Here is a 59,415-nt window from a genome sequence, read left to right as displayed (position 1 = left end):
TGCATGTGATTCTCACGAACTTTTGTGGCTCAGAATCAGACCGCAAAGACTCCCTCGAGGTGTCTCAAGTATAGTTGTCGTCGTTTTGTATCACCCACCAGGAGGAAATAGTAAAACAATTTGTTACCATTTGTTCGAAACACTTACCTTAATTGAATCAAAATATCCCAACAGTGGCATATTATTGGCTGGTGACTTCAACCGTTTAAAAATTAACAGATTATTAAACCATTTTCACCTGAAACAATTAGTCAAAGCACCGACGAGAAAAAAATGCTATTTTAGACCTGGGGCCGGTTGTATCAAGCCCGTTTAGCTTAAACGGTGGATAAGTTCAAAATAGAAATCGAGTCTATCGTTTTATTCAACAAGCAAACTAAATGTTTTTAACCATAATACAAAGATACTGTTAACAACTACATATTCAGTGCATAATATTCAAGTTGACTCATTCAACAGAGTTGTAAGAGTGTTATTTAATTTTGACTTATCCACCGTTTAAGCTAAACGGGCTTGATACAACCGGCCCCTGGTGTTAAGTGTTAACCAACTTGCACGAACATTACCTTTCACCAAATATCCTATCCCCTTTTGGCCTCTCTGACCACAACACTATAACTCTCCGTTTATGTGTCAAAAGTCTCAAACTAAATAAGAAGTTTGTTATGACCTAATGAGACTATCGTCAATCCCGCAGAGCTGAATTTGGTAGATATTTAAGTTCTATAAATTGGCAATCAATCATTTCCAATCAGATCAACTGTGAAAAAATGTGGAATACATTTTACAACGTGGTTTTCACCGGCCTTGAATTTTCGATGCCAAGTAAAGAAATCCAAGTCTCCACCACAGATGCACCATGGACGAACAATAAATTGAAATCGCTCATTAAGAAAAGACAACAGGCCTTTGCTACTCATGGAATTAAATCGGCAATATTTAAAAAGTACAGGAATTTACTTAACAGGGAGCGAAAATTATGTCGAGCGAAGTATTATCAACTAAATTTTCATCGGTTGAAAGATAAAAACCCAAAGAAATGGTGGTCTGAAATTAAACGTATCTCCAACCTTGAATTTGAAATGAGTATAAATCCACTCGAAAATTAATACCCTTTCAAGCTCTATTATAACAAGTACGATCGTACTATAGTGGACCAGGAACTGCGTAACCGAGTTTAATTTCTGAACTGCATTGTATTTGTAACAATGGAGAGGACAATGTGTTTCTAATCGTTTGCGTTTACTAATATATAGGCTGAATATTAATGATATGTATATATTATTTGCTGCAAATATATCAAGAAATGCTTGTAACTTGCTTCAAAGGTCAAAAGTAAAAATTCGAACTCCGTCAATCGATGCGGAATATTGCTTAGAATAATTGTGCCAAGTTTCATTCCGATCAAACAAGTAATGCTAGAGCTTTAGTGTAGGGTTTTTTTAAAGAGCGTCGCCCCCTAACAACAACAACAACAACAACAACAACAACAACAACAACAACAACAAGATTAGCAGCGGTTAGGGACCAGTTCCTGGTCCAAAAATATATCTTACTTTTAAATAAATTTTACTTATCTGTATATAAATGAAGTATTTTAAGTGTTCTCGTTTGTATTAATTTCGTTTTATATACGAACCAAAGACCATTTGTATTTTCACAAAAACAGCAATAAAAAAATGTCGGGAAAATGTTCGAAACTCATGCCACTCCTAAACAGTTCAATGCTCCTAAACGATACGCATATTTGCACCGTTCCCCGGCGTATGTATAGTGGCGTATGTACTGGCGTATGAATTCTACGAGTGTTTTAGTTCGAATTCTCAGTAAAATAGCCCCATCCATATAATAAATAACAAAAACAACCTTTCGCTATAATTGTAGTACATACAAGCATGCACGCATAACCATTTGCGCAGAACAATTTCTTTTTGAATGGTTATATGTTAGTTATGAATCTATTTGTTCAGCCTCCCCTTCGTTTTTTTGGAAAGAAGTATAACAGCTATATATTAATATGTCACTTACCTTTTGCTTTCGTAAAGTATGAAAACAAAGCAATTAAACAAAGTTTGATAAACGTCTTCTGTGTCATCATCCAGCAGCGTTATAGATAAACAAATACGTTATGCGACTGCACCGGAATGAGTTATTCTTCCTGTTATCACTGAAAATGAAATTTAGCATATATGCTTCGTTCTTTATAGAGGGGATAGATAATTATTAACATGTCCATTCCATTAACAGCTTTTCCCTTTCTATATGACACGAAACTTGTCATTCCATGCAGTTTGCAAGAGAACTATACTTATCCTGACATAGAAAATGAATATTCTAAGAGGGCTAAGAGGGCCACTTAAACTACAAAGTATACTTTGTAGTATACTCAAGACTATGGGAGCGGCTGGTAATCACTTTTTATTACATATTGGCATGGCCAGAAATTGCGGACATGGAATATGCAGATTGCCGTAGCAAATTTGCATATCTGTTCAAATATTATTCGTTTGCAGAACTAAAAATTATATTGCGCATTCTTAAATTTCGCAAAATTAAGGAAAACCATTGCATCTTTGCAATTTGCCCTGGTTGTTTCTTGTAATTCGTGTCATATTAAAGATCCTGAGGTAATATTTTGCTGGTAAAGGTTTATGTCGGCTCTGCATTTTTATTTTATTTGTACGCTATTACGGTTTTCGTTTTATATGGTATTCAACGTGATAAATGACCAAAACTTTGTTTTGAAAATGCAGGACGAATACTGATAAAACATTTTGAAATACTGTCTCAAAATATTAAGATTAACTTTCTCTGCAACGAGCAATTAAGGCAAATTATAATCGACCACCTAAAGCTGTATTTATAGCGTTTAGTACTGTGCACATTACAGTTTACTATAAACTCGCGAAGCTTTATTTTGACACCATATGCAAATTTAGGCGGAAGTAGAATGTTAATTATGTCCGAATTTTCTGGCCATGGGTTTATTTAGAGTTGATACTATAGACCGACTATATGGATATAAAAAAAAATTTCGAGTGAGATGCGTGTTTTAGTACCTAACATAAAAGCATAAATGGTACTTTTTCATTTTGATTTCCGTTAACTATACGAGTCGCAGCGCAGCTAAATGGTGTCATTATATATAGATACAAAAATATTTTAGATATTTTCCTCAAAGAATTTTGATTTCCTCGAACTCTTTGTGTGAGTTGAGTCGAGCATGCATGCATGCACATAGTATTTTGGCTGATAAAAAATTCTTGTTTTTCTATAATCAGTTACAGTGCGTATCAATGGACTGTTTAAATTAGAATGGTTCGTAATTATAGAAATAATGCTACAAATAATTATACGATTCCTAGACTGATTGGCTAGGGCTTAACAAATGCTTCGAAATGTAATTGCTAATCAAGATTAAGCGAAGAAATGAACTACTCTAGCGATGTTAGGTCTTTAAGTATTGAAACCCGCTCTTTACAATAAATAATTTATAGCGAGGTTAGAAACAGCTGCCAACAGCCTAAATTACGAACGTGATTTTTGGCACTCCACTCGATGCAGGTAAATTCTAGAGGTTTTAAAGGGTCTTAATTTCGAGTGGAATTATACACACTTCAAATTCAAGCCAAGAACAGTTGATGGAAAAATTAGTCAACTATACGTCCTCTGGCAGGAATCGAACCTACGCGATGCCGGTGCAATGCTCTTGCCACAGCTGAGCTACAGAGGTAAGTGACAAGAGCAAGCGTGGTCTCTCATTAATGTGTATACGACTCATTTTTCGATCAGCTGTTCCTGCCTTGAATTTGAAGTGTGTATAATTCCACTCGAAAGTCGAAACTATATAAGACCCTTTAAAACCTCTGTAAATTACGAATGTATATATAATGAGTGAATTTATAGGGTAAATTTACTGGCTTCAAGGCACAGTAAATAATTCATGTAAAACAAATATAGTGAAATCATTTAATACATGTTGATTCACTGAAAAAAAACATCACGAACAACGGTTGTTGAGGAAATTCATATGATAATAGTTAATTTCAAAGGAAGTTAAGGGCGATAAAGTGAAAGAGAAAGGTTTCTTTATGTTGAAGCACTGTTATTATATAGCCAATTATAGGTCCTGGGTATTTTAAATGTGATTGGTTCTTTTGTAGTCACATGACTTTAAATAAATGCAATGTTTCTCGCAATGGAAACAAGTGAAAAATTGATGCCCACATATTGTAATCACAGTGTAATTAAAGTGTTTTTTTCTTGAAATGTAATTGCTGTGTAAAATGTATGTTTTGTTCCATTTGCAAGGTTTCGAAAGGGCGAGATAATATAAGATACATTTATTAGAACAGAAGAAAATAAAATGCAACCGATGATTTGTAGCACTGCATGTGTCGTATAATTTTTTGTGTTAGTGCGGCTGGTCTCTGTCAAGAGTGCCTTTATTAACATGGGGCATAGAAATAATTTTTCGAAAACGGCAAAATCTGGATAGAATATTTTTGTGAGGCGTGCGGTTATCTCGTGGTGAAAGAAGGACCAGTTTACAAACTTAGGAATTGATTTGATTCATATAATTCGAAAATCTAGCAAACGCGTATGTGCATGCACGTCGGAAGTTTCTTAATTGTTTTATTTTAATTGTTGTATGTTTATCGGTACAGTATTTTTAATATAGCTCTTTCCAAAACTCCAGCATTATGGGGAACATCAAAAGGATTGCATCACAGTGTCGACCCATTTACATCAACACTTCAAAACCCATGTACGTCAACACAATCCGCTAATCAATATTTCCCTCGTAGGCGTGATAATGTACTTCTTTCCGCCAACCCTATTATCTTTGGCACCTGATATTTTTGTGTCATGATCAAAATCAAATTAACGTAACGTTTTTCATCTTATTTTGCTGGCCTAAATTTTATACCTTTTCCATTAAAGATGATGTAAAGTCCGTTCTGAGCATATATTCTGCGCATAACAATGTTTGTTTACGTTGGTTATATAATCTTTACATGACGTATGCGTCGTTATAATTTTATTATTTTCTTCTCGCTCGACGGGCTGTGATCTGTGATGAGTATGCTTATTTTTTATTATATTTTGAAGAAAATATTGTTATATTTTGAAGAAAATATAAAGCGAAGCTTGTAAATAAACCGGCCGTTATTTAAAACGTTATATATTTGTAATTGTAGGACAAGCGAGAAGGTGACGTCTGTAGCGACAACAAATAGCCTCGCCATTTCGGGCCTTATTCAACAAATAAATTCTTGGAGCATTCCTTTCAGCATAATATTGCTTTTTCTAGCAGCTTTATGATAAGATAAGTTATCGCCGTGACTCGCAATTCGAGCCTCTTCGCCTTGCGACATAAAATAAAATAATTTTGCTCCCGAACTGCCGTTTGTAATACAACGCGATAATATCGCATATCATTAACATTCCAAAAGTTGCTCCCCCACTGATGGAATGTGTTGATGCGCGGAATATATGCGCAGAACGGACTTTACCTCATCTTTAAGATAAGTTAAAGCCGATCTGTTTGTGATTTACAAATGAATAACTGTTCAGAACTGTCGGTTACGTTCGAATCTTTACTAGTACTTTTTTTATTTTTGTGCATGCAATAAGCTCATGTTCCTTATAAGGAAACCGATGGTTCGACTCATCGCGCAATTTGATTGGTTTCTGATATGTTTGGATTACCCGTGTTTATGTTACGTGGCCTTACAAGGCAATTCGAAACTGCATTAACGCTTCCACGTTTCACAACCCACTCCCATTAATTTAAGGACATGAACCCTCAAGAGCATTTAGAAGTACGGATGTTGTATTTTCCTTTTTCGCCGTACTCATGTTTCGTTACTCACGGTAAATATGAATATAAGTTTGAAAGACAACAATCGTTATATAGCCGAGTCGGCAGTATTAAACACTGGCGTAGCCAGCATCGATAATTGGGGGGGTCCATATTCATATATTCATGTAAAAAGACCGTAAAGACAATTGATTTGAAAGGAAATTAGTCCTGCGTATCACGAATATATGAATATGGACCCACCTAATTATCGTTCTGGCTACGCCGCTGGACTACTAAAGGAACTTTGTACACACCTTAGATTTGTACATACCTCAGATTTATGAAATTTGTTGTTATTGTTGACAGATTGTTAATTAAAGTTGATATTTTGTATTGAAAATTGAAAATATTTGAATCGTCGACTGAATTGATATTTTTCAAAAGTAAATTGTTTTTCTTGAAGCATTCACTATTAGGTATGTATTCTTTTGATTACATCTCCAGTCATCAACCAGATATTTAATATAATAGCAGCCAAAGTTACTGGTCCTTAAAGCAGAAAAATTACATTAAAAACATTAATGTAATTTGTCTAACAATACTTGATTAACTTTTTTACACACCATACGTTTATGAAATTTGTGGTATCATCAGCCAGATATTTAGTATAGTAGCCATAGTTATTTGTCTTTATAGCAGAAAGAGAGTTAAGAGATCTTGAAGACAAATTACGGCCATAAGGTGGTGGCTATAAAATTAATGATACTAAATTAACTTTGACTTTGTTAAGTGAATCATTCTATAAAAACATTTATATATTTTTTCTGACAATACTTGATTAACTTTTTTTTACACCATACTTTTATAAAATTTGTGGTATAACAAATAAACAGTGTGATAAGGGATATTGGCATCAGTTGAATACCAAGAACTGTAGAGCATCGCCACACGAATTTCACATCTCGTGCGGTGATAGCTTGACTTTACTCAGCTGTCATGATGTCTGCTGCTCGACGAACCATAGCAACATAAAAACAGAGTCAGAAGAGCAAAAGAACGTAGGACAGTATTTAACTCTGTGAGTTATGGAGTAAATAGTCAACCTGCGATTATGAACTTTGGGAATCACACGGTTCCTTTGCTTGAATAGCGTCATTCATCTCAGAACTGCCAGATATCTCATCTTCTGTCACAATAGCGTCCTTGGTGAACAACAAAGGATCATGATCACTGATTCCAAAGATGTCCGTGGAATAGAGAAACGCGCAATGTGTAGATCGAGCAAATTGTCTGTCATACGATGAGTTGAATCTTCTATAGAATCGTCTATTGAATATTCTAAAGAATGTCATATAGAATATCCTATAGAATGTCGTAATGAATATTCCATAGAATTAGTGCCAAAATCTTTTGGAATATTCTATAGAATATTTCAATAGAATATGCAGCATCTTTCTTGATTGACTAATAAACACAAGAGTTCGATGTCCTTCGCGCTTTAAATTCACCAGAAGTTAAAGAAGAAAGGCAAGTTTAACCGATTCTTCAACAAGTTGTTCCAACGGAAGAGAGCACCTTTCATGCTTACATTCTGTGTCTTCGTCGTCTCTGATTTATATTAAAATAATTGCAAGTAAAGTACACAACACCTGCCGGGCTACGAGCGAAACATTTCTTATCATTATAGGAATTGATCAACTTACAGTTCATCATTCAATCCTAATTGTTTACAAGCCATGGTGGACACAACATGGTACAATTACCCGATGATATGACCACCACCACATTGTACAAATACCAGAAGATATGACCACTACCACATGGTATAATTACCAGATGATATGACCACCACCACATGGTACACTTACCAGATGATATGATCATCACCACATGGTACAATTACCAGATGATATTACCTTACCATAATATGAGCGGTACTTTAATTTGACAATTGTAAAAATCTTACCTTCAAGTTATTCTGTATTTGTAAACCAGTTAAATTGAAATGATTTTCAGCAGGAACTTTCTCGAATTGCGATAGTTGTTTTGTTTGCAGTGTTTTTGATCTTGTGTCCCTCATCAAGACTGTATAATATAATTCTAGAGAAATATCAATTATAAAAACACATTTATGATACATCTTTATTGTTAAAGTAAAACAGGATTTAAGTAATTGATGAATACCAAAGTGATCATAGCCATGTGAATCTAGACAACTGGGCAGAACAAGAATGTGTAAGACGTGAAAGACATTTGTACATGTTATTAAGATAAACATTAATATCCAGATGACGTCAATCTATCTATGAACATGTGTCATGATCACATGAACACTAGCAATATAAAAGTTTTGTTTCATGTAGTTGTTAGTTAGTCGTAGTTGACTCCAGCACTTGTAAGTTTTCGTTAATAAATATTGTTATATATAAGTCTTCCGCGCTCACGAGTTTAACAGTACACCTACTAGACTTAAAGAACATTTGGTACATGATTTGTCAAAAAAGTTCAACATCAATCATTGTTTGAGGTAGACAAGATCTTGATACATATTTTGTGTAATCCCCATAGGTGGTTAAGCAAACTCCTTTTTTTTCTAGATTTTAAGTACGTTGCTTTATTTACCTTTGAACCATGGAACAAAAGAACCCGAATTTCAAGAGCCCTAGAGAGTAAAGCTCTCTAATAATACTCAGCAGGCCACACCAGTCCTGCAGTCCATCCGGACGATAATTCGTCGCCGTCGGGTAAATTCATTGAAAGTCCGATTGAGAATGCAGAGAAACCTGTCTCAAACTCTTCGAAGGCAAAACGTAACGGTAAGTTCTATTTCATTCCTTCAATGTTTTTTTGTTCATTACAATTAATGTCTACAAAGAGTGGCTATTTGACGTAACAAACACGTTTGAAACCAAGCTTAAACTCTGCTGTGTTTGATGATCCGTTTGGTCTTTTCAGTGCCAAAGAAATATTTTTCAGTCATTTGTTATTCCATAGTGCCCTTTGTTAACTTTAATGGTTTATTTCACTTAATATATACAAACATGTGTTCAAAACAAAGACGACATATAGGCTGCTCCTTTTTGTGTTCGGAGTATGCCGGATTTTCAGAACAGTAATGGAATGAACGGAGTACTGTCACATGATTGTTCGGAACTGTTCTGGCTGCCCCAACTTTGAAGATGGGGCAGCAGCCTTTCAATAGATATGCCCCATCACCTATAAGATGGTTATCCTGGCCACACCATTGCTGGCCAATATTCCAAATGTCACAATTTCTTAAAATCCTTGCATCATGTACGCTCCCAGGCCAACCGGCTACCACATGTAAAAATTGCAAGTTACTTGCACTAATGCCCTGAAGAACGATGGAGTGAAACTTTTTTCGATTAACGTATACTTTTGGATGATCGTGTGGCGCTACAATGCGAATATGAGTTCCATCGATTGCACCCAAAACATTCGGGAATTGTGATGCTGTGTAAAAATCATCTATGGGGCAAATAGATGAACTTCTTTCTCAAAGTTCGCAGTACCACGTCAAATACTTGATCTCTACATCGAATGACAGATGAATCTGTAACGTTAGACCGGTCACCAATTCTGTGTATGGTATGATGGGCAATAAACCAAATAGTGATAAATAACTTCTTCTCTGGCTTAATAATTGGTCTTCCTCTTTGAATATCCGGCGTAAGAACCACAGCCACGTTCCTCAGAATAATTTCAAAAGTACGCCAAGATATTCTGAAGAACCTTTGAAAATCGTCGAGCAGGTAAAATGGTATTTTCTCCTCGGCATAACCGCTTATCTTTCGCCTGTCCTCACGAACCCTGACATTATGAAAAAGATATTATGAAAAAGATATATCGGTGGGCTCCGCACACGATCACCACCGCTCCGCGATAAGTTTGATTTTTAGCTACCCGGGATCTCAAGCGGATTGTGGCAATTGAAAAAAGACAAGCAGTACTTTTTACTATACATGAAACGGTAAAATTTCAAAAAAGTTTCGAAAATTATTTTAGATATGAACTGGTTATACTCAAAAATCGGCCAATAAAAATCGTAAAATATCAAAACGGCTTGATGTTGTCCGATAAAAATCGGGCAACAAAAATCAGTTAAAAATAAAACGTCACACACAACGATTTGTTAGTTTTTATAGTCAAACGATTTTAGTCGGCCGACGAAAATCGTGTCGTGTGCGCCTTGCAATTTTTTTGTGTTCACTTTTTTGAAATAAAGCAAGGGTTTTCCAAGACATCTTATCTTTCATAAAATAGCTTCAAATTTTCACTAGAAAAGAAAGTATAGCACACTTACATTGCAGTGGTTACAGTAATTAAATTTTCAACGAAGCTGTCACTTTCAAAGGCATTTTAAGCTGGTTCAAAATCCCAAAGTAAAATCGGTATTAACTTTTCAGCCATATTGAAAAATGCGAATTTAATTTATGCACACTCATTTTCGCAAGCCAATGTTCCGGAATGCCATGTGCATTCCATTACGCAGAATTCCAGAACAGTATCGGGCATACTCCAGAACACAAAAAGGAGCAGCCTCATATTGTCAATGCTTCTCGAACGTTTTTCGGTCACGTGTCCGTAATTATCTATATCCCTCATTATCAATGTTTGTTCTAATATACTCTTATATATATATACATACGTCAACACCCTTCGATTACAGAATAGATGAGTCAACAAAACGAGCAAGAAGAAAGTTCGGCCATTGCAATACTAGCTCAAATGCCTGTTCATTTCAATTGGACAAACTATGGCGTGATATTCTATCCATTTAATCTTCGCTAACGGCAGAAAATACACACCAAAACACTTCACTTGATACTTCTTCACAAAATATGAGAAAAAAAAGCAAATATTCTAAAAGAATGGTTTGAATATTTGAGGGATTCAAGAATTCGCGACGTTTTATTTAGGCCCGCAAGCATCGGAGTTCGGCAACATGCACTATGCGTTTTTTCAGAATTTTAACGTAAAATAACAACGTCTATGAAATTGAATTTGAAAAGACATGTGTAACGAATAACTCAAAATGTCATAATGCTTCTAAGTATTAGAAATACTTAAATCGAAAAAGAAATTGTCTCTGTACTGACTCACTCGGCAATACAGTCAAAATTCGCGTCCGGCACTTCCAAATCGCCCCTGGCGTTTATCGGTCTTTATTGTTTTACCGAAGTGCTTGCGCCCAATGTTTTATACCAATTCTCTCTCAAATCCTCCTTGTGTGATAAATCATTGCCATGACCAAGAATCTAATAAAGATTGTATATCATAGTTTAATTAAAAACCTTACTCCGCGCAGCTTTTCACAAAATTACCACGGTTGCATGTGGATTAATTTTACAATCAACAAATTATCATATTTCAATCCCACCTCCACAATATATCTCCAATCGTGATTCCTGAATGCTTATTGTGTCATAAACACATGACTTCCAATGAACCATTTTATGTCGATACTGTCGGTAAATTAATTAAGGTCAAAGCAAAAGAGATAAAGCAGACAGAAGAAGCCGCTATTGTAATATTTTGTAGTATACCCATTCGCCGAGAGCCGAACAAAATGGCGTGAATCGAATATCAAATGTTTACTTTTAACCTGTAAAATTATATACAAATTTTTTTCACAACAACCTTTTCGCCTGTTAAAATGAATGCTTAATAAAATTACACATTAAGGTACTGTACAGTGTACATGCATGCAGCTCTGCGAATGTTCATATGCAGGGTATCCCAAAAAATGAAACCTGATAAAATGATATATTAATTTAAATTTTCACTGAAATATTGAGATTATTGCTCTGAATAATCGAATGAACTTGCATGATATCCCTGTTCGTCCAAAATTTCATATGCTTTGAATAATATAGGAAAACAAATAAGTGAAACAAAACAAAATTACATACAGTTATAATACTTCGGCAATTGTCATTTTAATTCATAATCTCTCGAAACACCCTGATGATGGAGAATTAGCTGTAACAAAGCGATTAATTTAGATTAAGTATTTGGTAGCCACAACAAAGGTTTTGTACGATAAACCAGGCTGCCATTTATAACGAGAACCTCGGGTGTAAGAGTCTATGCGGATTGTTACGTAAGTTCTTCGCGCCGCAAATAAACTGCTTTCGGGGTGGATACACTACTGTTGGACACTGTTCGCTTCTTATGTTATTTTAAGCGATGGAATGGCGCTATAATTTGTGATCGTATGTGAAACGTCGTTGTATACGAGCGTCCTAACTCCTAATTTCGCTTAAAAGATTTATATCTCCCCTGCATGGTTTACAAAATCACTAGCTTGCGTGTCAAAGGTGGCTCTTTACAGTTTTCAAAAATCCAAGTTATAAAACTTTGAAATGCATGTTGAATAATGGCAATACATCAGACTTTGTGGTGCTCTGTATAGTGAAACATAGGTCGTTGCTATCGTGCATGTGTTTTACTTGCGCTAGCTGTAAAGTCTTTTGCCATTGCAAAGTTTTTTTTATTTTAATGAACTTTTTTGCGGACTGCGGCGAAATACAGCATGCGAGATTTGAAAATGTATCGCCGGACAATATAATGTTAAAGATTTATTGACTCTAACAAAGCGGAAATACTCAGACGAATTTTTTAATAGAGGTCACTTATAGTAATGTTCTTATACATGGTGAAGTTTGCTGTATAACGTGCCATCTTAACATTACAACATAAGCCATCTCGGGGCTCTCGGCAACTCTATTTCTCCAGTAAGAATTCTAGGAATCAATTCCACAATATCGGTTCCTGGGTTACTTTCAAGTTGAAAATTTTGTTTGATTGAACGCTGTGGTGTTTAATCAATCATAGAATAATATTGTAACAGGACTGATATTCAGGATAAACACTAAAGCCAATTCAATTTAAAGCGGATCGATTAGTTACCTTGCCTGGTATTTGTAATTCTTCCTTTTATGTATTGTTTATTATAATTAGGGTTGGTAATGGGTGTTTTCTTGAGTGGTGAACTGCCAATTTACTTCGTGGTGAAATGTGAAAAGCGCGATTAACATTTCCTACTCTTTTCAGGGCAAGTCTAATAGATTCGAAAACGTAGACTGAATTGGGTTTATTGAGAGTATCATCCTTGTTTTTGTGGAAAAGTAATTCAACAAACCGAACAAAAAACATGATTATGCGAAAATCTAGAAAATACATGCATGTAGTTGAACCATTGCGTCCGCTCTCACTATCAGTATTATTTCCTACCCTATGCCTTCCTTCTCTTACGGAAAAGTTTAGAAGGGCGTTTATAAAATCGGACAGTGCTTTTCATGTGACTCTGTGTGTATTTTGCGATGGCATTTTACTGTTGCGAGTTAAAAACCAGGCTATTGTCTATTGAGATTTAAGATAAAATCTTTTCGTTGATTTCTAAGATTGGCCTGAATTTTTATCGATCAAACTTTGCTTTTGTGTAAGTTGCAAAAATTGTTTCGGCAATGGGCGGCAAAAATAGACACAACCAGCAACCCCGGCAATTTTCTGTTGTCGAAGTCGAACACGTGCAAATCCAAATGCTATTATGCTATCCGCATAACAGAATTAAGACTTCATGTTTTGTTCACAAAATATTGCTAAAGTTGAGGTAATGTAGTGGTTATTTCTGTTAAAGAAAGTTCAAATGGAGTAATTACTTTTGGATTTGCTAAACTGCTGTTGATAGCCATCGTTGTGCGCTATATTTTTACACTTAAATGATGAAGCGGCAGAGCGAGCACCGCGGGTCAACTCAAAACTAATGGACTCAGACTCATTTCAGTCATTTGACTCATAAAACAGGAGATTCGCTCAAACGTGTGAAAAAACCCTCCATAATGAGTGTCAGTATTAAAGTGCCTGTATCACTTGTGGGATCTTTACGGATTTGAATAGGGCTTGAAAAATTTGTTTATATGTTCTACAACCTTTTTTGATATATTTAAAGAGTTTTAGAAATACGTCGGTTGGGGGGACTGGGACTCAGGAATGATTTGCAAAGACACCGTCTTTTATAATGTAAACATGAAGAGTTTTACTAGCGATATAGTTTGCGCTTTTCAAGAAAAAAATGCGGGAACGGTCCGTTGTGTATGGTTTTAGCAACTGGGCGAGTTTTTCTCAAAATATTTTACGTTATTGGAAGATCAAAGTAAAATTACAATTGATTATATTATGTTTGACAAGAACTCGGTTCCTGAGTCCCAGGCCCCCGAGCACGACGGAAATTTAGGCAAATCGTCATGTTTAGATGTAAATATTTCCGAAACTATCTAACTATATCAAAAAGGGTTGTAGGACTTATAAACTAATTTTTCAAGCTCTATTTAAATCCGTAAAGATCCCACAAGTGATATAGGCACTTTAATATTTTCTTTGATAAGATGGTCTTAACGCTACAGCCAAAATTTTCACGAAGTCAAGTCATCAAGGAAATAAAATATCACCAGTGCTAAACTATCTACTATAGCAAAGCTGCAAAGCAGAGGTGGATCCAGCACTGGTGCACAAATTTGCATTACAAAACAAAGTGGTTATTTTTAGCAGTTTTCTTGTGTCATGCAAATTAGTGCACTAGTGCTGGATCCACCCCTGCCGCAAAGGAAAAATAGAATAATATGTCAAATGGAAATTTTCCTTTAAAATGATAATGCTAATTATGGATACCTGTGATCTATACCACAAGGGCAGAGCCAACAGTTTGGCTGACTGATATGGTATTTTGAACTAATGCAATTTCAGTATATTAAACCAAACCAAGGTTCGAATATACCAACATTACAGTATAGCATTAAATGTGGTATAACCACTGCCTAAAATAGACAAAGCATTTCTCTATATTTCAACCTGAGGGCCTTTGTCAGGAGAGTTAGCTAACTCTGCTAAGTTGCTAAGTTGTTTGAAGATGCTGCCATGCTGCTCCTTAGTTAAATTGGAACATATTACAGTATATTCAACCTTATAAAGATGGAAGATACCATATACCAGTATATTCCAGCCTACACTGAAGGTTCAGTATACCACATTCTGCTGTAGTTAAAATGGGGGTATGAAGCACCTAGGTACTAGGCAGGGTACTGATATATCGTATGCCTAGAATTTTACAGGCAAGCATTGTAGGCAATTTTTCAGGAATTCTAGTTTATTTAATTAAAAAACCACTCATAATACTTTTGCGTATCATGTTGCATTTGTTGTTTAGATTTCAAATTATTAATATTTTCTACAAAATCTGTTTCCTATATATTATGAAATATTGATAGATGTCCCATGGTTTTTTTCAGTCAGCAAATATGGAGAATTCCTTTACGGGTCACACTTATACTGACATGTGAATTGTATGAATGCACTGATATGGTTTACCAAGTGTATACATTGCTACTGCATCATTACTAATATTGCTATTCATCATTACATTTGTACGAATTCCACTAATATCAATTAACAGCAGGATGAAACTTTCTCGTTCTTCTCATGATTGGAAAGATTAACGCTTTCATCTAGAGGGCTAGGGGCAAGGTTCATCATCTGTCTGTCTAACTTTTCCTCGAGCTCCAAACGTCTTTTAACAGAAGAACTGAAAGATAAATCCACATTGGTGTTGTCTTTGGCACTTGTTTCAAAGTATGGTAGTTCACCATTCATTTGACACCATGACTTGGCATCATCCTCATTCACGATCCTCTCTTCTTCCATGTCAACCTTGTTACCAAGGACAAGGAAAGGAAAGTTTTCAGGTTCCTTTACATCAGCATAAAAAAGGAATTCCTCTTTCCAATGTGCGAGTTTCTCAAAACTCTGCCTATCATTCACAGCAAAAACAAGTAAACAAATATCTGATCCTCTATAAAATGGCATTCGCAAGCTTTTAAATCTTTCTTGTCCAGCTGTATCCCAAATTTGAAGTGTGAAAGTCCCTATAAAATATTTTAAAGAAAATCAAAGTATCATCATGCATAAAATGAAGCGTATCCACTAAAGAGGGTACCCATGCATAAATTCAGTATTCGGGGTCTACAAAAACATGTTCGAAGATGAATATATCTAGTGAGTACCATGGGTTTTGCAGTACCTGTTTATCACAGATAATTCATTGGAAATATTAAGATATAACCGATGGTGCAGGAAGTAAGACTGAATAAATATATATCCTTTAAGCATTTGAGTTAAACGACTAAATTTTAATGGCAAACATGTTTCGGCTTACACTAAGCCATCTTCAGTACGAAGTGAGCTAAGAATATTTACAGCAGGATGTGTGATACAATAAAGTGACATGAATTAATTATGATAGAAATATTAGATTACAATAACAAATATACATGTGTCAATTATTATTTACAAAAGTGGGTTATTATATTTGCAAAATAGGGTCAAGTATATTTACAAGTTGAAAATGGTATTAAAATAATTCTGTATTTGCTTATTGAGATCTGGTTTGAGTTTTTTGATATAGAGAGCTTCTTTGAGTTTGATAGGGAACTGTGATTGTGCATGATCTAGTACGAAGTGTATGCAGCTTTGCATTGTGGTGAATTGTGGAGATGTTTGTATACGTGCGAGTTCTTATCAAACGTGGTGTGTTCCTTAATGCGTGTAATTAAATGACGATTAGTTTCGGCAACATAACGGACATTACATCCCGCATATGAAAATTCATATACTACGCATGATTTAAGCGTGGACTAAATTAACATCCATCAACTATGGATTCCATTCACCTTCAGTATCGACCTAATCCAAAGAAATTTTTGCCAAGCTGAATTTGTCCCATCCACACAGTATAAACTATTTTTTTAATAGTTGGCCGCGAGAAAAAGAGTCTGAGAACTAATTTGGGTTTTGACGTCATACTGGGCACGGAACGAAATCGACTAGTGTCACATGACAGTAAATATATGTCGTATGCATTGAAATTTGTAAACTTTGCGTTGCAAAATGCCGGCTAGATGGGGTTGGGATAAAACGCGGAAAAGGAATACGGAACGGAATGGCGGAAGCGGATTCCGCAAATTGAGAGAAAACGCGGATTCCGCAGATGGGGATAAAACGCGGATTCAGCAAACGGGAATAACACGAGAAATTGCGCAATAAAGATTAAGAAGCAAATAAAAACCCAAATGGGCAAGTTGTCGTCGACTCCTTCCATAAAGTAGTTGACAAAGTTCAACCTTTAGGGCAACTGCATTCGAAGTTATTTCCAAATATATTTTCATTAGTTAGCCATACGATTTTAATATGTGTACAAATTTCAGTAAACATATTCTGATGTCTGTAACCCAATTGCAATGGTCTGCGATCCTCAATTGGCGTCCCAATCTTAATTAACATTATATCTAAAGGTATTCTGTCCTAAAATCAGGAAATAAAATGCCAATGAAGAAACTGAGTCCAAAACGTCTAAGCCTTTGTTTAGCATTTTACTAACTATACCAACTGAAGGACGTTGGGTATTCAAATAGCAGACTTTATAAACATGAAACCTGCCCGTTAACAAATAAAACTAAAAATCTAAATAATGCTACGAATTCTCATCGTCTTTGCGGACAAATTCTTGCAGAATAATTACTGGGTAGCACTGCACTGAACGGAAGCAATTCGCTGTTTACATACCTCCTTTAACGCTATTGTCGTTGAAATTTTAATGATAAAAATAGAATTCTATGCAGTATTAAGGGCTGTTTATATGACAGCCAGGCTGGCCCCCTTAGTAAGAGAGGCCTCTAAGCCGACTAAGCGAGATCCCGCTGTCTAGTAGCACTATGGCAATAGTGTTGATTTGAAACCAGAATATTGCTAGGTTTTAAATCTCGATGCGAAATATCCATGTCATGTAGAACTTTTAACGCATTTATAGATATCAGAATATGTTTAAAATACTTTTTAAAATCGTATGTTTGGAAATGACTTGGAATGTAGTTGCCCTGAAGGTTGAACTTTGTCAACTACTTTAAGGGAGTCGTCGACCACAATTTGCCCATTTGGGTTTTTATCTGCTCCTTAATCTTTGTGCAACTCCGCGTTTTACCCCCGTTTGCGGATTTTCCGCGTTTTATCCTCATTTGCGGAATCGCTTCTGCTATTACGTTCCGTATTCCGTTTCCGCGTTATATCCCAAACCCGACTAGATGTGTCGTATACGGTTGTTGCAACACACCAGATGTTTAAAATCAAATGTATAATGGAGATTTGCGCCCAGAGGCAGTAAGAAGACGAAAGAAATGGATAGACTTCGTTAAATTCAAGCGCGCTGGATGGAACTTGGAGCAATCACGTGAAAGCCATGTTTGCTCCAAATATTTTAAGTCTGATGACTGTTTGGGAATTCGCCTGGTTTAGAAATAGAACGCACATTCCTTCGACTGAAGAGAGACGAAATTGGCCGGGGTTACCCCGTATCCAACGATACAAATTGCGGTCGAAAAACAGATGGACTTATCTGCGAGATCTGCAAGGGCGATTCGATGCAAGGTGAGAATGTTACAGTTAATCATATTTTAGATTTATTTATCGAGAAATTATGTGGGTAATTTATTATCCATTAGAGTTGGACATTCTAAATGCCCTTTTAGAGGTATGAGAGAAAGCGCGTCCCATAATGAGGAAACAAAACCATCTGATACATGTTTATTGATATATAATGTAATAATGTTACATCTTGGTGCTTTATATTTAATATCGGCCTATCTATTTTTCAACAATGAGTAATAGACCTTACTGCTTTAACACTTTTTGTCCCAGTGGCCTCATTTTTGGACAACTTAGCTTCTAAGTATTCATATGAGAACCAGTGTTCCGGCATTGAAACAACTCCAAGGCTATATAGCAATGTAAACTATGTCTTATAAACAATGATTTACTTATAATGTATGAGTCGACGACTAGCTCAAACAAGGATGAGCAGTAAGATCTATTGGTTAAATTTTATTGTTTTTACATCTCAAATTAAGAGAAGAAGAATTAACCTATAAATTTTCCCAGTTCTTTTGTTCCGTGGGCAATTTGCAACAAACTCATAACTTTCATGCGTTGTTGACATTCCTTGCAATGTGTTTTGCTCTTTGCGCCAGTGTCCCAATCTGTTGTAAGGGCCCGATTCCACGGGCGCTTTTTCTTGGCGAAATGTGAAATATTTCGCCTATTTCTTTTGAATTGTGACCACTTGAATATATTAATTCTGATTGATTGCTCACAATTCAAAAGAAACAGGCGAAATATTTCGCATTTCGCTTGAAAATTTCGCACGTGGAGCAGGGCTTAACAATAAATATTAATAAAGCACCAACATGTAACATTTATTTATGTATGAAATCATAACTATGGACACAGGATGGTAATGGTATTCTTAATTTGCCCAATTTGCCCTGCACAAGTCTGGCAGCACTTTGTCCCAGTGGCCTAATTTTTGGACAACTTCTATGTATTCCTCTCATATGAGAACCAGTGTTCATAGAAACAACCCCAAGGCTATATAGCAATGTAGAAAAGGTCACTATGTATTTGCTCTTTGCGCCAATGTCCCAATCTGTTGTAACAGATGGTTCTGATTTCTCACTATGGGATGCGCTTTCTTTCACCACTGTGAAGTACGCACCACATTCAACACGACATTCAACACGATAATCAACACGACATTCAAAAACGCCATATGACTCATTTCCATCATTCAAACGTTCGAAATTCAAATACTGTTTAAAACCCTTTCCAAACATTTATTAAGAGGAATAATGCACTAAATCGATCAATTGGGGCTTAAACTTTATACCTTGTAACAAAACAGGCGGAATCAACTTAAAATGTGCCCAAAAAAAGAGATTTTGTACCAACATTTTTATCGCTAATTTTGTAATTCGCGCTGCAAAGAACAATTTCCTAAATTTCTCAACCCCGATTCCATAGAAATCCTTTGAACTTTTATATTTAGTGGAGAATTATATGCTCTTTCAAACGATGTGTAACATGAAAGTGGATTGGCCATAGAAATATATAAAATTCCGTCTTTAAATGAAACATATTTGCACGCGCGTCTCTTATAAGCTAATTAATAATACCTATATTAGCGCGCAGCAAAGCCGGGCGACAGTAATTCCTAAAGAATCACAGTTTTCTCAGCCGCTATTCTATAGAATTTCTTCAAATTTCCGTATTTAGTTCGAAGTAATATGCTCTTTCAAACAGTGTGTAACATGAAAGTGGGTTACGTCAAAAAAAAGTGAAATTACGTCTTCAAATCATACGTCTCGAATGTCGTGCGTACTTCACACTTTGGTGCGGTTGAGTTTGAGAACGAATTTCATACATTTCGAAAGAGGAATCACTTGAACATTGCAAACTTTTAAAAGAGTGTGTCATTATGTACTATTTACGAAAGTATAGCGAAGTTCCACAGAATAGAGGCTGAGAAAATTGCGATTGTTTAACGAGTAGTCTTTTCGCGTTTCTTACTTTTACTAATGCGCAGGCATGTCTTAATATATTGCAATTTTCTCAGCCGCTATTGTATAGAATTTCTTCAAAACTCCGTATTTAATTCGAAGTAAAATCCTCTTTCAAACAATGTGTAACATGAAAGTGGGTTACGCCAAAAAACGACGAAATTCCGTGTTTAAATGAAACATGTTTGCTGGCGCGCGTTTCTTAAAAGTAATTACTAATTCCAATTAGCGCGCAGCAAAGCCGGGCAACGGTTATTCCTAAAGAATCACAGTTTTCTCAGCCGCTATTCTATAGAATTTCTTCAAATCTCCGTATTTAATTCGAAGTAAAATGCTCTTTCAAACCATGTGTAACATTAAAGTGGGTTACGCCAAAAAACAATGAAATTCCGTCTTAAAATGAAACGTCTCGAATGTCTTGCGTATACTTCACACTTTGGTGCGGTTGTGTTTGAGACAGAATTTCTTACATTTCGAAAGAAGAATCACTTTAACATTACAAACCTCCTAAAAGAGTGTGTCATTCTGTACTATTTACGAAAGTATAGTGAAGTTCCACAGAATAGAGGCTGAGAAAATTTCGATTGTTTAACGAGTAGTCTATTCGCGTTTCTTACTTTTAATAATGCGCAGGCATGTCTTAATATATTGCAATTTTCTCAGCCGCTATTGTATAGAATTTCTTCAAAACTCCGTATTTAATTCGAAGTAAAATCCTCTTTCAAACAGTGTGTAACATGAAAGTGGGTTACGCCAAAAAACGATGAAATTCCGTGTTTAAATGAAACATGTTTGCTCGGGCGTTTCTTAAAAGTAATTACTAATTCCAATTAGCGCGCAGCAAAGCCGGGCAACGGTTATTCCTAAAGAATCACAGTTTTCTCAGCCGCTATTCTATAGAATTTCTTCAAATCTCCGTATTTAGTTCGAAGTAATATGCTCTTTCAAACAGTGTGTAACATGAAAGTGGGTTACGTCAAAAAAAAGTGAAATTACGTCTTCAAATCATACGTCTCGAATGTCGTGCGTACTTCACACTTTGGTGCGGTTGAGTTTGAGAACGAATTTCATACATTTCGAAAGAGGAATCACTTGAACATTGCAAACTTTTTAAAAGAGTGTGTCATTATGTACTACTTACGAAAGTATAGCGAAGTTCCACAGAATAGAGGCTGAGAAAATTGCGATTGTTTAACGAGTAGTCTTTTCGCGTTTCTTACTTTTAATAATGCGCAGGCATGTCTTAATATATTGCAATTTTCTCAGCCGCTATTGTATAGAATTTCTTCAAAACTCCGTATTTAATTCGAAGTAAAATCCTCTTTCAAACAATGTGTAACATGAAAGTGGGTTACGCCAAAAAACGATGAAATTGGATTGGTTTTCGAAACGTGTTTTTATTACACTTATTTTCTCATCGAAATACTTCACAAATGGATTGCCAGAATCGATGTTATCTTCCTCATTATGAGACGTTTTACACTCTCTTTCCGCTTGAAATTCCGCAATATTTATGTTAAATTCCTTTTCCATATTGTTTATTCGACCTGATAGTTTTTTATATGCGACTAAACACATTTCATTTTGTCTTTCACTTGACAGACATATAACAATATCTTGAAGTATGGTATCAAACTCGTATAGCGTTGGTTCATTTAAACACGGAATTTCATCGTTTTTTGGCGTAACCCACTTTCATGTTACACATTGTTTGAAAGAGGATTTTACTTCGAATTAAATACGGAGTTTTGAAGAAATTCTATACAATAGCGGCTGAGAAAATTGCAATATATTAAGACATGCCTGCGCATTATTAAAAGTAAGAAACGCGAATAGACTACTCGTTAAACAATCGAAATTTTCTCAGCCTCTATTCTGTGGAACTTCACTATACTTTCGTAAATAGTACAGAATGACACACTCTTTTAGGAGGTTTGTAATGTTAAAGTGATTCTTCTTTCGAAATGTAAGAAATTCTGTCTCAAACACAACCGCACCAAAGTGTGAAGTATACGCAAGACATTCGAGACGTTTCATTTTAAGACGGAATTTCATTGTTTTTTGGCGTAACCCACTTTCATGTTACACATGGTTTGAAAGAGCATTTTACTTCGAATTAAATACGGAGATTTGAAGAAATTCTATAGAATAGCGGCTGAGAAAACTGTGATTCTTTAGAAATAACCGTTGCCCGGCTTTGCTGCGCGCTAATTGGAATTAGTAATTACTTTTAAGAAACGCGCGCCAGCAAACATGTTTCATTTAAACACGGAATTTCGTCGTTTTTTGGCGTAACCCACTTTCATGTTACACATTGTTTGAAAGAGGATTTTACTTCGAATTAAATACGGAGTTTTGAAGAAATTCTATACAATAGCGGCTGAGAAAATTGCAATATATTAAGACATGCCTGCGCATTAGTAAAAGTAAGAAACGCGAAAAGACTACTCGTTAAACAATCGCAATTTTCTCAGCCTCTATTCTGTGGAACTTCGCTATACTTTCGTAAATAGTACATAATGACACACTCTTTTAAAAAGTTTGCAATGTTCAAGTGATTCCTCTTTCGAAATGTATGAAATTCGTTCTCAAACTCAACCGCACCAAAGTGTGAAGTACGCACGACATTCGAGACGTATGATTTGAAGACGTAATTTCACTTTTCTTTGACGTAACCCACTTTCATGTTACACACTGTTTGAAAGAGCATATTACTTCGAACTAAATACGGAGTTTTGAAGAAATTCTATAGAATAGCGGCTGAGAAAATTGTGATTCTTTAGGAATTACTGTCGCCCGGCTTTGCTGCGCGCTAATAGGTATTATTAATTAGTTTATAAGAGACGCGCGTGCAAATATGTGTCATTTAAAGACGGAATTTTATATATTTTTACGGCCAATCCACTTTCATGTTACACATGGTTTGAAAGAGCATATTACTTCGAACTAAATACGGAAATTTGAAGAAATTCTATAGAATAGCGGCTGAGAAAACTGTGATTCTTTAGGAATTACTGTCGCCCGGCTTTGCTGCGCGCTAATATAGGTATTATTAATTAGCTTATAAGAGACGCGCGTGCAAATATGTTTCATTTAAAGACGGAATTTTATATATTTCTATGGCCAATCCACTTTCATGTTACACATCGTTTGAAAGAGCATATAATTCTCCACTAAATATAAAAGTTCAAAGGATTTCTATGGAATCGGGGTTGAGAAATTTAGGAAATTGTTCTTTGCAGCGCGAATTACAAAATTAGCGATAAAAATGTTGGTACAAAATCTCTTTTTTTGGGCACATTTTAAGTTGATTCCGCCTGTTTTGTTACAAGGTATAAAGTTTAAGCCCCAATTGATCGATTTAGTGCATTATTCCTCTTAATAAATGTTTGGAAAGGGTTTTAAACAGTATTTGAATTTCGAACGTTTGAATGATGGAAATGAGTCATATGGCGTTTTTGAATGTCGTGTTGATTATCGTGTTGAATGTCGTGTTGAATGTGGTGCGTACTTCACAGTGGTCTTTCTTTCATAATCTAAAAAGGCATTTAGAATGTCCAACTCTAATGAATTGCCCACATAACATGACTCGATGTATAAGTCTAAAACATAATAACTGTAACATTCGCACCTTGCATCGAATCGCCTTTGCAGATCTCGCAGATAAGTCCATCTGTTTTTCGACCGCAATTTGTATCGTTGGATACGGGGTAACCCTAATTTCGTCTCTCTTCAGTCGAGGGAATGTGCGTTGTTCGATTTCTAAACCAGGCGAATTCCCAAAAAGTCATCAGACTTAAAATACTTTGAGCAAACATGACTTTCACGTGATGGTTCCCATCCAGCGCGCTTGAATTTAACGAAATCTACCCATTTCGTTCGTCTTCTTACTGCCTCTGGGCGCAAATCTCCATTATATACATTTGATTTTAAGCATCTGGTGTGTTGGAACAACCGTATACGACACATCTAGCCTGCATTTTGCAACGCAAAGTATACAAATTTCGATGCATACGACATATATTTACTGTAATGTGACACTAGTCGATTTCGTTCCGTGCCCGGTATGCGTTCAGCTTAGCCTACATTATTTCATTTATATAGGCAAAGTTAGTAGCTTACCTCCTTCAACTGAAACGTCTCTGTTGAGAAATTTCACACCGATGGTATTGAGGCACTGACTGTCGAACGTATTACTGACAAATCGATTCATAAGCGACGATTTCCCGACTCCTGCATCACCTAAAAGCAGGACTTTTAATACAGACGGCTTACTGGTCATGACGCCGGAATTATTGCGCCAAAGTTTATGTCATTTTAACCTATTTTCATAGCAGTATTTGATCATTTGGAATCTTTTGCAATACAATTTCAATGTATATAAAATATCATGTGATTTTTAATTCTTCACATTTCCGGTTTAGCTTCACTGAATCGACCTCAGTCAGGTGAAATAAGCGGTCAGCAGTGAAGCTTTCGTTCCCTAATACTTTATTTCGGTCATGTCAAAAGTAAACTTGTGTCGTTTAAGGGGGTTACCGTCCCCTTATCGGTTCCCCACGTTGAAAGAAACCTTGATTAGACGCAATCAAATGAAAACTAACTATGAACTTAGAAATAGTCATACAGATCTGGCTCTTCCTAAGCCCAAAAGAGAATTGCTAAAAAAGAGCTTTAAATATAGTGGAGCTAAATTATGGAATAGTCTCCCTATCAACACCAGACTGGCTGAGTCGATTCATGCATTCAAAAGCCAGCTGAAACGTAACTTCAACGTAACGAATAATTATATTCTAACACATTCTAATCATAATATCCCGGGTCACACGAACTTGAACATAGACTTTATTTTCCTATATTTTTGTAATTTTTAATCTTGCAGACGCCCCCCGTGGAAATCAACTTATTATTGTCAGGGCTAGTGTCTTCAAATAAAGTTTTACATACATACATACAAGCCAAAGATGGCAGAAAATGAGGCGCTATAGTACGTCAGATTCAGACCTCCTATGTGCGCAGTCAACTAAATTCGTATTTTTCAATTTTATTTATTCATATTTTTGAGAAAAAATGAGGGGAATTTCAATGAAAAGTATAATATTGATGCTTTGTATTGAGATACTACAAATAAATTAACAAAGAAATAAGCGATATCTTACAAGGAAAGCTAAGGAGTGGCGGATTGTTGATGTTTTCGGCTTTTCGCAAATCACAACATTTTCTCAAAGAATATGCTTCCCAAAAAAACATAAATAAAACTTTTTTCAGTTCAATTCATCTATATAAGACTTTCATCCGTGTAAAAAATTAAGAGGAAAGAAAATTATGCTGAAAAACGTACGAGTTAAAATAATACTAATATATGATTATGAAATTTATCAACAAGACTCATAATGCACATATAAAAGAAACCTTAAAAAGAGCCCTATATGCTAGGAAAGCAGCCCAAAAAATAAAGGACAACTAGTGTTAAAGGTGGACTGGCATGATTAGTAAAAGGTGGACTATAACCTGAAGCACCGGAAACACCGTTCCGGAAATGAATGCGTAAACCATATTCCGGGGGGAGATAAACACTAAAGAGTGTCAAAACCAGAGTTGGTAGATATGCAAATTTTTGAGGCCAAATTGTCATTATAGTGCTATCAAGAAAACAAAGAAAACAAAAGACAAAGACAAAGGAAACAAAGAACTAGTGTGATATTGTTTGGCCTCAAATATGCAGCTATCTACCAACCCTGATCAAAACAATATTAGGCATTGAATATTTTATGATTTCGTACCATTGTACACAAAACAAAGACTTTCGAAAAAGGAGCTAAACATATCGGTCAAATCCTTTAATAAATGGTCGTTATATTCACTGTCGGCTCTACGATTTCATACGAAGAGTAGATATATAAAGAGGGTTCACACTTCGAAATTCCAATACTTTACCATCAAAGAGCAGAATATCTACTCTTTTGATATATCCATACCGGTATAACAACAATAAGAACTAAGAAATTGCGAAGTACAAGTATTTTTCATAGGCTGTGATGCTACAAACTGTGAAATAAATATATGGATTTGACCGTTTTGGCATACTGTTCCAGTACGAATAGCCACTGCGTTATCTTGAACTCTCTCAAAACGTGCCATGTTTCAAAACGTGGACGTGCAGAAGAACATTGAAAAGAACACTGTACATGTTAAAAGGGTCTTCAAACATTATACCATACTATAAAATGTGACATTTATTATATGACTTTTTTTCTGTTCATGATCAAAAGAACGTAACAAAAGCTAGGAAAGGCTCACGAAAATTTTGAGTAACTGATTTAATCATTTACAGCTTATATCATGTATTTATCAAGTAATTGTAAATGTATCATTTTTTGTTATAGTTGACTTATTCATATTCATCATCTGTGTATCGGGGAAGGGACATAATAAAGATAGTAAGTACAAAATTTAAGTGCAATAGTTTCTTGGTATTACACTCGCACGTATCTCAAAATTATAACGTTTGAATTGCACGAGTTCTAAGCTAAAGCATAGACATGCAGTTGTTATTTTAAGCGTCAAACCCACTTTTTGCGCCACGTAATAAGATCACAATATAAAACAAGATGCCAGATATTTAACAGTTATTCCGCGAACTCGAGTCGTATATGCGCTTATAGCCGACGAAGCACGAAGCGGTGAGTTATCTATTAGTCATGCATATATACGACGCGAGTCAGCAGAATAAGAGTTTGATTGACAATAACTTTAAAATTTTATCGTAATTTGAACAAAATTTAAAAACTGAATAATTAAGTCCTCTATCGTGCTTTTTTCGGACGTTTTAATATAGAATAACAGAAACAAAAGTGTATATTTTGTAAACCAATAGTTTTTAACCAGCCGTTGAACTTTTGTTTCAAAGATAGTCAACCTTTCGGTGCACGCACTTTATTGTACTTTTATCAAGGAAAACTTGTCTGAATTTCATTGTCGCCTTAACTCCCCAAATCTTCCCGCCTTTTTGTTTACGTTTCTCTACTGGACAGATATGAGCTAATATCTGTCTAGCAGAGAGCCAATCAGATTTCACGCTAGCTCATATGTTGATTGTTAATATCTTGCGAAAAGGGAAGATAAAAAAAAATTGTAAAAAGGCTTTATAAGAAGTTTAAATATTTTTTCAACAAAACAGAAATATTTTTTATTTCCATATCCTAAATTAGAAGTAGTGAATTAATAATAATTATTAATCAGGCTGGCGTCTGAAGTATAGCCATTAAATATGGTTAATGAATGACTATGATGTTGTCACAACAAATTCCACTTTTCGGTCCTTCCAAAGTAATTCTTTTCTTAAGTTATTCTGTTTAGGCCATTTCTGCACGAGTGCGTTTGTTCTTTTTGTGTCAAATGGTAGATATATTACCATATTATTAAATTATTAAAGCGTTATTAAATCTACTTTCTATGTAGATATAAGATAATGATGAATTGTTGGGATGTTGATGAAAAGAAGCGACCAAGTTTTTCCCGTATATTCTTGAAAACATATTCGTTTATTAAGAGCAAAACGCCAGGAATGGCATAACCATTTGGACTTATCTCGACCGATTTGTGGGGTGACGGGTCTGAATTGCATAAGGGAAACTAATCAGTCCATTTCTTGCATTACTACTAGTCCGTTTGAATTTACCAGACTCACAGGATTATTTTCCGCTATGGCATGACTTCAGAAGAGGTTGGACAGCCGTCACGTGAGTTTCTCAACCAATGAGAATGCGCAATTTCTCTATTACGCATGCGAAAAATTTGAGCAAGAAAATTTGCACGGGATGTAAAAATACCGAAAATTCGAGCTTACACTTATGGAAGTTTGGTAGTTAAAACAAGGCAGCCGCTTCAGAGAAGGGAGGTAAAACTATCGATATATTCAAAATTTATAGCGATAAACGTTCGTTGAAGATTATGGCGACTGGAGTTGGTCGTGTCGCTCCGATTTGATGATTCATATGCGCGTTTATTTACAGATTTTCAAAGTTGAAAATTGACAATCCCTGTTGTACGATTTTTGAAATTCTACATAGGGATAAAGGTGAGTATTTAAATTGTTTGTCTTTAATAATTGAGAATTGCATTTATCAACAGAAAATTTTACCTGATTATATATATCACAAATGATTGAATTTGTAATAGAAATTTCGGACAAATGTTAACAAAAAAAAGATGGAGAAGAAAAAAAGAAAATCTTTGATAGAGAGATATTAACCGACCATTTCATTGCAAATATTCGTTTTTAAAATTCGTATAATTATCTTTTCCTGGTAATCTTTGACGAAATATATGCGTTTCGAAAACAATAGCACGCATGTTGTTTCTGTGACTTTGGACTTTGAATCCAAGGAACCTAGTTCAAATCTTGGTAGGACGTAAGACTGCCTTTAAAGCAAATCAAGATTTCACAAAAAAATGCAAGGATTCCAAGTTTCATGGATACGAGGAACTTTTTAAAATGAATAATCAAAGATTTATGGCATTGATGATAATTCGAACTTTTTTTGTAGTGTTCGGTGTCCCGTAAATTCCCTAGAAAAATGTTGTTTCTGATTTTTTTTGAAAATATAAAACCAATGGAATAACATGGCAACTGTTTTGTTAACAAAAGGAAATATTTTCCTTCAAACAGAGGATGATGAAGACTCAAAAGCGAATAAGCGTTGACCGGGAATCGAACTCAGATCTTCTGCTTGGAAGACAGCAACGATGACCATTACACCATCAACGCAAGATATGATAAATTTCGACACATCATTGCACTTTTTATTAGAGAGATGGAGAGCATGAAGAAAATCATCGAAAAAAAAATTGCACGCTAGTTTGAATGGAGAAATTCATCGTGAACAGTTTTATATGCATCGTTATAATCCTCGATGAAAAAAAATGCGTCTAAAAACCAATCTCAACTTGGTTCTGTGGTGTAATGGTTAGCACTTTAGACTTTGAGTCCAAGAATCCGAGTTCACATCTCGGCAGGACCAACTTTAACTCTAATCACTCTTCACGGAAAAGAATTGCAAGCATTGTACGTCTCGTTGAATCTAGGCACTTTTTAAAGTGCCTATATCACTTGTGGGATCTTTACGGATTTGAATAGAGCTTGAAAAATTAGTTTATAAGTTCTACAACCCTTTTTGATATAGTTAAATAGTTTCGGAAATATTTACATGTAAACATGACGATTTGCCTAAATTTCCGTCGTGCTGGGGGCCTGGGACTCAGGAACCGAGTTCTTGTCAAACATAATATAATCAATTGTAATTTTACTTTGATCTTCCAATAACGTAAAATATTTTGGGAAAAACTCGCCCAGTTGCTACAGCCATACACAACGCAACGTTCCCGCATTTTTTTCTTGAAAAGCGCAAACTATATCGCCAGTGAAACTTTTCATGTTTACATTATAACAGACGGCGTGTTTGCAAATCATTCCAGAGTCCCAGTCCCCATAACCGACGTATTTTCGAAACTATTTAATTATATCAAAAAAGGTTGTAGAACTTATAAACTTATTTTTCAAGCTCTATTCAAATCCGTGAAGATCCCACAAGTGATATAGGCACTTTAAATGATTAGTCGAAGATTTATGGCAGTGAAGACAATTTGTACGTCATTTTTTTGTAGTGTTCTGAGTCCCGTAAATTCACTCAAAATATGTTCTGTCTGATTGGTTTTTTAGAATATAAAACCAATGGAATGAAATAGCAACTGTTTTCAGTAATAACAAAGAAAGAAGTTAATTTCTATTGTCAGCTTAAAAACTTGCAATATTTTCCTTCAAATAGAGGATGATGAAGACCCAAAAGCAAATATGCGTTGACCGGGAATCGAACCCAAATCTACTGCTTGGAAGGCAGCAATGCTAACCATTACACCATCAACGCAAGATATGATAATATTCGACAAATCATTGTACTTTTTGTTACAAATCAAAGGCAGCAAAAAGATGGAGAGCATGGAGAAAATCATAGAAAAAAAAAATTCACGAAAATTTGAATGACGAAATTCATCGTGAACAGTTTTATATGCATCGTTATAATCCTGGATGAAAAAAATGCATTTCGAAACCAATCTCACGTTGGTTCTGTGGTGTAATGGTTAGCACTTTGGATTTTGAATCCAAGAATCCGAGTTCAATTCTCTGCAGGACCTATACAAATGCGATCACCGCTAATCACACTTTCACGCTCAGATAATTTTGTAAGGATTGAAAGTCTTGTGGAGGCGAGGCACTATTTAAGATGATTAGTCGAAGATTTAGGGCAATGAAGATAATTTGTACGTTTTTTTGTAGTGTTCTGAGTCCCGTAAATTCTCTGAAAATATGTTGTTTCTAATTTTTTGGAGAAATATAAAACCAATTGAATGAATTAGCAACTGTTTTTAGTAATAACAAAGGGAAAAGTTAATTTCTATTGTCGGCTTAAAAACTTGCAATATTTTCCTTCAAATAGAGGATGATGAAGACCCAAAAGCGAATATGCGTTGACCGGGAATCGAACCCAGATCTATTGCTTGGAAGGCAACAATGCTAACCATTACACCATCAACGCAAGATATGACAATATTCGACACATCATTGTACTTTTTGTTACAAATCAAAGGAAGCAAAAAGATGGAGAGCATGAAGAAAATCATAGAAAAAAAAATTGAACGCAAGTTTGAATGGAGTAATTCATCGTGAACAGTTTTATATGCATCGTTATAATCCTGCATGAAAAAAATGCGCTTCGAAACCAATCTCACGTTGGTTCTGTGGTGTAATGGTTAGCACTTTGGACTTTGAATCCAAGAATCCGAGTTCAAATCTCGGCAGGACCTATACGAATACGATTAACGCCAATCACACTTTCACGCTAAGATAATTTTGCAAGGATAGAAGGTCTTGTGGAAGCGAGGCACTTTTTAAGATGATTGGTCGAAGATTTAGGGCAATGAAGATAGTTTGTACGTTTTTTTGTAGTGTTCTGAGTCCCGTAAATTCACTCAAAATATGTTGTTTCTATTTTTTGGGGAAATAAAAAACCAATGGAATGAATTAGCAACTGTTTTTGGTAATAACAAAGGGAAAAGTAAATTTCTATTGTCGGCTTAAAAACTTGCAATATTTTCCTTCAAATAGAGGATGATGAACACACAAAAGCGAGTATGCGTTGACCGGGAATCGAACCCAGATTATTGCTTGGATGGCAACAATGCTAACCAATACACCATCAACGCAAGATATGACAATATTCGACACATCATTGTACTTTTTGTTACAAATCAAAGGCAGCAAATAGATGGAGAGCATGAAGAAAATCATAAAAAGAAAAAAAACTGCACGCAAGTTTGAATGGAAAAATTCATCGTGAACAGTTTTATATGCATCGTTATAATCCTGGATAAAAAATATGCGTTTAAAAACCAATCTCGATTAGTTCTGTGGTGTAATGGTTAGCACTTTGGACTCTGAATCCAACGATCCGAGTTCAAATCTCGGCAGGACCAACTTTAACTCTAATCACTCTTCACGGAAAAAACTGCAAGCATTGCACGTCTCGTTGAATCAAGGCACTTTTTAAAATGATTTGTCGAAGATTTATGGCAGTAAAGATAACTCGTACATCATTTTTTTGTAGTGTTCTGAGTCCCGTAAATTCACTCAAAATATGTTGTTTCTGATTTTTTTTTGGAAATATAAAACCAATGGAATGAAATAGCAACTGTTTTGTTAACAAAGGGAAAAGTTAATTTTTATTGTCGGCTTAAAAACATGCAATATTTTCCTTCAAACAGAGGATGATGCAGGCCCAAAAGCGAATATGCGTTGACAGGGAATCGAACCCAGATCTACTGCTTGGAAAGCAGCAATGCTAACCTATACACCATCAACGCAAGATATGACAATATTCGACACATCATTGTACTTTTTGTTACAAATGAAAGGCAGCAAATCACACATGTCCAATACTGTCAAATAGACACGACCCGTACGACTCGCAAAATTGGACGAATTGAATGAATGTCGATTCGACCCGTACGATTTGTCAAATCGTACGAATCGTTACGACCCGTACAAGTGGAAGAATGCGTCATTGATCCCACCAAATTCGGTTGGTCCGTAGCTACTATTGTAGTGGGGAAATGCGTCATGCTGTGTTGCCCGATAGAGGAGTCTAACTCTATTCGTCAACCCGTACGATTTGTCAAATTGGACGAGTCGATTCGACCCGTACAAGTGGAGAAATTAATCGTGAGTCGATTCGATCCGTATAAGTGGAGAAATGAATCGTGCTGGGCTGGACGCACAACTCAACAAATATAAATACATATTCAATTGCCTCGTTCTTTAAAAACCACACAGACACATGCAAAATTCCACATGCGAAATATTTCAATTACCAACGCACAACTCAGCGAATATAAATACATATTGAATTGCCTCGTTCTTTAAAAACCACACAGACACAGGATTCCACATGCGAAATATTTCAATTACCAACGCACAACTCAGCGAATATAAATACATTTGAATTGCCTCGTTCTTTAAAAACCACACAGACACAAGATTCTATATGCGAAATATTTCAATTAGCAACGCATAACTCAGCGAATACAAATACATATTGAATTGCCTCGTTCTTTAAAAACCACATATTATTCAACATAGGAAATATTGTCTTTCAGTTAGCAATGCACAACTCAACAAATATAAATACATATTGAATTGCCTCGTTCTTTTAAAACCACATCGGCAAATATAAATACACAGTTAGTTATAAAGCCACTACAGGCCACTAGCGATATTTTTCGCGCGAAGTGACATTCTATTTATGTCAGAGCTCCCAACTTTCATGTATTATAGGAAATTAGTGTTATTACTGATGGTCGATCTCAAAAAATCGATCTCTTTCATGACACGTGATTAAGTCATTTTATTTATTTGTGAAACGTGTTGCTAACAATTAACCTTCGTTATTCATAAGTCATAACTCGCCTATTTACTTTGCCCGCTTGGTTATGCACTTATCGCTAGCAATTCAATATCTGTTACTCGTGCCGGAGACCTGCACTGATCATATCATAACATTGACATAATTACCGCTTCCGCAAGGTACCAAGCGGTGCATTCCGCACGCCAACCAACAAATATAAACTATACCCCGGCCGCCGTTTAAACAGAAAGAAGTTATTAAAACCATTTATGGCGACACAACAATTCGTTTTGCAATGTTCAAAAGCGCAAATTTCTCAAAGACGTCTTAATTAGTTAACCTGCACCGTAAAACGAGAACGAACGAATATGCAAGTATGCTAATGTTTTCATTGAAATTACGAAAAGCTGATTGGTTTGCATATTTAAACATGTACGAATGGACGAAAGCGACGAACGAATGAGCGACAAAAAGTCGCTTGCTTGTACTAAACATGTTTTCAACCGTATTGTAATGCTTGTATATTTTTTCTGTCGTTGTGCTGATAGAAAAACTACATTTCGGCTAATTCAATCAAGGATGGTAGAAGATAGTCTTAACTTAAGGCCGTAAAGAAGATACACACAGACATGTATTACCATTAGATATATATTTGGGGATATGCAATACACAAGCATGCGCACGTAAAAATCTCACATCTTGTAACTGAAAACGCCAAAAGAATTGTAATTTCATCACATTTTTTTGAGCCTAATAGGTGATCATAACAGAAAGGAATTTCATGTGATAGAAACTATTTAGCGTTAAGTTTAACTCGACTTTGTGATATTATTGTAATTTCCATAACATGCCAGTTAAAACGTATATTCAAATCCCAGGAGCATAATAAGTTCCATAGCCACAATAAACTTAAATGCAAATCAGCAGTAACTGCTATACATATTACGATAGTTAAATTATTGTCGTCAGTCGCTTCGATCTCGCTTGTCTGCTCTTCCATTGCGGCATTTATCACCGGTAGTATACATTGAATATATTGCCTGAACGGCGTAGTGCAAATTTAATAGCACGATGTTTAAAACCTCTACGTCGTCTGCCATGCTTTTTCAAACAGCTCATTCGTAGTTTGCACAATTGCAAATCCACCTGGAATTGCATATAAATACACGTATATGCAAATGTCTTAAAACACATGAAGAAATGCTTAAGAATTGTTGTAATAATTGCATTGAGGCTACTTAACACGACCTTGATTAACTATAAAATTCAATTGAGTTTACGAATTGACGACTTCGGTAAAATACTCAGGGTTCTATGTATAATATTATTCAACTTAGTTATTCCTCAGTTTGGGATGTTACCATTACCGTTCATCGATCATCGTCATCTTGTTGCATGCCCCCTGTTTTAACCGTATAATATACACGATATCACAACACAAAATTACCTCACCAAAATATGCATGCTATGGCTTAAAGTTTATAAACAAATATGATAATAAACTTGTTTTAGCCAATAGAAACCATCTATTTGAACGATTGTGAACCGTACTCTCGTTCAGTTAATGAGGCTACTCGTTCGTTCTCGTTCTACGGTGCAGGTTAAATTTTGTTTGAATGCGTTAACCGCGATTTATTTCTCCACTTGTACGGGTCGAAACGTCTCGTACGATTTGACAAATCGTACGGGTCGACATCATGATGCATTTCTCCACTTGTACGGGTCGAAACGACTCGTACGATTTGACAAATCGTACGGGTCGACGAATAGAATTAGTCCCTCTATCTCTAGACACATCAGGTGCATTTCTCCACTTGTACGGGTCGAAACGACTCGTACGATTTGACAAATCGTACGGGTCGACGAATGGAGTTAGTCCCTCTATCTCTAGACACATCAGGTGCATTTCTCCACTTGTACGGGTCGAAACGACTCGTACGATTTGACAAATCGTACGGGTCGACGAATAGAGTTAGTCCCTCTATCTCTAGACACATCAGGTGCATTTCTCCACTTGTACGGGTCGAAACGACTCGTACGATTTGACAAATCGTACGGGTCGACGAATGGAGTTAGTCCCTCTATGTCTAAACACATCATGATGCATTTCTCCACTTGTACGGGTCGAAACGACTCGTACGATTTGACAAATCGTACGGGTCGTCGAATAGAGTTAGCCCCTCTATGTCCAAACACATCATGATGCATTTCTCCACTTGTACGGGTCGAAACGACTCGTACGATTTGACAAATCGTACGGGTCGTCGAATAGAGTTAGCCCCTTTATCTCCAAACACATCATGATGCATTTCTCCACTTGTACGGGTCGAAACGACTCGTACGTTTTGACAAATCGTACGGGTCGACGAATAGAGTTAGCCCCTCTATGTCTAGACACATCAGGGTGCATTTCTCCACTTGTACGGGTCGAAACGACTCGTACGATTTGACAAATCGTACGGGTCGACGAATAGAGTTAGCCCCTCTATCTCTAGACACATCAGGTGCATTTCTCCACTTGTACGGGTCGAAACGACTCGTACGATTTGACAAATCGTACGGGTCGACGAATAGAGTTAACCCCTCTATCTCTAAACACATCATGATGCATTTCTCCACTCGTACGGGTCGACGAATAGAGTTACATGATGCATTTCTCCACTTGTACGGGTCGATAAGACATTCATTCAACTCAACCAATTTTACGGGTCGTACGGGTCGTGTCTATTTGACAGTATTGGACAACCCTCCAGCAAATAGATGGAGAGCATGAAGAAAATCATAGAAAGCAAAAAAAACTGCACGCAAGTTTGAATGGAGAAATTCATCGTGAACAGTTTTATATGCATCGTTATAATCCTGAATGAAAAAAAGGCGCTTCGACACCAATCTCGATTGGTTCTGTGGTGTAATGGTTAGCACTTTGGACTTTGAATCCAAGAATCCGAGTTCAAATCTCGGCAGGACCTATACGAATGCGATTAACGCTAATGACACTTTCACGCTAAGATAATTTTGCCTTGATTGAAGGTCTTGTGGAAGCGAGGCACTTTTTAAGATGATTAGTCGAAGATTTAGTGCAATGAAGATAATTTGTAAGTTTTTTTGCAGAAAATCATCGTGAACAGTTTTATATGCATCGTTTTAATCCTGGATCAAAAAATGCATTTAAAACCAATCTCGATTGGTTCTGTGGTGTAATGGTTAGCACTTTGGACTCTGAACCCAACGATCCCGAGTCCAAGTCTCGGCAGGACCAACTTTAACTCTAATCACTCTTCACGGAAAAAACTGCAAGCATTGCACGTCTCGTTGAATCAAGGCACTTTTTAAAATGATTTGTCGAAGATTTATGGCAGTAAAGATAACTCGTACATCATTTTTTTGTAGTGTTCTGAGTCCCGTAAATTCACTCAAAATATGTTGTTTCTGATTTTTTTTGGAAATATAAAACCAATGCAATGAAATAGCAACTGTTTTGTTAACAAAGGGTAAAGTTAATTTTTATTGTCGGCTTAAAAACATGCAATATTTTCCTTCAAACAGAGGATGATGAAGACCCAAAAGCGAATATGCGTTGACCGGCAATCCAACCCAGATCTACTGCTTGGAAGGCAGCAATGCTAACCTATACACCATCAACGCAAGATATGTAAATTTTCGACACATCATTGTACTTTTTGTTACAAATCAAAGGCAGCAAAAAGATGGAGAGTATGAAGAAAATCATAGAAAAAAAAATTGAACGCAAGTTTGAATGGAGAAATTCATCGTGAACAGTTTTATATGCATCGTTATAATCCTGGATGAAAAAAATGCGCTTTATGCAGGATTATTATGATGCGCAAAATATGTTGTTTCTATTTTTTGCAATATTTTCCTTCAACAGACGATGATGAAGACACAAAAGCGAGTATGCGTTGACCGGCAATCCAACCCAGATCTACTGCTTGGAAGGCAGCAATGCTAACCTATACACCATCAACGCAAGATATGTCAATCTTCGACCCATCATTGAACTTTTTGTTACAAATAAAAGGCAACAAATAGATGGAGAGCTTGAAGAAAATCATACAAAAAAAGAATTGAACGCAAGTTTGAATGGAGAAATTCATCGTGAACAGTTTTATATGCATCGTAATAATCCTGCATGAAGAAAATGCGCTTCGACACCAATATCGATTGGTTCTGTGGTGTAATGGATAGCACTTTGGACTTTGAATCCAAGAATCCGAGTTCAAATCTCGACAGGACCTATACGAATGCAGTCACCGCTAAGCACTTTTTCACGCTTAGATAATTTTGCAAGGATTAAAGGTCTTGTGGAAGCGAGGCACTTTTTAAGATGATTAGTCGAAGATTTAGGGCAATGAAGATAATTTATACGTTTTTTTGTAGTGTTCTGAGTCCCGTAAATTCACTCAAAATATGTTGTTTCTAATTTTTTGGGGAAATATAAAACCAATGGAATGAATTAGCAACTGTTATTAAAAAACCAAAGGGAAAAGTTAATTTCTATTGTCAGTTTAAACACTTGCAATATTTTCCTTCAAATAGAGGATGATGAAGACCCAAAAGCGAGTATGCGTTGACCGGGAATCGAACCCAGGTGTATTGCTTGGAAGGCAGCAATGCTAACCATTACACCATCAACGCAAGATATGACAATATTCGACACATCATTGTACTTTTTGTTACAAATCAAAGGCAGCAAAAAGATGGAGAGCATGAAGAAAATCATAGAAAGAAAAAAACTGCACACAAGTTTGAATGGAGAAATTTATCGTGAAAAGTTTTATATGCATCGTTATAATCCTGGATAAAAATATGCGTTTAAAAACCAATCTCGATTGGTTCTTTGGTGTAATGGTTAGCACTTTGGACTCTGAATCCAACGATCCGAGTTCAAATCTCGGCAGGACCAACTTTAACTCTACTCACTCTTTACGGAAAAAATTGTAAGCATTGCACGTCTGGTTGAATCAAGGCACTTTTTAAAATGATTAGTCGAAGATTTATGGCAGTGAAGATGATTCGTACATCACTTTTTTGTAGTGTTCTGAGTCCCGTAAATTCACTCAAAATATATTGTTTCTGATTTTTTTTGGAAATATAAAACCAATTGAATGAAATAGCAACTGTTTTGTTAACAAAGGGAAAAGTTAATTTCTTTTGCCGGCTTAAAAAAATGCAATAATTTCTATTAAACAGAGGATGATGCAGACCTAAAAGCGAATATGCGTTGACCGGGAATCGAACCCAGATCTACTGATTGGAAGGCAGCAATGCTAACCATTACACCATCAACGCAAGATATGACAATCTTCGACACATCATTGTACTTTTTGTTACAAATCAAAGGCAGCAAAAAGATGGAGAGCATGAAGAAAATCATAGAAAAAAAAAATTGAACGCAAGTTTGAATGGAGAAATTCATCGTGAACAGTTTTATATGCATCGTTATAATCCTGGATGAAAAAAATGCGCTTCGACACCAATCTCACGTTGGTTCTGTGGTGTAATGGTTAGCACTTTGGCCTTTGAATCCAAGAATCCGAGTTCAAATCTCGGCAGGACCTATACGAATGCGATTACCGCTAATCACACTTTCACGCTTAGATAATTTTGCAAGGATTGAAGGTCTTTTGGAAGCGAGGCACTTCTTTAAGACGATTAGTCGAAGATTTTGGGCAATGAAGATAATTTGTACGTTTTTTGTAGTGTTCTGAGTCCCGTAAATTCACTCAAAATATGTTGTTTTTATTTTTCGGGAAATATAAAACCAATGGAATGAATTAGCAACTGTTTTTAGTAATAACAAAGGGAAAAGTTAATTTCTATTGTCGGCTTAAAAACTTGCAATATTTTTCTTCAAATAGAGGATGATGAAGATCCAAAAGCGAGTATGCGTTGACCGGGAATCGAACCCAGATCTATTGCTTGGAAGGCAACAGTGCTAACCATTGCACCATCAACGCAAGATATGACAATCTTCGACACATCATTGTACTTTTTGTCACAAGTCAAAGGCAGGAAAAAGATGGAGAACATGAAGAAAATCATAGAAAAAAAAAATTGAACGCAAGTTTGAATGGAGAAATTCATCGTGAACAGTTTTATATGCATCGTTATAATCCTGGATGAAAAAAATGCGCTTCGACACCAATCTCACGTTGGTTCTGTGGTGTAATAGTTAGCACTTTGGACTTTGAATCTAAGAATCCGAGTTCAAATCTCGGCAGGACCTATACGAGCGCCTTTAATGCCAATCACACTTTTATGCTAAGATAATCTTGCCTTCATTGAAGGTCTTGTGGAAGCGAGGCACTTTTTAATATGATTAGTCGAAGATTTAGTGCAATGAAGATAATTTGTAGGTTTTTTTGTAGAAAATCAACGTGAACAGTTTTATATGCATCGTTATAATCCTGGATCAAAAAATGCGTTTAAAACCAATCTCGATTGGTTCTGTGGTGTAATGGTTAGCACTTTGGACTCTGAATCCAACGATCCGAGTTCAAATCTCGGCAGGACCAACTTTAACTCTAATCAATCTTCACGGAAAAACTGCAAGCATTGCACGTCTCGTTGAATCAAGGCACTTTTTAAAATGATTTGTCGAAGATTTATGGCAGTAAAGATAACTCGTACATCATTTTTTTATAGTGTTCTGAGTCCCGTAAATTCACTCAAAATATGTTGTTTCTGATTTTTTTTCGAAATATAAAACCAATGCAATGAAATAGCAACTGTTTTGTTAACAAAGGGTAAAGTTAATTTTTATTGTCGGCTTAAAAACATGCAATATTTTCCTTCAAACAGAGGATGATGAAGACCCAAAAGCGAATATGCGTTGACCGGGAATCGAACCCAGATCTATTGCTTGGATGGCAACAATGCTAACCATTGCACCATCAACGCAAGATATGACAATCTTCGACACATCATTGTACTTTTTGTTACAAATCAAATGCAGCAAAAAGATGGAGAGCATGAAGAAAATCATAGAAAAAAAAATTGAACGCAAGTTTTAATGGAGAAATTTATCGTGAACAGTTTTATATGCATCGTTATAATCCTGAATGAAAAAAATGCGCTTCGACACCAATCTCGATTGGTTATGTGGTGTAATGGTTAGCACTTTGGACTTTGAATCCAAGAATCCGAGTTCAATTCTTTGCAGGACCTATACGAATGCGATCACCGCTAATCACACTTTCACGCTTAGATAATTTTGCAAGGATTGAAAGTCTTGTGGAGGCGAGGCACTATTTAAGATGATTAGTCGAAGATTTAGGGCAATGAAGATAATTTGTACGTTTTTTTGTAGTGTTCTGAGTCCCGTAAATTCTCTGAAAATATGTTGTTTCTAATTTTTTGGAGAAATATAAAACCAATTGAATGAATTAGCAACTGTTTTTAGTAATAACAAAGGGAAAAGTTAATTTCTATTGTCGGCTTAAAAACTTGCAATATTTTCTTTCAAATAGAGGATGATGAAGACCCAAAAGCGAGTATGCGTTGACCGGGAATAGAACCCAGATCTATTGTTTGGAAGGCAACAATGCTAACCATTACACCATCAACGCAAGATATGACAATATTCGACACATCAATATACTTTTTGTTACAAATCAAAGGAAGCAAAAAGATGGAGAGCATGAAGAAAATCATAGAAAAAAAAATTGAACGCAAGTTTGAATGGAGTAATTCATCGTGAACAGTTTTATATGCATCGTTATAATCCTGGATGAAAAAATGCGCTTCGAAACCAATCTCACGTTGGTTCTGTGGTGTAATGGTTAGCACTTTGGACTTTGAATCCAAGAATCCGAGTTCAAATCTCGGCAGGACCTATACGAATACGATTAACGCCAATCACACTATCACGCTAAGATAATTTTGCAAGGATAGAAGGTCTTGTGGAAGCGAGGCACTATTTAAGATGATTAGTCGAAGATTTAGGGCAATGAAGATAATTTGTACGTTTTTTTGTAGTGTTCTGAGTCCCGTAAATTCTCTGAAAATATGTTGTTTCTAATTTTTTGGAGAAATATAAAACCAATTGAATGAATTAGCAACTGTTTTTAGTAATAACAAAGGGAAAAGTTAATTTCTATTGTCGGCTTAAAAACTTGCAATATTTTCCTTCAAATAGAAGGATGATGAAGACCCAAAAGCGAGTATGCGTTGACCGCGAATCGAACTCAGATCTATTGCTTGGAAGGCAGCAATGCTAACCATTACACTATCAACGCAAGATATAACAATACTCGACACATCATTGTACTTTTTGTTACAAATCAAAGGCAGCAAAAAGATGGAGAACATGAAGAAAATCAAAGAAAAAAAAATTGAACGAAAGTTTGAATGACGAAATTCATCGTGAACAGTTTTATATGCATCGTTATAATCCTGGATGAAAAAAATGCGCTTCGACACCAATCTCATGTTGGTTCTGTCGTGTAATGGTTAGCACTTTGGACTTTGAATCCAAGAATCCGAGTTCAAATCTCGGCAGGACCTATACAAATGCGATTACCGCTAATCACAATTTCACGCTTAGATAATTTTGTAAGGATTGAAGGTCTTTTGGAAGCGAGGCACTTTTTTAAGACGATTAGTCGAAGATTTAGGGCAATGAAGATAGTTTGTACGTTTTTTGTAGTGTTCTGAGTCCCGTAAATTCACTCAAAATATGTTGTTTCTATTTTTTGGGGAAATATAAAACCAATTGAATGAATTAGCAACTGTTTTTAGTAATAACAAAGGGAAAAGTTAATTTCTATTGTCGGTTAAAAACATGCAATATTTCCTTCAAACAGAGGATGATGAAGACCCAAAAGCGAATATGCGTTGACCGGGAATCGAACCCAAATCTATTGCTTGGATGGCAACAATGCTAACCATTGCACCATCAACGCAAGATATGACAATCTTCGACACATCATTGTACTTTTTGTTACAAATCAAATGCAGCAAAAAGATGGAGAGCATGAAGAAAATCATAAAAAAAAAATTGAACGCAAGTTTTAATGGAGAAATTATCGTGAACAGTTTTATATGCATCGTTATAATCCTGGATGAAAAAATGCGCTTTAAACCAATCTCACGTTGGTTCTGTGGTGTAATGGTTAGCACTTTGGACTTTGAATCCAAGAATCTGAGTTCAAATCTCGGCAGGACCTATACGAATGCGATTACCGCTAATACACTTTCACGCTTAGAAATTTTGCAAGGATTGAAGGTCTTTTGGAAGCGAGGCACTTTTTTAAGACGATTAGTCGAAGATTTAGGGCAATGAAGATAATTTGTACGTTTTTGTAGTGTTCTGAGTCCCGTAAATTCACTCAAAATATGTTTGTTTCTATTTTTTGGGGAAATATAAAACCAATGGAATGAAATTAGCAACTGTTTTTAGTAATAAAAAGGAAAAGTTAATTTCTATTGTCGCTTAAAAAATTGCAATATTTTCCTTCAAATAGAGGATGATGAACACCCAAAAGCGAATATGCGTTGACCGGGAATCGAACCCAGATCTATGCTTGGAAGGCAACAATGCTAACCATTACACCATCAACGCAAGATATGACAATATTCGACACATCATTGTACTTTTTGTTACAAATCAAAGGCAGCAAATAGATGGAGAGCATGAAGAAAATCATAGAAAAAAAAAATTGAACGCAAGTTTGAATGGAGAAATTCATCGTGAACAGTTTTATATGCATCGTTATAATCCTGATGAAAAAATGCGCTTTGACACCAATCTCGATTGGTTATGTGGTGTAATGGTTAGCACTTTGGACTTTGAATCCAAGAATCCGAGTTCAAATCTCGCAGGACCTATACAAATGCGATCACCGCTAATCACACTTTCACGCTCAGATAATTTTGTAAGGATTGAAGTCTTGTGGAGGCAAGGCACTTTTAAGATGATTAGTCGAAGATTTAGGGCAATGAAGATAATTTGTACGTTTTTTTGTAGTGTTCTGAGTCCCGTAAATTCACTCAAAATATGTTGTTTCTAATTTTTTGGGAAATATAAAACCAATGAATGAATTAGCAACTGTTTTTAGTAATAACAAAGGGAAAAGTTAATTTCTATTGTCGGCTTAAAAACTTGCAATATTTTCCTTCAAATAGAGGATGATGAAGACCCAAAAGCGAATATGCGTTGACCGGGAATCGAACCCAGATCTATGCTGGAAGGCAACAATGCTAACCATTAACCATCAACGCAAGATATGACAATATTCGACACATCATTGTACTTTTTGTTACAAATCAAAGGAGCAAAAAGATGGAGAGCATGAAGAAAATCATAGAAAAAAAAATTGAACGCAAGTTTGAATGGAGAAATTCATCGTGAACAGTTTTATATGCATCGTTATAATCCTGGATGAAAAAATGCGCTTCGAAACCAATCTCACGTTGGTTCTGTGGTGTAATGGTTAGCACTTTGGACTTTGAATCCAAGAATCCGAGTTCAAATCTCGGCAGGACCTATACGAATGCGATTAACGCTAATCACACTTTCACGCTAAGATAATTTTGCAAGGATTGAAGGTCTTGTGGAAGCGAGGCACTTTTTAAGATGATTGTCGAAGATTTAGGGCAGTGAGATAATTTGTACGTTTTTTTGTAGTGTTCTGAGTTCCGTAAATTCACTCAAAATATGTTGTTTCTAATTTTTTGGAGAAATATAAAACCAATTGAATGAATTAGCAACTGTTTTTAGTAATAACAAAGGGAAAAGTTAATTTCTATTGTCGGCTTAAAACTTGCAATATTTCCTTCAAATAGAAGGATTATGAAGACCCAAAAGCGAGTATGCGTTGACCGGAATCGAACTCAGATCTATTGCTTGGAAGGCAACAATGCTAACCATACACTATCAACGCAAGATATAACAATACTCGACACATCATTGTACTTTTTGTTACAAATCAAAGGAAGCAAAAAGATGGAGAACATGAAGAAAATCAAAGAAAAAAAAATTGAACGAAAGTTTGAATGACGAAATTCATCGTGAACAGTTTTATATGCATCGTTATAATCCTGGATGAAAAAAATGCGCTTCGAAACCAATCTCACGTTGGTTCTGTGGTGTAATGGTTAGCACTTTGGACTTTGAATCCAAGAATCCGAGTTCAATCAGGAGGACCTATACGAATACGATTAACGCCAATCACTATCACGCTAAGATAATTTTGCAAGGATAGAAGGTCTTGTGGAAGCGAGGCACTATTTGAGATTAGTCGAAGATTTAGGGCAATGAAGATAATTTGTACGTTTTTTTGTAGTGTTCTGAGTCCCGTAAATTCTCTGAAAATATGTTGTTTTAATTTTTGGAGAAATATAAAACCAATTGAATGAATTAGCAACTGTTTTTAGTAATAACAAAGGGAAAAGTTAATTTCTATTGTCGGCTTAAAAACTTGCAATATTTTCCTTCAATAGAAGGATGATGAAGACCCAAAACGAGTATGCGTTGACCGCGAATCGAATCAGATCTATTGCTTGGAAGGCAGCAATGCTAACCATTACACTATCAACGCAAGATATAACAATACTCGACACATCATTGTACTTTTTGTTACAAATCAAAGGCAGCAAAATGGAGAACATGAAGAAAATCAAAGAAAAAAATTGAACGAAAGTTTGAATGACGAAATTCATCGTGAACAGTTTTATATGCATCGTTATAATCCTGGATGAAAAAAATGCGCTTCGACACCAATCTCATGTTGGTTCTGTCGTGTAATGGTTAGCACTTTGGACTTTGAATCCAAGAATCCGAGTTCAAATCTCGGCAGGACCTATACAAATGCGATTACCGCTAATCACAATTTCACGCTTAGATAATTTTGTAAGGATTGAAGGTCTTTTGGAAGCGAGGCACTTTTTTAAGACGATTAGTCGAAGATTTAGGGCAATGAAGATAGTTTGTACGTTTTTTGTAGTGTTCTGAGTCCCGTAAATTCACTCAAAATATGTTGTTTCTATTTTTTGGGGAAATATAAAACCAATTGAATGAATTAGCAACTGTTTTTAGTAATAACAAAGGGAAAAGTTAATTTCTATTGTCGGGTTAAAAACATGCAATATTTTCCTTCAAACAGAGGATGATGAAGACCCAAAAGCGAATATGCGTTGACCGGGAATCGAACCCAAATCTATTGCTTGGATGGCAACAATGCTAACCATTGCACCATCAACGCAAGATATGACAATCTTCGACACATCATTGTACTTTTTGTTACAAATCAAATGCAGCAAAAAGATGGAGAGCATGAAGAAAATCATAGAAAAAAAAATTGAACGCAAGTTTTAATGGAGAAATTTATCGTGAACAGTTTTATATGCATCGTTATAATCCTGGATGAAAAAAATGCGCTTTAAAACCAATCTCACGTTGGTTCTGTGGTGTAATGGTTAGCACTTTGGACTTTGAATCCAAGAATCTGAGTTCAAATCTCGGCAGGACCTATACGAATGCGATTACCGCTAATTACACTTTCACGCTTAGATAATTTTGCAAGGATTGAAGGTCTTTTGGAAGCGAGGCACTTTTTTAAGACGATTAGTCGAAGATTTAGGGCAATGAAGATAATTTGTACGTTTTTTGTAGTGTTCTGAGTCCCGTAAATTCACTCTAAATATGTTGTTTCTATTTTTTGGGGAAATATAAAACCAATGGAATGAATTAGCAACTGTTTTTAGTAATAACAAAGGGAAAAGTTAATTTCTATTGTCAGCTTAAAAAATTGCAATATTTTCCTTCAAATAGAGGATGATGAACACCCAAAAGCGAGTATGCGTTGACCGGGAATCGAACCCAGATCTATTGCTTGGAAGGCAACAATGCTAACCATTACACCATGAACGCAAGATATGACAATATTCGACACATCATTGTACTTTTTGTTACAAATCAAAGGCAGCAAATAGATGGAGAGCATGAAGAAAATCATAGAAAAAAAAAATTGAACGCAAGTTTGAATGGAGAAATTCATCGTGAACAGTTTTATATGCATCGTTATAATCCTGAATGAAAAAAATGCGCTTTGACACCAATCTCGATTGGTTATGTGGTGTAATGGTTAGCACTTTGGACTTTGAATCCAAGAATCCGAGTTCAAATCTTTGCAGGACCTATACAAATGCGATCACCGCTAATCACACTTTCACGCTCAGATAATTTTGTAAGGATTGAAAGTCTTGTGGAGGCAAGGCACTATTTAAGATGATTAGTCGAAGATTTAGGGCAATGAAGATAATTTGTACGTTTTTTTGTAGTGTTCTGAGTCCCGTAAATTCTCTGAAAATATGTTGTTTCTAATTTTTTGGAGAAATATAAAACCAATTGAATGAATTAGCAACTGTTTTTAGTAATAACAAAGGGAAAAGTTAATTTCTATTGTCGGCTTAAAAACTTGCAATATTTTCCTTCAAATAGAGGATGATGAAGACCCAAAAGCGAGTATGCGTTGACCGGGAATCGAACCCAGATCTATTGGTCTGAAGGCAACAATGCTAACCATTATACCATCAACGCAAGATATGACAATCTTCGACACATCATTGTACTTTTTGTTACAAATCAAAGGAAGCAAAAAGATGGAGAGCATGAAGAAAATCATAGAAAAAAAAATTGAACGCAAGTTTGAATGGAGTAATTCATCGTGAACAGTTTTATATGCATCGTTATAATCCTGGATGAAAAAAATGCGCTTCGAAACCAATCTCACGTTGGTTCTGTGGTGTAATGGTTAGCACTTTGGACTTTGAATCCAAGAATCCGAGTTCAAATCTCGGCAGGACCTATACGAATACGATTAACGCCAATCACACTTTCACGCTAAGATAATTTTGCAAGGATAGAAGGTCTTGTGGAAGCGAGGCACTTTTTAAGATGATTGGTCGAAGATTTATGGCAGTGGAGATAGTTGGTACGTCATTTTTTTGTAGTGTTCTGAGTTCCGTAAATTCACTCAAAATATGTTGTTTCTAATTTTTTGGAGAAATATAAAACCAATTGAATGAATTAGCAACTGTTTTTAGTAATAACAAAGGGAAAAGTTAATTTCTATTGTCGGCTTAAAAACTTGCAATATTTTCCTTCAAATAGAAGGATTATGAAGACCCAAAAGCGAGTATGCGTTGACCGCGAATCGAACTCAGATCTATTGCTTGGAAGGCAACAATGCTAACCATTACACTATCAACGCAAGATATAACAATACTCGACACATCATTGTACTTTTTGTTACAAATCAAAGGAAGCAAAAAGATGGAGAACATGAAGAAAATCAAAGAAAAAAAAATTGAACGAAAGTTTGAATGACGAAATTCATCGTGAACAGTTTTATATGCATCGTTATAATCCTGGATGAAAAAAATGCGCTTCGACACCAATCTCATGTTGGTACTGTCGTTTAATGGTTAGCACTTTGGACTTTGAATCCAAGAATCCGAGTTCAAATCTCGGCAGGACCTATACAATTGCGAATACCGCTAATCACACTTTCACGCTTAGATAATTTTGCAAGGATTGAAGGTCTTTTGGAAGCGAGGCACTTTTTTAAGACGATTAGTCGAAGATTTAGGGCAATGAAGATAGTTTGTACGTTTTTTTGTAGTGTTCTGAGTCCCGTAAATTCACTCAAAATATGTTGTTTCTATTTTTTGGGGGAATAAAAAACCAATGCAATGAATTAGCAACTGTTTTTGGTAATAACAAAGGGAAAAGTAAATTTCTATTGTCGGCTTAAAAACTTGCAATATTTTCCTTCAAATAGAGGATGATGAACACACAAAAGCGAGTATGCGTTGACCGGGAATCGAACCCAGATTATTGCTTAGATGGCAACAATGCTAACCAATACACCATCAACGCAAGATATGACAATATTCGACACATCATTGTACTTTTTGTTACAAATCAAAGGCAGCAAATAGATGGAGAGCATGAAGAAAATCATAAAAAGAAAAAAAACTGCACACAAGTTTGAATGGAAAAATTCATCGTGAACAGTTTTATATGCATCGTTATAATCCTGGATAAAAAATATGCGTTTAAAAACCAATCTCGATTAGTTCTGTGGTGTAATGGTTAGCACTTTGGACTCTGAATCCAACGATCCGAGTTCAAATCTCGGCAGGACCAACTTTAACTTTTATCACTCTTCACGGAAAAAACTGCAAGCATTGCACGTCTCGTTGAATCAAGGAACTTTTTAAAATGATTTGTCGAAGATTTATGGCAGTAAAGATAACTCGTACATCATTTTTTTGTAGTGTTCTGAGTCCCGTAAATTCACTCAAAATATGTTGTTTTTGATTTTTTTTTGGAAATATAAAACCAATGGAATGAAATAGCAACTGTTTTGTTAACAAAGGGAAAAGTTAATTTTTATCGTCGGCTTAAAAACATGCAATATTTTCCTTCAAACAGAGGATGATGCAGGCCCAAAAGCGAATATGCGTTGACCGGGAATCGAACCCAGATCTACTGCTTGGAAGGCAGCAATGCTAACCTATACACCATCAACGCAAGATATGACAATCTTCGACACATCATTGTACTTCTTGTTACAAATCAAAGGCAGCAAAAAGATGGAGAGCATGAAGAAAATCATAGAAAAAAAAAATTGAACGCAAGTTTGAATGGAGAAATTCATCGTGAACAGTTTTATATGCACCGTTATAATCCGGGATGAAAAAAATGCGCTTTAAAACCAATCTCACGTTGGTTCTGTGGTGTAATGGTTAGCACTTTGGACTTTGAATCCAAGAATCCGAGTTCAAATCTCGGCAGGACCTATACCAATGCGATTACCGCTAATCACACTTTCACGCTTAGATAATTTTGCAAGGATTGAAGGTCTTTTGGAAGCGACGCACTTTTTTAAGACGATTAGTCGAAGATTTAGGGCAATGAAGATAATTTGTACGTTTTTTTGTAGTGTTCTGAGTCCCGTAAATTCACTCAAAATATGTTGTTTCTATTTTTTGGGGAAATATAAAACCAATGGAATGAATTAGCAACTTTTTTTGGTAATAACAAAGGGAAAAGTTAATTTCTATTGTCGGGTTAAAAACATGCAATATTTTCCTTCAAACAGACGATAATGAAGACACAAAAGCGAGTATGCGTTGACCGGGAATCGAACCCAGATCTACTGCTTGGAAGGCAGCAATGCTAACCATTACACCATCAACGCAAAATATGACAATCTTCGACCCCTCATTGTACTTTTTGTTACAAATCAAAGGCAGCAAATAGATGGAGAGCATGAAGAAAATCATAGAAAGAAAAAAAACTGCACGCAAGTTTGAATGGAGAAATTCATCGCGAAAGTTTATATGCATCGTATAATCCTGCATGAAGAAATGCGCTTCGACACCAATCTCGATTGGTTCTGTGGTGTAATGGTATAGCACTTTCGACTTTGAATCCAAGAATCCGAGTTCAAATCTCAAAAGGACCTATACGAATGCGGTCACCGCTAATCACACTTTCACGCTTGGATAATTTTGCAAGGATTGAAGGTCTTTTGGAAGCGAGGAACTTTTTTAAGACGATTAGTCAAAGATATAGGGCAATGGAGATAATTTGTACGTTTTTTTGTAGTGTTCTGAGTCCCGTAAATTCACTCAAAATATGTTGTCTCTAATTTTTTGGGGAAATATAAAACCAATGTAATGAATTAGCAACTGTTTTTAATAATAACAAAGGGAAAAGTTAATTTCTATTGTCGGCTTAAAAACTTGCAATATATTCCTTCAAATAGAGGATGATGAAGACCTTAAAGCGAGTATGCGTTGACCGGGAATCGAGCCCAGATCTATTGCTTGGAAGCCAACAATGCTGAAAATTACACCATCAACGCAAGATATGACAATATTCGACACATCATTGTACTTTTTGTTACAAATCAAAGGCAGCAAATAGATGGAGAGCATGAAGAAAATCATAGAAAGAAAAAAAAACTGCACGCAAGTTTGAATGGAGAAATTCATCGTGAACAGTTTTATATGCATCGTTATAATCCTGAATGAAAAAAATGCGCTTCGACACCAATCTCGATTGGTTATGTGGTGTAATGGTTAGCACTTTGGACTTTGAATCCAAGAATCCGAGTTCAAATCTCGGCAGGACCTATACGAATGCGATTAACCCTAATCACACTTTCACGCTAAGATAATTTTGCCTTGATTGAAGGTCTTGTGGAAGCGAGGCACTTTTTAAGATGATTAGTCGAAGATTTAGTGCAATGAAGATAATTTGTAGTTTTTTTGTAGAAAATCAACGTGAACAGTTTTATATGCATCGTTATAATCCTGGATCAAAAAATGCGTTTAAAACCAATCTCGATTCGTTCTGTGGTGTAATGGTTAGCACTTTGGACTCTGAATCCAACGATCCGAGTTCAAATCTCGGCAGGACCAACTTTAACTCTAATCAATCTTCACGGAAAAACTACAAGCATTGCACGTCTCGTTGAATCAAGGCACTTTTTAAAATGATTTGTCGAAGATTTATGGCAGTAAAAATTACTCGTACATCACTTTTTGTAGTGTTCTGAGTCCCGTAAATTCACTCAAAATATGTTGTTTCTGATTTTTTTTGGAAATATAAAACCAATGGAATGAAATAGCAACTGTTTTGTTAACAAAGGGAAAAGTTAATTTCTATTGTCGGCTTAAAAACATGCAATATTTTCCTTCAAACGACACCGCGGAAATTGGTATAGGCTTAGCCGCAATTCTCGATACTTAGACTTCAAACTTGGTGAGGAAAAAGATTTATAAATATTCAAGAAAATATGTCTTGCACAAAAGATTTGAAGCTTGCTCACGGTAAAAACGAATCGTCTGAATTAATAACCTTGTGTAACTTAAGCCTCAAAATGGCCATTTCACAGCGGTCAGATGTGTATGATGAGCTGTCAAAAGATTGCAGAATGCGTATTCAAAAGAAAAATTGAACTTTTTAAGATATTCAAAAGGTTTCTCTTTGATAGGGCGATACAGAAATGCACAATTGTGAACCAGCGATTAGATTTTCGGGTTGAAACGTCTTAAACACCAATTTCTGCGGTGTCCCTTCAAACAGAGGATGATGAAGACCCAAAAGCGAATATAAGTTGACCGGGAATAGAACCCAGATCTACTGCTTGGAAGGCAGCAATGCTAACCATTAAACCATCAACGCAAGATATGACAATATTTGACACATCATTGTACTTTTTGTTACAAATCAAAGGCAGCAAAAAGATGGAGAGCATGAAGAAAATCATAGAAAAAAAAATTGAACGAAAGTTTAAATGGAGTAATTCATCGTGAACAATTTGATATGCATCGTTATAATCCTGGATGAAAAAAATGCATTTCGAATCCAATCTCACGTTGGTTCTGTGGTGTAATGGTTAGCACTTTGGACTTTGAATCCAAGAAACCGAGTTCAAATCTCTGCAGGACCTATACGAATGCGATCACCGCTAATCACACTTTGACGCTAAGATAATTTTGCAAGGATTGACAGTCTTGTGGAGGCGAGGCACTATTTAAGATGATTAGTCGAAGATTTAGGGCAATGAAGATAATTTGTACGATTTTTTGTATTGTTCTGAGTCCCGTAAATTCTCTGAAAATATGTTGTTTCTAATTTTTTGGAGAAATATACAACCAATTGAATGAATTAGCAACTGTTTTTAGTAATAACAAAAGGAAAAGTTAATTTCTATTGTCGGCTTAAAAACTTGGATTATTTTTCTTCAAACAGAGGATGATGATGACTTAAAAGCGAGTATGCGTTGACCGGGAATCGAACCCAGATCTACTGCTTGGAAGGCAGCAATGCTAACCATTACACCATCAACGCAAATATGACAATCTTCATCACCCATCAAATAGATGGAGAGCATGAAGAAAATCATAAAAAGAAAAAAAACTGCACGCAAGTTTGAATGGAGAAATTCATCGTGAACAGTTTTATATGCATCGTAATAATCCTGCATGAAGAAAATGCGCTTCGACACCAATCTCGATTGGTTCTGTGGTGTAATGGTATAGCACTTTGGACTTTGAATCCAAGAATCCGAGTTCAAATCTCGACAGGACCTATACGAATGCGGTCACCGCTAATCACACTTTCACGCTTAGATAATTTTGCAAGGATTGAAGGTTTTGTGGAACCGAGGCACTTTTTAAGATGATTAGTCGAAGATTTAGGGCGATGAAGATAATTTGTACGTTTTTTTATAGTGTTCTGATTCCCGTAAATTCACTCAAAATATGTTGTTTCTAATTTTTTGGGGAAATATAAAACCAATGGAATGAATTAGCAACTGTTATTAAAAATATCAAAAAGAAAAGTTAATTTCTATTGTCGGTTTAAACACTTGCAATATTTTCCTTCAAATAGAGAATGATGAAGACCCAAAAGCGAGTGTGTGTTGACCGGGAATCGAACCCAGGTCTATTGCTTGGAAGGCAACAATGCTAACCATTACACCATCAACGCAAGATATGACAATATTCGACACATCATTGTACTTTTTGTTACAAATCAAAGGCAGCAAATAGATGGAGAGCATGAAGAAAATCATAGAAAGAAAAAAACTGCACGATAGTTTGAATGGAGAAATTCATCGTGAAAAGTTTTATATGCATCGTTATAATCCTGGATAAAAATATGCGTTTAAAAACTAATCTCGATTGGTTCTTTGGTGTAATGGTTAGCACTTTGGACTCTGAATCCAACGATCCGAGTTCAAATCTCGGCAGGACCAACTTTAACTCTACTTACTCTTTACGGAAAAAATTGCAAGCATTGCACGTCTCGTTGAATTAAGGCACTTTTTAAAATGATTAGTCGAAGATTTATGGCAATAAAGATAACTCGTACATCACTTTTTTGTATTGTTCTGTGTCCCGTAAATTCAATCAAAATATGTTGTTTCTGATTTTTTTTGGAAATATAAAACCAATGGAATGAAATAGCAACTGTTTTGTTAACAAAGGGAAAAGTTAATTTCTATTGTCGGGTTAAAAACATGCAATATTTTCCTTCAAACAGAGGATGATGAAGACCCAAAAGCGAATATGCGTTGACCGGGAATCGAACCCAGATCTATTGCTTGGATAGCAACAATGCTAACCATTGCACCATCAACGCAAGATATGACAATCTTCGACACATCATTGTACTTTTTGTTACAAATCAAATGCAGCAAAAAGATGGAGAGCATGAAGAAAATCATAGAAAAAAAAAATTGAACGCAAGTTTTAATGGAGAAATTTATCGTGAACAGTTTTATATGCATCGTTATAATCCTGGATGAAAAAAATGCGCTTTAAAACCAATCTCACGTTGGTTCTGTGGTGTAATGGTTAGCACTTTGGACTTTGAATCCAAGAATCCGAGTTCAAATCTCGGCAGGACCTATACGAATGCGATTACCGCTAATCACACTATCACGCTTAGATAATTTTGCAAGGATTGAAGGTCTTTTGGAAGCGAGGCACTTTTTTAAGACGATTAGTCGAAGATTTAGGGCAATGAAGATAATTTGTACGTTTTTTGTAGTGTTCTGAGTCCCGTAAATTCACTCAAAATATGTTGTTTCTATTTTTTGGGGAAATATAAAACCAATGGAATGAATTAGCAACTGTTTTTAGTAATAACAAAGGGAAAAGTTGATTTCTATTGTCGGCTTAAAAAATTGCAATATTTTCCTTCAAATAGAGGATGATGAAGACCCAAAAGCGAGTATGCGTTGACCGGGAATCGAACCCAGATCTACTGCTTGGAAGGCAACAATGCTAACCATTACACCATCAACGCAAGATATGACAATATTCGACGCATCATTGTACTTTTTGTTACAAATCAAAGGCAGCAAATAGATGGAGAGCATGAAGAAAATCATAGAAGAAAAGAAATTGCACGAAAGTTTGAATGGAGAAATTCATCGTGAACAGTTTTATATGCATCGTTATAATCCTGGATGAAAAAAATGCGCTTCGACACCAATCTCACGTTGGTTCTGTGGTGTAATGGTTAGCACTTTGGACTTTGAATCCAAGAATCCGAGTTCAAATCTCGGCAGGACCTATACGAATGCGATTACCGCTAATCACACTTTCACGCTAAGATAATTTTGCAAGGATTGAAGGTCTTTTGGAAGCGACGCACTTTTTTAAGACGATTAGTCGAAGATTTAGGGCAATGAAGATAATTTGTACGTTTTTTTGTAATGTTATATGCTAAGCATTACACCATGAAGGCAAGATAGTATAATATTCCACACATCATTGTACTTTTTGTGACTAATCAAAGATAGCCAATAGATGAAGAGAATGAAGAAAATCGATGATAGAAAAAATTTGCACGCTTTTTTGAATGGAGAAATTCATGGTGAACAGTCTGATATGCATCGTTCTAGTCGTGGATGAAAAAAATGCGTTTCGAAACCAATCTCAAGTTGGTTCTGTGGTGTAATTGTCAGCAATTTGGACTTTTAATCCAAGAATCCGAGTTCAAATCTCGGCAGGACCTAGACAGACAGAAAGATGGATAGATAGTTTAATAAATCAAATATTGCAGTGAGTAAGACTGAAATATAAGTGATTTTCAAGGATATTTCGCTAACTAAATAATTATATATTACAAATACAGCATATGTACATTTCATTTCGAATAAGGGTCATTAAAACTTATACAATCTAAATTGTACTATTTTAAAATTTCACTTTCATTGCTTGAATAGGAATCTCTAGAAATTACTTGAAATTTACGAGAATATAACCGCTAGAAATTTACTAGAAATTAGTAAAGTGAAAACGATCTGTCTTAATTAGAGCGAGTTCATACTTTCTGATAGTTCGAAGATTATTATAAACACCCGATTTTACACTTGGTAAGAGAATTATTCAATTTATGATTCTGATTTTGTTTTATTTGATCAAAAGTCTGTTTACATAAGCATTCTCGTCTATCATAGAGTGACTCTAGATGTCCCCTTTGCAAGGCCTCTTTGTACTTCATACCAGGGAAAATAATCCTCATTGCACGTCGTTGTACTCATTCCAGATTATCAGATAGATATGTAGGAAGATTTGAATAATTGGAGACTTCACAGGCATATTCTAGTAATGATCGAGCACATGCATTTTAGAATTGAATTAAATATTTTTCTTCCACATCAGCACGTCGCAGTTGTTTTAAAAGATAAAGTCGTTTTGAAGTTTTAGCAACCACCGTTTGTATGCGTTTGGTCCATTTAAGATCATCTGTCAGGATTAATCCTAGAACTTTCGTTGATTTTACAATTCCAATATGTCGTCCATTCATCGTAATTGGATCAAACATACCTTCGTGCTTGGCAAATTGAATCCTCATCTCTTTTCATTTTTCGGGGTGTAGATGTAATTTATTCTGTTCAGACCAATTACCAATTTTATAAACAGCTGGCTGCAGTGCGCTATTGCTGTGTTTAGGAATGACTTCGGAAATTTTGGTGTCACTCTTCATATTTCCACATATCTTCTGAGGGCTCGCCGGAAAGTAGGAGGTCGTTAATCATGGCAAGAAAGAGCCAGGGCCCAAGTTTTGTTCCTTGAGGGACACCTGCTGGAACGCGCTAAAAATTTGAGTAACAATCCGAGTCAATTCTCACTCTTTGAAACCGATTCCGTAAAAAATCCTCATTCCAATTTATAATTGCTGGTTTTATACCATAGTCATACAGTTTGGCAACCAGAAGGTTATGATCAAACATATCAAAAGCCTTTTTATAATCTAACAAAATCACTCTAATCAGCCTGTTCCATCAGTAGCGGACAACTATTTGTGGAGCATTGAAATTAGGGCAAATTTTTATATAGAGACAGACAAACGCCTCCGTGATCTCTTTGTTTACGGTCCCTTCTTAGTAATTGGTATCCTTCTATATTGATCAAACAATCAGGAATTGAATGCTTTAACCAAGTTTCAGTTGTAGCAACCATCTCACATTGATTTTGCCTCACGACACATGCTACTTCATCAATTTTGGGGGTCAACGACATCACGTTTAAAAGTAAGGTGGATGGGACGAAGTATGTTGATATCGGAACTTCATTTCCGTAAGCAATTGGAGTACGTTTTATAAATCTTAATTGGCGGAAAATTGGTGATCTTCGAGAACATCCACGATTATAGTTAGTTTACTTCGTTGTCTTATGAGCACTGGAATTTCTTTATTTGGGCGCTTAGTAGAAATAGGGGTTAAATTTGGCCTCGGTCGTTTTGTCTGACCGAGAGAAGTGTCGCAGGACTCGGTGTTTTGTTTTTACATTAATATATAAAATATAATACAGTAATTAGTGCAGACAGTAGAAGCTGACCGCGCGCGTAAACAATGCAGTCGAAGACTGAGCATAAACAGATTTCTGGGCTGCCTATGGTCTGCGTGGGCCTTAATACTATTCATATTCATATTCTGATGGAACGGCAGTTCGTCATTGTATTTGAAATATTATAATTTTTGAAAGTTGTTAAATCACAAACTCTGATTGGCTTGTTAAGAATTCCAATCTCAGATTGGCAATCTCCCGCTATAAGTGGTGTTTGTACTGTTACCTTTGATGTTTTGTACTGTTTACACTGGTATAATAGTGCAACAAAGGGAAATTTAATTGCTTTGGAGCAGGTAGGAAGTAATAAAGGAATACTAAATTGTTTTCCGTGCAGGATGGCGTGATATACTGCGCGCGGGATATTGCAAGACTTTCGGAAAGCTGTTTTTTACCCTCTCCGAAAGTCGAGCAATAACCCAAGTTCAGTATCACGCTATCCTGCAGGGAAAACCATTTAGTATATGCTTTATAAAATAACCACAACGAGACAACGGTCAAATTTATTTAATAAGTTAGCGGTAGTTTGGAATTCTAAACAAGCCAATCAGAGTTTGTGATTTAACAACTTTCATAAAATATAATATTTCAAATACAACGTCGAAGATGCCTTTCCATCAGTATACTAAATAGAATATGAAAAGTATTTTCCGTAAGCGTAATTTTCATCACGGTGTCAAATTTATGTAATCGATGGATTTATCACTCTCCATCTTTCTATCTTAAAATCTTTAAGAAAACTATCAAGTTGTGAAGATGAAAAACGTCGACCCGCGACGATTACAAAAATAATATCACATGCAGGTGGCATGACTTTCTTACTACGAATTAGTACAAAAATTATGTAAAATTCAGTGTTAAAATTTCCCGGAGTATATCACAGGGATTATGAAAACGTATAACTGGGGATCTTACGGAAATCATAGAGTATGCTATGTATTTTCAACTAGACTACAACTTTCGTACCGTTTGACAGAAGAATAAGTATTTTCTATAGTTCTGCCTTGTTCCAGTAATCGGTAAACGGTATCGCAACGATTTCTTTCAACTGCAATCAGTTTACAACAAGTTTAAACTTTACTAAGCCCAATCAGTTATGAGAACACAGAAGCTGGGCTATGTCCTGGGTGTCGTTTTGTTCTTCAAAACCTGTCGTAAATGTAATGGTACTAGCAAGAAAATTAACGAGGCCTCTCAGTTCCCGTCTAACCGCGTGTACTAAGGAACGTATATAAGAGGCCTAATAATTAGGCTGTTTGCATGGACAAAATCAGGGACAATTTTTGAAATCTCAACATTTTGTGCCTCTCAACGTGGGCTGCCCCGCATAATTTACAGCGTGCACTTACAAGGCCTCGGATTAGGCTGCAAAAAGCTGATAAGTTTGGCTGTAACATCCGACATGTATAACGTCCAGTCTCAAATAAATTCGCTAACTGTAAATGAACTGGAGCGATAACTCGGTTGCCATCTTTGCAGTCGAATAGAAGAACCAGTCAATCTTTTTTTACTGTTTATATCGGCACGGTTAATGTAATAATGATCGTGTGCACAAAAAAATAAAGAATGGCCGGCGTCGGTACAACAATCAGTTCTGACGCAATTTAGATATGTATATTTTTATTGTCGGGAAGGATGCATGGGTCTGCGGCGCAGGCTACACACGAGAGCTAGCAGCTGAGCTAACGACACCTCGCGGGGCAGTTAGCTCAGGCCGAAAACCATCCGCTGATCCGCACACGTGAGAAACTTGCCTCTTGAGTCGAATTCCTCACGAAAACCTTACCGCACACGAAAGTAACTTGCTGAGCTAACAACCACGTGTGGTCTTCAGCTTAGCTAATAGCTCATGCACGTGCATGTGCGGTGGGCTTTGCGATCTACCACGCGGTTAGCTCGACGTGCTAATTATAGTCTATTATTTTGCTACCTCCTCCGCAGGCGCTAGAGGGCATTTCAGGCGATTTCGAAGAATAAGATTATTTTGCTAGAAATAAGCTATTAGCCACGGAAAATTAATTATGCTGCCCTGATATATGTTCATGTACCTATATATACCTACTGCACACAAATATAGACGGAACTATTCACAGCGCAGTTCAAAGCTACTGCATATTCTATTACAATTGTCACAACTTGATTTGTATAAATGTCATGCAGTACACATTTACATATATGAATATAAATTTCTGTGCTCATAACAGCAGCCGTATTTCTCGAGGTATATTTCGCCATGAGAACTGCACCATACAGTACTTCACGCGGAAATATTTTGAAGTATCAAATTCTGTGGTTTTAGTTACATGGGATCTTCCATAAGCAGTTCTGGTAAGGTAAAAATCGTTATTTCCTGCAATACACGCCTCATTTCAGCTCGATCGCGTCAAACGCCTGAAAAGTTTGCATATGCATGCAATGTAAGTATCAAGTAAACACTGATAAACATAGAATATTAAATAATATCTTTCGATTATGAGTTTTTCTGAACTTTGCTGAGTCTCATAATTCAGCATTCATTACCGGCCCATCCTATGACACACAATTTTTTTTACAGTAGTGCATGTTTATATGTATTTATTATTAAATAATAAAGGAAGTTAATGTTATACGGGTTTTCGTATCGTAGTGTCGCGGGTCCTAGGACGCTTGTCCGGTCGGCTACTTGCCCCCTCCGGTGAGTATAAATATGAGCCCAGTTTGCCTGATCGAGTTGCTAGTTGCTTGCGTGACCCATCCCTCCCGTTTCCCTAACGACTTCACGCGATGTTGTGAACTCTAC

At 36.0% G+C, this 59,415-nt stretch overlaps 1 protein-coding gene and 39 non-coding genes across 40 annotated transcripts; 21 read left to right on the top strand and 19 right to left on the bottom strand.

Moving 5' to 3' along the window:
• Positions 1–15,126: 15,126 nt before the first annotated feature.
• On the bottom strand, positions 15,127–24,647 carry LOC114541454 (ras-related protein Rab-9B-like). The gene is made up of 2 exons (XM_028561376.1): positions 24,391–24,647; positions 15,127–15,750 (listed from the first exon to the last, which is right to left on the bottom strand). The coding sequence occupies exons 1-2, from the start codon at positions 24,548–24,550 to the stop codon at positions 15,275–15,277; spliced, it is 636 nt and encodes a 211-aa protein (XP_028417177.1). The 5' UTR covers positions 24,551–24,647; the 3' UTR covers positions 15,127–15,274.
• Positions 24,648–30,122: 5,475 nt separating this feature from the next.
• Positions 30,123–30,194, bottom strand: Trnag-ucc. Its single transcript has one exon. It is a non-coding gene; the product is annotated as a tRNA-Gly (tRNA).
• A 597-nt stretch (positions 30,195–30,791) lies between these two features.
• Trnag-ucc lies at positions 30,792–30,863 on the bottom strand. Its single transcript has one exon. It is a non-coding gene; the product is annotated as a tRNA-Gly (tRNA).
• Positions 30,864–31,059: 196 nt separating this feature from the next.
• On the top strand, positions 31,060–31,131 carry Trnaq-uug. The gene has a single exon. It is a non-coding gene; the product is annotated as a tRNA-Gln (tRNA).
• A 597-nt stretch (positions 31,132–31,728) lies between these two features.
• Trnaq-cug lies at positions 31,729–31,800 on the top strand. Its single transcript has one exon. It is a non-coding gene; the product is annotated as a tRNA-Gln (tRNA).
• A 4,324-nt stretch (positions 31,801–36,124) lies between these two features.
• On the top strand, positions 36,125–36,196 carry Trnaq-uug. Its single transcript has one exon. It is a non-coding gene; the product is annotated as a tRNA-Gln (tRNA).
• Positions 36,197–36,413: 217 nt separating this feature from the next.
• Trnaq-cug lies at positions 36,414–36,486 on the top strand. The gene has a single exon. It is a non-coding gene; the product is annotated as a tRNA-Gln (tRNA).
• Positions 36,487–37,811: 1,325 nt separating this feature from the next.
• Positions 37,812–37,883, bottom strand: Trnag-ucc. The gene has a single exon. It is a non-coding gene; the product is annotated as a tRNA-Gly (tRNA).
• A 196-nt stretch (positions 37,884–38,079) lies between these two features.
• Positions 38,080–38,151, top strand: Trnaq-cug. Its single transcript has one exon. It is a non-coding gene; the product is annotated as a tRNA-Gln (tRNA).
• A 314-nt stretch (positions 38,152–38,465) lies between these two features.
• Trnag-ucc lies at positions 38,466–38,537 on the bottom strand. The gene has a single exon. It is a non-coding gene; the product is annotated as a tRNA-Gly (tRNA).
• A 197-nt stretch (positions 38,538–38,734) lies between these two features.
• Positions 38,735–38,806, top strand: Trnaq-uug. The gene has a single exon. It is a non-coding gene; the product is annotated as a tRNA-Gln (tRNA).
• Positions 38,807–39,133: 327 nt separating this feature from the next.
• Positions 39,134–39,205, bottom strand: Trnag-ucc. The gene has a single exon. It is a non-coding gene; the product is annotated as a tRNA-Gly (tRNA).
• A 486-nt stretch (positions 39,206–39,691) lies between these two features.
• Trnaq-cug lies at positions 39,692–39,763 on the top strand. The gene has a single exon. It is a non-coding gene; the product is annotated as a tRNA-Gln (tRNA).
• A 313-nt stretch (positions 39,764–40,076) lies between these two features.
• On the bottom strand, positions 40,077–40,148 carry Trnag-ucc. The gene has a single exon. It is a non-coding gene; the product is annotated as a tRNA-Gly (tRNA).
• Positions 40,149–41,011: 863 nt separating this feature from the next.
• On the top strand, positions 41,012–41,083 carry Trnaq-uug. Its single transcript has one exon. It is a non-coding gene; the product is annotated as a tRNA-Gln (tRNA).
• Positions 41,084–41,681: 598 nt separating this feature from the next.
• Positions 41,682–41,753, top strand: Trnaq-uug. The gene has a single exon. It is a non-coding gene; the product is annotated as a tRNA-Gln (tRNA).
• Positions 41,754–42,079: 326 nt separating this feature from the next.
• Positions 42,080–42,151, bottom strand: Trnag-ucc. Its single transcript has one exon. It is a non-coding gene; the product is annotated as a tRNA-Gly (tRNA).
• Positions 42,152–42,343: 192 nt separating this feature from the next.
• Trnaq-uug lies at positions 42,344–42,415 on the top strand. The gene has a single exon. It is a non-coding gene; the product is annotated as a tRNA-Gln (tRNA).
• A 1,248-nt stretch (positions 42,416–43,663) lies between these two features.
• Trnaq-uug lies at positions 43,664–43,735 on the top strand. The gene has a single exon. It is a non-coding gene; the product is annotated as a tRNA-Gln (tRNA).
• Positions 43,736–44,979: 1,244 nt separating this feature from the next.
• Trnaq-uug lies at positions 44,980–45,051 on the top strand. Its single transcript has one exon. It is a non-coding gene; the product is annotated as a tRNA-Gln (tRNA).
• A 328-nt stretch (positions 45,052–45,379) lies between these two features.
• On the bottom strand, positions 45,380–45,451 carry Trnag-ucc. Its single transcript has one exon. It is a non-coding gene; the product is annotated as a tRNA-Gly (tRNA).
• Positions 45,452–45,647: 196 nt separating this feature from the next.
• Trnaq-uug lies at positions 45,648–45,719 on the top strand. The gene has a single exon. It is a non-coding gene; the product is annotated as a tRNA-Gln (tRNA).
• A 328-nt stretch (positions 45,720–46,047) lies between these two features.
• On the bottom strand, positions 46,048–46,119 carry Trnag-ucc. Its single transcript has one exon. It is a non-coding gene; the product is annotated as a tRNA-Gly (tRNA).
• Positions 46,120–46,716: 597 nt separating this feature from the next.
• Trnastop-uca lies at positions 46,717–46,788 on the bottom strand. Its single transcript has one exon. It is a non-coding gene; the product is annotated as a tRNA-Sec (tRNA).
• Positions 46,789–46,984: 196 nt separating this feature from the next.
• Positions 46,985–47,056, top strand: Trnaq-uug. The gene has a single exon. It is a non-coding gene; the product is annotated as a tRNA-Gln (tRNA).
• Positions 47,057–47,389: 333 nt separating this feature from the next.
• On the bottom strand, positions 47,390–47,461 carry Trnag-ucc. Its single transcript has one exon. It is a non-coding gene; the product is annotated as a tRNA-Gly (tRNA).
• Positions 47,462–48,058: 597 nt separating this feature from the next.
• Trnar-ucu lies at positions 48,059–48,129 on the bottom strand. Its single transcript has one exon. It is a non-coding gene; the product is annotated as a tRNA-Arg (tRNA).
• A 198-nt stretch (positions 48,130–48,327) lies between these two features.
• Positions 48,328–48,399, top strand: Trnaq-cug. The gene has a single exon. It is a non-coding gene; the product is annotated as a tRNA-Gln (tRNA).
• Positions 48,400–48,714: 315 nt separating this feature from the next.
• Positions 48,715–48,786, bottom strand: Trnag-ucc. Its single transcript has one exon. It is a non-coding gene; the product is annotated as a tRNA-Gly (tRNA).
• Positions 48,787–48,983: 197 nt separating this feature from the next.
• On the top strand, positions 48,984–49,055 carry Trnaq-uug. The gene has a single exon. It is a non-coding gene; the product is annotated as a tRNA-Gln (tRNA).
• A 329-nt stretch (positions 49,056–49,384) lies between these two features.
• Positions 49,385–49,456, bottom strand: Trnag-ucc. Its single transcript has one exon. It is a non-coding gene; the product is annotated as a tRNA-Gly (tRNA).
• An 868-nt stretch (positions 49,457–50,324) lies between these two features.
• Positions 50,325–50,396, top strand: Trnaq-uug. Its single transcript has one exon. It is a non-coding gene; the product is annotated as a tRNA-Gln (tRNA).
• A 216-nt stretch (positions 50,397–50,612) lies between these two features.
• Trnaq-cug lies at positions 50,613–50,684 on the top strand. Its single transcript has one exon. It is a non-coding gene; the product is annotated as a tRNA-Gln (tRNA).
• A 1,363-nt stretch (positions 50,685–52,047) lies between these two features.
• Trnag-ucc lies at positions 52,048–52,119 on the bottom strand. The gene has a single exon. It is a non-coding gene; the product is annotated as a tRNA-Gly (tRNA).
• A 570-nt stretch (positions 52,120–52,689) lies between these two features.
• Positions 52,690–52,761, bottom strand: Trnag-ucc. The gene has a single exon. It is a non-coding gene; the product is annotated as a tRNA-Gly (tRNA).
• A 196-nt stretch (positions 52,762–52,957) lies between these two features.
• On the top strand, positions 52,958–53,029 carry Trnaq-cug. Its single transcript has one exon. It is a non-coding gene; the product is annotated as a tRNA-Gln (tRNA).
• Positions 53,030–53,343: 314 nt separating this feature from the next.
• Positions 53,344–53,415, bottom strand: Trnag-ucc. Its single transcript has one exon. It is a non-coding gene; the product is annotated as a tRNA-Gly (tRNA).
• A 197-nt stretch (positions 53,416–53,612) lies between these two features.
• On the top strand, positions 53,613–53,684 carry Trnaq-uug. The gene has a single exon. It is a non-coding gene; the product is annotated as a tRNA-Gln (tRNA).
• Positions 53,685–54,012: 328 nt separating this feature from the next.
• Positions 54,013–54,084, bottom strand: Trnag-ucc. The gene has a single exon. It is a non-coding gene; the product is annotated as a tRNA-Gly (tRNA).
• A 198-nt stretch (positions 54,085–54,282) lies between these two features.
• On the top strand, positions 54,283–54,354 carry Trnaq-uug. Its single transcript has one exon. It is a non-coding gene; the product is annotated as a tRNA-Gln (tRNA).
• Positions 54,355–59,415: the final 5,061 nt, after the last annotated feature.

The sequence above is a fragment of the Dendronephthya gigantea genome, unplaced genomic scaffold (assembly GCF_004324835.1).
Source record: "Dendronephthya gigantea isolate DGI-Jeju-01 unplaced genomic scaffold, DenGig_1.0 000003F, whole genome shotgun sequence".
In the NCBI taxonomy this organism is placed as follows: domain Eukaryota; kingdom Metazoa; phylum Cnidaria; class Anthozoa; order Malacalcyonacea; family Nephtheidae; genus Dendronephthya; species Dendronephthya gigantea.
The sequence above is the reverse complement of the archived record's forward strand: the minus strand, read 5'-3'. Positions and strand labels throughout refer to the sequence as shown.

Bases quoted from the DNA above. Each gene is read 5' to 3' on its own strand.
- LOC114541454 (XM_028561376.1), bottom strand. From the start codon at position 24,550: ATGACCAGTAAGCCGTCTGTATTAAAAGTCCTGCTTTTAGGTGATGCA. The intron at 15,751-24,390 runs GTAAGCTACTAA...AATATTTTATAG, and splicing joins AGACGTTTCAGTTGAAGGAG to GGACTTTCACACTTCAAATT.